The 72,089-nt window shown below is 39.5% G+C and overlaps 1 protein-coding gene across 1 annotated transcript; it reads left to right on the top strand.

Annotated features, from left to right (window-relative positions):
* Nucleotides 1-25,029: 25,029 nt before the first annotated feature.
* ATP1B3 (ATPase Na+/K+ transporting subunit beta 3) lies at nucleotides 25,030-56,035 on the top strand. The gene is made up of 7 exons (XM_051983353.1): nucleotides 25,030-25,532; nucleotides 46,086-46,214; nucleotides 47,631-47,738; nucleotides 50,619-50,806; nucleotides 52,015-52,065; nucleotides 54,503-54,589; nucleotides 55,328-56,035. Exons 1-7 carry the CDS (start codon nucleotides 25,424-25,426, stop codon nucleotides 55,490-55,492), a joined length of 837 nt encoding a protein of 278 aa, XP_051839313.1. The 5' UTR covers nucleotides 25,030-25,423; the 3' UTR covers nucleotides 55,493-56,035.
* The last annotated feature ends 16,054 nt before the right edge of the window (nucleotides 56,036-72,089 follow it).

The following is a 72,089-nucleotide window of genomic DNA, read 5'->3' as shown; positions in this document are numbered from 1 at the left end:
CCCATAACATATCCATCAGAGGACAGAAAGTACACTTCAAATATAGGACACATACGTCCTTTGGTTCTTGTCCGTGATCCAAGGAGTCTTCTGGAGACTAGGGATGTGATTACCAAACATGGAAACTGAAATAGGAGATTCCTTCTCTGGTATTGGACTCTAAGAGAAAACCCTTCCGACCTTCTGACTGTTGCAGCTGTTGCAGACATGCCTCCTGAAATATGCCCTGAAATGTCCAAATAGGACACAAAACTTGACTGGATTCCCTTCATATCAAAGGACATTTCACTTAAAAATGAGAGATCCTATTTCAATAGTGCACCATATTGCCAGATTTTATTCAGCTCTCCCTTAGCTCTAGTCTGTATTCTGATCACCTCAAAGCTAAATGGGCCAGAATTCCTAATTTGTGGTGTTTTATTTAAATGAAGACTATAATTTTCTTTAACTTTTGCATAGAATCCTGAAAAATTGTGCCCTGGTGGCATTCATTCACTCAATTTGTTCAATCAATATTTATTAGGATATATTACAAACTACAAACAGGAATTACAAAGGGAAAAAATAGGATTTCTATTTTTGTAGTACTTATACTCTAAGTGAAAATGATATTTCTCCTCATTTTCATTTAACATTCATTCATCCAATAAAAACTTATATTTATGCCTTTCTTTGTAATTTCTTTTCATACCCATTGATTTTATATCTTTCATTTCTAAAAATATCCTTCTCCTCTAACTCCCCTTCTCTCCTCCTACCTAGTGAACTATCCCTTATAACAAAGAAAAAAGAAGCAGTTTAGAAAAAATAGCCCAAATATAAATCAAGTATGACAGTTGATAATGTTCTGCACCAGTGGCCACCCATTTCTGCAAAGAAAGGAAGGAGATGAGTTTTATCACCTTTTTTCCCCAGGCTTGTCAACAAATCATTATTAAACCTTTTACCAACTTGACTCCCTTCTTGATTTCTCTCTACCTAAAAGGATTGTTGTGAGGAAAATATCTTACAAATCTTAAATTACTGCAGAAATATGAATTATTATTAATAAAAAATAAGGATCATTATTTTTTCTGACTCCACTCTCCATCCTTCCTTTAGTTGTACTTACAGTGAGAAATCATTAATGATGCCCCAAGTTAATACTTCAAGAAGAAATTAGAGCATCCTGAACTGTAAATTAGCTGAATTTCAAAGTATTTCTTTCTCCCTAGTAAAGGGGAAACATGTGGGATGAAAGCCCAAGGATTTATTAAACTAAATAATTAATGTTTGTTTTTAATATCAGGCCAAGTCTTATCATGAAGGCCATTCCATTCAGAATATGGCAATACTCGGCAACTTCAATCGAGCCTCTTAGGTTGCATTGTAAACAATGCTATCACACACAAAATGTGGCCAAAAGCATCTGGGTATTTCTTTACCTCAGTCAGGACACATTCCTTCCAATGAAGCAGTCTCAGAATTCTGGGCTGAGACCTTGATGATTTCTCTTACTATTTGTTATTCAGTCCATGGAAACATCAGACCCGTGAGCCAACTTCTCTCCCCAAGACCTAGACCTGCCCATTGCCTGCTATATATTTCCATTAGGGTGTCCTCCCAGTACCCCCAAATCCACATGTCCAAAACAGGATTATCCCTCTTCTGCTCCCAGATGCCTCTCCCGTTCTGTTGTTGGGGCTACTTCTCTCCCTCTCCAAGGCCAGACTTTGAATCCTGCCTTGGCCCCTAGCTATATGATTATGGGGTTCACTTCTCTGAGATTCAATTTCTTTGTTGCCAAATGGAGACAATCATACTATAGTAAGTACTACAGTACTTACTTCCTTCTTGATTTCTCTCTACCTAATACCCATTGATTTTATATATTTCATTTCTAAAAATATCCTTCTCCTCTAACTCTCTACCTAATAGGGTTGTTGTGGGGGTCAAATAGGATAAGGTCTTTGAAGTGTTTCTTAATCCTCAGAGAACTATTTAAACACAAGCTATTTTGATTAGACTACAAACAGACTAAAGACCTCAGAATCCACTTTCACACCTTCCTTTTCTTCATCCACCATGTCCAATCATTTGCTGAGTTCTGTAGTTTCTACCTTCATAACAGTTGTAGTATCTGTCCCTTCCTCTCCACTATTACTCAGACCATCCCCATGTTTGGTCTCCATAGTTTCTCACTTTGGTTATGGTAATAGATTTTTAACTCATTTTCCTTCTGCTGGTTTTTCACCAATCCATCCTTCTTACTACTGAGCCATCTTCCTTGAGCACTGTTCTTGGACATTGATCTTATTACTTCTTCCATTGAAACAATCCTGAGTGACTTCCCATTGTCTATTGACTGTTTAAAGATCTTGTCATTCGAGGCCCTTCCCTCCTAATTACCTCTCCTTTGTTTCATAGTGCTCTTCTCCATTATTAGTAAATGATCTGGGCAAATTAACTCATTTCCTGCCCTTGGTTCTTGTGCTGTCATTTCTTATTTCCAAGACTTTGTTCAGGCCATCATGTCTAAAATACACTCGACAGATACCCAATCTCTTATTTCTTCACTGAGCTAACTCAGGCGCCATCATTTTCCCATCAAGATTTTCTTGACTGACAAGATAAAAATCTTCGAATTGCTCAGTCCATATCATAGTTATTTGTGTTCTTTACCTTTCTATTAAAGAGTAATAATAATAACAATGATAAAACTAACAATATGCACTTATATAGTGCTTTAAGGTTTACAAAGTGCTTTAGAAATATTGTCTCCATTTTATAGGGGAGGTAACTGAGGCTGAGCACGAGGTTAAATGACTTGACCAATAAGTATTGAGACAGGATTTGAATTCAGGTGGTCATGTGGCAGAATGAGTAGAGCACTTAACACAGACTCAGTGTTTAATAAATGCTTTTTGACTTGACTTGACTCCAAGTACATCCTGATTCTTTCATTGTTTTTAAACCAAAAGTGCTTCAAAAGAAAGTTTGTCTCCAGGAAGTTGCAAACATAATAATAGAATATAATAGAAATGATATAATAGAAAATAGTAGAATTTTGTGGGCAGGGAAATTGAAAGTTATTTAATCCAACTCCAGTTTACAGATGAAGAAAATGAGAAGAGAAGTAATCTGATTAGAGTAATAGAATCTAGCTAGTGACAGGATCAGGGGCTAGCCACCTCTGACAAAGACCATATGACACCATCATTATCTCTATGCCCAAGACCTCAGAAAGCTCAACAAATAATCCAATATATGACTCCCTTAGGAGAACATACAAAACAGATGAACACTGAATTACCCAGGTCAAATTGCCCAAGAATAGGATTCCCAAAGGCAACTGGCTCCTGCAAGAAATGTCTTCCCTTGGCCAATGTCTCTACTTTTACCAGAGGAAATAGTTCTGCAATATCAAAAAAAGGACCAGTCTAATACACATCATTCCAGAGAGTCACTTCTCCCCATTTTTTAGCTCTAGAGCAAGAGAGAAATAGTAAATAGCTGCTGCTTTATTCTCACCACATCTTCCTTAATGTGTTAACACAGAGATAGACCAAGCTACATTTTCTCAACTTAGACTATCTGACAATTTAAACATCAATCAAAATTTATAATTTTGACAGTGTTAGTATTTCCTCCATTAATGAAGATGACAACTTTTCTATAATTTAGTAAATGACCTTCATCAAGTTGCTATGATTGTATAATGCAAAGACTGACTGGTAGGGGTCTCGTTCTTAAAGCATGTTCTGATTCACTCTTCCTGATGGGTTCTAAAGAATATTTACAAATATTTTCTGCCTTCTTCCAATCTAACACAAAGAACTCGGTATGATAGCCAAGGTGGTATTATATGTCGGTGAAGGAACATTGGTTCCAATGGCATAGGAGATATTGAACTAGAACTGAGTTCACATACCAATGGAATGATTCAGAAGGGCAACTTCATGAGCATTCTAAAAATGGAGGGGAAAAACCCCAGGACCAGGAGTCTTGAGATGCCATGAAATCCCCTTATATTCTCTACAAAGTGCCAGCCTAAATTTGTACTTTAAATCTGAATTTACTGTCCCTGGGGAACCTAAGTGTTCAAGAAAAAAGTCTATCTAAGTTTAGGAAGATTGTTTTATATTAACTTATAGAATTCAAATGGTTCTCATTCATCATGGGAAGCATATTGTTGGGATTCAAGAGCCAACAGTGTTAGAAGTTGCAACTCCTTATGGTTTTCCTGTACTACCCTGAGATAAACAATAATTCTTCATTCTCTAGGGATCCAACTAGTCAATATGAGTGGGAGCTAGAAAAATATATGAGTGAACATGTCAAGGCTTAAAAAATCTCATATTCACTGGAAATTGAGTGAATGCCCATCAGCTGGGAAATAGCTAAATAAGTTATGGTATATGAATGCAATGGAATATTATTGTTCTATAAGAAATGATGAACAGGCTGATTTCAGAAAAGTCTGGAATAAGTTACATGAACTGATGCTGAGTGAAGTGAGCAGAACAAATTATTCTACTCTGTGTACTGTACACTGTAACAAGATTATGTAGATGATCAATTGTGATGGACTTAGCTCTTTTCAACAATGAGGTACTTCAAGCAATTGAAGTAGATTTGGGTTGAAAATTCTATCTACATACCTATATGTATGAGAGAGAAACCTAGAGAGATTGAATGTGGATCAAAGCATAGTATTTTCACCTTTTGTTATGGTTATTGTTTCTTTAATTTTTTTTTCTCTTCTCATGTTTTTTTTTTTCCTTTTGATCTGATTTTTCTTGTACACTATGATAAATATGGAAAAATATTTAAAAGAATTGCACATATTTGACTTACATCAAATTACTTGCTTGTGGGGAAGAGAGAAGTAAGGGAGGGAGGGGAAAATTTTGGAATATAAAGTTTTATAAAAATGAATGTTGAAAACATGTATTTGGAAAAATAAAATACTATTTTAAAAATATCTCATCTTCTTATAGCCAATCTGTAATGAACTTGTCAAAACTTTCTTTTAAAAATAACAATACATCTTGGTGTTTATTCAAATTACACACTTATATACAATCTTAGTTGCTTAAGTGTTGACAGAAGATTCTAGAACTAGATCCGGTTGGCTTAAATACACACATTTACTCTTATTTGGTAAATAAATCTTTTGAAAACTAAATTATTATTTTTAAAACTTTTACATCTTTTAAAACCTTTAAAAGCTAAATTATTGGTTTTTTAATAATATAATATAATAATAATTGGTTTTTAAAAATTCATTGATTGAGGTAATTCAGACCAGTTCCAATTGTCTTATGATGAAGAAAGCCATCTGCACCCAGAGAGAAGACAGTGAGAACTGAATGTGGATTACAATATAGCATTTTCACTCTTTTTGTTGTTTGCTTGCATTTTGGCTTTTTTCTCATTTTTTTCCTTTTGAATCTGATTTTTCTTGTGCAATATATTTGTGGAAATATGTGTAGAAGAATTGTACATGTTTAATATATATTGGATCACTTGACAACTTGGGGGGAAGGGAGGGAAAATTAGAAAACAGGGCTTTGCAGAGATGAATGTTGAAAATTATCCATATATTTTGAAAAAAAAAAAGCTACAATTAAAAAAATAAAAAAAAGAAATGTATATAGTAGAAAAAAATTAAAATGTATTGTTTTTGTGGGTAGCAGGAAGAAGGGGAAAGGGTGTTTCTTTTTTCCATTATTAAAAAAACAAAAACAAAACCTGAAGGATTCAAGGAATGGTTCACTAAAAATTTTGAAATCTCTAAAGAGATTCAATATTCCAACACTTTCTGTCATCTGCTCTCCAACTAGAACAGGGCTTCCTAAATTCTCAATAAAGTTATCCTAAACTTCTGTTCTTAATCTCCATTGCCTTGAATTTTTCTGTAAAATTCTTCTTTTTTAATATCTAATTATCCCATTTTCTTCTCTGACTTCACTTTCAATCAATTAGTATTTATTAAGGGCACACTATTGTGTGGGTACCAGGGTTAAAAAGAAAAATCTGTGAGCACTCCATATACCCTACTATGTTACTATCTTCTGATACAAAATAGGTCACACCTTTAGGGGAAAGTAAGGGAGACAGCAGAAATGTAACAAGAGGAAACTCTATGTTTCTTTTGGGATTTGTTCCAGTATCTTCCATAAGCCAGTTGTCTCCTGAAGAGAATGCTAGCCTTAGGCGAGTTTTATTTATTTACTTTTCAGTTAACATGAATCTGTCTTCTTTCCACTCTCCCTCCATAAAAAAAGAAAAGAAAAAGAAAATTCTTACAACAAATATAGCTAGTCAAGGAAAACAAATTCCCACATTGGCAAATATCCCAAAATGCATTCACCGCTCTATCACAAGATGGGGGTAGCCTAATTTATCATCAAACCTCTGAAATTTTGATTTGTCATTGCACTGATCATAGTTATTAAACTTTGCAAAGTAGTTTATCTTTAAAATATCATATTATACTATAAATTATTGTCCTGGTTCTTCTCACTTCACTTTTCAACGTTTTTTTAAACGGTTTTCCCAGGATCTCTCTAAAACCGTTTCTGTAATTATTTCTTATGCCATTATTACATTGATATATTGTGTGTATAGCCACTCGCCAAATGATGGATACCCTCTTAATTCCCAGTTCCCACAACCAAAAGAATTAATATAAATATTTTTGTATATGAAGGTCCTTTTCCTAAGGCAATCTCTTAAGTCAAAAAAATAAAACATCCTTTCTCTCCTTACTTCTCTCAACTAGCTCTCCTTCCCCTCCTTTCCTTTTCCCCTAATTCTTGAGCCTTCCAGAGGCACCCAAGAGCTTTCAACTCTAGACAAATCAATGAATTTTTCAGCACAATGTGTAAGGGTCAGTCTAGACACCAGATATACAAACCCCCAAAATAAACATTTCCCTGCCCACCAGCAGCTTATATTGTACATTATTTCTTAGCCCTCTTGCAGATGCAGCAGGTTAAAAAAAGTGATTCACCCCCAGCAGGCTCATCAACTGGGAAATGATTCAACTTGAAGCTCTTTCCCCTATGGCTCTGAAACAAGTTTGCCAGGCCATTCTTCAATGGCTTGTTCCAGCTGTATCATTGTTAGGTGAAGATGGCTTTGCTAGTGTTGACAGATTTCCAGTGACTGATTGCAGGAAGAAATATTGATGCTTTCCTGCTTTGTTTTGTTTCTTCATACATCAACTTGACTTTATTTTTCCAATCTCTTGCTGCCCTGTTGTTTCTCTTCTAAAAATGTATTTGGGAATAGAAAGGAGGGGCATGAGCGAGCAATAGTTGTTTTTCTCCATTTTCATAGAGCAAGGGCTTTTTAAAGGCTTACCAGCCATTCACAGATTTCTCTGGGCATGGACCCGACCGAGCCAGCAACTGAGTTCATTTATTGAGCACATCCCAAAGGTATGACCTTGCTGTACTCCATGTGGGGGGATACAAAGAGCTGTTAGAAACCCCCACTCTCTGGAAGCTTACATTTTGGAGATAAGCTATCTACACAAATAACTACAATCTTTTGCTTTATGTGAGACAAATGTCATAAGAAAAAGACCAATATCTTAAGGAGGTTCAAAGCAAATAGAAATGCCATTTGACTGGTGGGGCCAAGCAAAGAAACCCTCAAGAAGGAGGGGATGTTAGATCCTGAAGGATGTGTCAGGAATTGGGCAGTGATACAATGACAAAAAAGGAAATATTGTTTACCTTCAAGTAAGTGGGGAGGGAAAGGAGAGGCAAAATCTACATACAAAGGTGGGGACAAAATACATAGATACAAAGTGAGATACAAAGATAAAACATGATTTGGGTAGCAAGAGAGGAGCAGAAAAGGCAGAATGTAAAATGTAGCATGGGAGCTGAGTTTATTTATTTTCCTTTTTATTTGCTTTCTTTTTTTTTCTGATTATACATATACATTACATTTCTTTAATAGATATTTCTTTATGAGTCATGTTGGAAGAGAAAATCAGAACAAAAGGGAAAAATCACGAGAGAGAAAAAAAAACATATGGGGGGGGGGGTTGGGGTGCGAGGAGTGAGCATAGTATGTGTTGATTTACATTCAGTCTCCAGGGAGTTGAATTTAGAAAGAAATGGGGGGAGACATTACAAGCATAAGGAACAATGCACTGAGTGTTGGAAACCCAGTGAATGTGCAGGTGCTGGGAATGGTATAAATAAAAGTGCAGTCAGGTAAGAGCAAGGCATGTTTCATAAACTCAAAGAATGTCAGATCCCTGAAAAGACTCTGCCATTTACAGATAATGAAACTGAGATCCCAAGAGAAAATGTGCTTGTGCAAGGTCATAGAACTATGTGGGAAACTACAGTGAAAAGAGTGCTGGATTGGGAAAGAAATGAATTCAAATTCTGGCTTTTTCACTTTACTGCCTGTGAGCAAGAAGCATGTTATTTAATTTCCCTGAGGCAGTTTCACTCCTAAAAAAGAAAAATACCTTAGAAGTCATCTAGTTGAATCACTTCATTTTACAAATCGGGAAACTGAGGCACTGAGATGAACTGACTTGTCCAAAGACATATGGGTAAGATCCTTTGACTACAAAATCCAGCATTCTTTCCATGTTGCCACCCTTTCTAATCGTTGTGAAGTCCTGTAGATTTAAAGTCTATCACGTCTCTCTCACATGTCCCCTTCTCCCCTCTGATATATCATCATGGCTAGGCTATTGCCCTCTTGTCCCTACTCTACTCAGTTGTCAAAGTCAGCTTCCTAAAGCATAGACCTGAACGATCTCTTCTCTCCTCAGTAAATTCCACTGGCTCCCCATTAGCTTCAAGATCAAATAGTAAATCCTATTTGACATTCACCTGGCCCCCCACTTACCAGGGTTCTCATACCTTATTTCTGCTGTTCCTACTCTGACAATCTTCACTGTCTATAAGTATGGTAATACATACTTATAATTCTCCCCTTTTTCATTCTCTGTCCTGGCTTCCCTGGTCTTCTTAAATTCACTAATATCCCCTGTTCTCCAAAAAGCCTTTCTCATCTACCTAATTTTAGTGCCTTCCCTTTGCTACTTATTTCCCATTTATCCCATAGATAGTTTGCATATAGTTGTTCACCTCTTTTCTCCCTCATTCAATTGTAAGCTTCTTAAGGGCAGGGGTTGTCGTTTGTTTTTCTTTTAATTCCAGTTCTTAAAGCAATGTGTGGCAGGTAGTATTTTTAATTGTTTATGGATTGATTAAGGTTCTCTTCCATCTCTAAATCAAATGTCTCCAATCTAATGTCCTACTATACTATGTAGATAATTCAGAAATAGTAGTTGTTCATTTACTCATTCATTCATTCAATAATGCAAAGTTAGTGATGTAGGTAAAATAGGAGAAGATAAGAAAGGACAAGTACCTCATACTTAGAATGCAAAGGTCCTTGAATTAAGGTATGAAGGACAACTAAGGTCTGGACAGGGGTTTCTTGTTTTGAAGAAAAAGTTGTTGAATTTGGTTTTGGAAGAGGAAAGTAAAGGAAAAATAACCATGTAAAAGTATCTACTATGTACTAGGCTCTGAGCTAAGCATTTTTATCAATTTGATCATCATGACAATTCTACAAGGTAGGTACTAACATTATTCCCAAAAAGAAACTGAAACAAACAGAAGTTGAGTGACTCATCCACAGCTAATAAATGTCTGAGACCAGATTTGAACTTCCTGACTTCAGGCATAATATCTCCAAGAACAGCTGCTAAATTCAGGGTGCCATCAGGATACCTGTGCTCAGGAAGATGGCTAGATTTAATCTTAGTATGTGCAAGTGCATGTGCAGACATGTATGTATACATGTGTATGAAACGAGTATACATGTGTGTGCTGGCCACTGGAGCAGATGCCATCACTATCAAAGAAAATATATTAAAAAAAAAAAAAGGAAAAGGATAAACTGTAGAACCATTGCAATATTTATATTTAAAGCAAAAGAGGAGGAAGAAGAAAGATTAAAATAGAAAGAGAAGAAATCAGAGAAGTAAATAAGAAAGTCAGAAATAAGAGTGGCCAATCTTGTTAATTCTCCTTCTCTGGCATCTATTACATTCTCTCTTCTCCCAAAGCCACTTTCTTAATTCAATTTCCTAATTCCCAATTTCCTTCATGTCAGATATTAAACTCCCAATTGGTCTCTCTCTGGTTCAAATATCTCCCAGTTCTCTTTCATCCTCCATGGAGCTGTCAGAATTGGTCTGATCATATCTCTCCCTTGCTCAAAAAGTTCCAGTGTGTTTCCCATTGTCTTTAGTAAAATACAAACTCACTTGTTTGACATTTGAAGCTTTTCAGTCTGGATTCAATCTACTTCACCATGCTTGCTACAGATCTTTCTTCTCCATGCTCTCTTTCACTGTATCTCTCTGTGTCTCTCATCTCTTGTCTCTCTGTCTATCTCTCTCCATACATCATCTCTATGTATGTATGTGTGTGTAGATAGATAGACAGGACCACAGGAGGACTATATCTGTTGTCAGACACAACTGAAAAATGACTCATTAGTCAACGAATATTCAGCCATTTTTCAGTTAAATCCAACTCTTTGTGACTCCTTTTGGAGTTTTCTTGATAAAGGTATTAGAATAGTTTGCCATTTCTTTTTTCAACTCATTTTACTATGAGGAACAGATGAAGCAAAAAGAGTTAAGTGACTTTCCTGGTATCAAACAGCTAACAAGTGTCTAAGGCTAGATTTGAACTGAGGAAGATGAGCCTTCCTGACTTCAAGCCCAGTACTCTATCCACCATACCACTTAGCTACCCATATAGCATTTAATTTCTCTTAACAATAATGAATAATAATAGCTAGCATTTATGTAGTACCTTAAGATTTACAAAATACTTTGCAAGTATTATGTTATTTAATCTCCATAACAACTCTATAAGATAGGTGCTACTATCATCTCTATGTTATTAATGAGGAAACTGAGGCAGGCAGAAATTAAATGACTTGCTCAGGGCTACACATGTAGTAAGTGTCTGAGGCAAGATCTTAACTCAAGTCTTCCTGGTCTAAAACCAGTACTCTATAGATTGTGCCATCTTATTGTCCCTCAATTTGCCTCAGTTTTCTTATCTATAACATAGGGATGATAATAGCACTTACTTCCCAGGGTTGCTGTGAAGATGAATATTATAATATATATAGAATATTTCACAAATCTTGAAGTGCTATATAAATGCCTGGTATCATTTTATTTGGCTTGATTATGTGGAAAATCTGTATATGGTAAACATGCTTTAGGTGTAAAGTTCTCATTCTTTTAAATAACTAAACTAAGATATATGATAGTGCCTTTAAAAAAAAAGTGTTTAATATCACCTAGGGTCTGAGAAATACTTTGACAAATTTGGTTATAAAGTAAGGGTTTTTTTTTTTTTTGTCTTTCTGCTCTCTCTCATTCTCTTTCTCTCTGTCTCTCCCCCCACCTTTTCTCACCTCCCCAAGGTCATCAACATCTTTCTTCCCCTCCTTTTTTAAATTAAGAAGTATGCATTTTATTTTTAAAATATATTTATTTTAAACATTTTTTTAATTGAGTTCAAAATTCCCTCCTTCTCTCCCAATCCTCCATCACCCATTAAGAAGGCTTGAGAGTAGATATTTTTTAAATGCTAAATCCAATAGCCTTTCCCTGGATCTCACTCTACTTCACCTTTCCAGCTGGGAGATAAATTTCTCCTCCCTAAGCTATTCTGACACTTCTTTGCCTTGCTTCTCCTATTCATCTTGTTAATCATTCTCAAACTCTTTTTCTGGATGTCATCCATATCCTGCCTATAAATTATGGATGTCTCTTGGGTCTCTCTTTTCTTCTCTCACTATACTCTCTTAATTGAATATCATCACCTCCCATGGGTTGAACTATCATTTCTATGCAGATGATATCCAAATCTATTTATCCCAGACCTATTCTTTATTGTGAAAGTCCAGCATCAGCTCTCAAACTCAAGGTGTTCAAAATAGAACTCATTAAAATTTCTCCCAAATCCACCATTATTCCCAACTTCCCTGTTTCTATTGAAGGATCCCAGGTTTGAAACGTTGGAGTTATTTTTCACTTTGTTTCTCCTTCCACAATACCACTTGCACTTGTCCTTCTCTCTCTAACTAGTTTCCTAGTTCAAGAACTCAATCCCTCTCCTCTAAACTACCAGGATAGTCCTAATAGATCTCTTTACTGCTGATCTCTTCCCTCTCCAATCCATTCTCCACTCAATTTCCAAATGAAGCTCTGACCACATCACTTTCCTACTCAAAAATTTTGCCTGTAGGATAAAATACAAGCTCTCCACAATCTGGCTCCAAATTGCCCTTCCAGGCTTATTTCACACTACTACTTTCCCACATTCAACTTTCTAGCCAAATTGGCCTGTCAGCTAGAGCTTTTCATTTCAACTTGCCATTTCCCATATCTGCACAAAGTTTTGCTGAGATTGTGCTTCATGCCTGGAATCCATACCCATTACACCTCTGCCTATTAGAATCTCCAGATGAGCTCAAAGGTCATTTCCTACGGAAGTTTTCCCAAATGATCCCAGTTGTCAAAGTTCTTTTCTTCCCCAAAGAATTCTGTATTGACTTATCTTGTATCCCTATTGTGTATATCTCCCCAAGGTTAAGTTCATTGAGTGTAGAGAAATTTCAAGTTTTCTTTGCACATAGGAGAACGTTTTAATTTTAGCTAAATCTAATCCAATGTTTCTTAATAAATATTATTAGTTCTGTCTTGCAGATGGAAACATTATTTTTAGAATTAACTATTTTCCAAAGCATAGGAAGAAAAATTCTGGAAAAACCATTAATTCTCAAACTACACTTGATCATATTTGTTCCTATTCAACCTAATTCAGCAAATGCTTATTAAATATCTACTTTAAACAACATACCATGTGAGACTTGTAAAGATTGATTTGATCTGCTCTAAACTTGTAAGTCTGCAAGAGATGTAAAAATTCAGTAAAAACAGTTTATACACTCAAGGAAGAGAGATTTAATGTGTATAAAATCATTTTAATACAAATTAAAACATAAATTCATAGGAATCATCCAGACAAAGTGCTTATGTACAAAGTGTTCATAGAACACAGTACATGGTATTTTACAGCTAGGGAAAATGAGGCCAGAATTGCCTAGGAGCAGAAGCAGCAGAAGAATTAGAGTTTAGGGATATGAATATAAGACACCACACCTCTGGACATGTTTTCCTTTCTCTTAGGAAACCATGCTGCTCTATTGCTCAGTGTGACATTTAAGCTGCTCTTACTCATTCTGCAGATAGCTTTACAGTTCCTGACAGAAGGGAAGCCATGATGTCACTTTGACATTTATTTCCCCTCCACCAAATAAAACTAAAGCTTGAAAAGAAAAAAGTAGGGAGGAAACTTTAGTTGGGTCGAGGTTTCCACTCAAATTTCAGCCCAGCTTGAGCCAATAGTTCTAAGAGAATTGTCTTGGAAATTAGACCAAAGGCCCAAGTCCCATTTCATCCATCAAAATGAAGCAGTTCCTAGCTGCAAATTTGTCAGATCCTTCAGATCCAGATCTAGCTTGCATCCAGCCTCAGAATCTGCGAGCTAGGAGGCATAATTCTTTTAGCAATAATCATTAACTTTGAGCAACAGTATATTTTTTAAATTTCCAAAATCTACCCTTCTCTCAGATAGTCCCTGGGGAGAACTATTGTAATCCTATGTTTTCTAGCATTAACTACTGATACTTTTGACAGTGGGTAGTTTGAATGAAGTGCTCTTCTCTCTCTCTCTATGTATGTATGTATATATATATATATATATATATATATATATATATATATATATGTACATGTATATGTGTATGCATGTATGTATATGTGTATGCATGAATACATGTGTATCTCCAATCCTGCCATTCCAAAATACAGATACTGGGAACTATTAAGCCTTCATGATGTGTATTCTCAGCCAGGAAGTGTCAGACTGTTGACAGAATACTTCACTCCACTGAAATAACTGGATCTGAGAACCAAACTCCAAGTTTGGCAAGGACTTTTGAGGTTTATCATGAGAGTGACTCTCTAGTCCAAAGAACTTTTGAATCCTGCTGGTAGAATGATATAACAGGAGACACCATCTTTTTATTATTTTTTTGATGAACTTGATTCTCCTTCAGTTAGGACCCTATATTCTTATTGCTGAAGGAAAATCTAAGAATCTAGGAAGATCAGAGCAACTATTTGGTTTTTACAAACTTTCCATGTCACACTATTGTAGTATTGAGTTGGAGGCAAATTAACTAGTTACTTTTTAACTTATCATTCTAGAGCAAACAAGGTAACATTGAAAATTAGCATAGGCCAATGGGGGCCTAGATAAATTTATACAATTGAAGTGAGATACTTTTGTATTTTCTATGTTCACTTTACATTCAAGATTAATTTTGATAAAAGATTGGGTGACTTATTTTTAAGGGTTTAGTTTTGGGCATTCATATTTCTGGAGAATTTAGATGAAAAACTAATAGCTTCGCAAAATATTTCTCTTTAAGAAAGTCCACTTTAAGAAGTCCAAAATTAAGAAGCCTTTTAATTTCATTTGCAGTTTTTCTGTGTCAACCCTTTCGTAGGTGAGATATACCATCTATAGTTACTTTAAATCTGTGTTTTTATCTAAATTGATACCAAGGTATTTAAATCTTTAGGAAGAGAAAAAAAGTATTTACAGACTGGAGGGATTAGGCTCAGAGGTAATATCTGATTCTTCAATAACTAGAACTAGCAAGAGCCAGTTAAAATAGATTTGTACTTTCCCAACTATGTTGTTTTTTAGTAATTTGGATTTTTGTGGGCCTTTTTATAATTCTCTTCAAATTAGTCAAATATCATCTTAGATCTTGTCATCATTTTTCTCAGCAATCTAAATAGACCCAGATTCTAAAACTTTAAACTTAGCATCAGATAGAACTGGAAGGGACTTTGAAAGCCATCTACTCCAAGTGCCCCATTTTACAAATGTGTTAAATGGCTTGCCCATGGTTACATAGCTAGAAATATATATATTAGGCATGATGAGAATCTTGATTTTCAGAATTAAATCCAGTCCTTTTACCATCGACACTAAGCTGACTTTTAGTAAAAGAAGACAGAGATATTGGGACTCATGCCCTGGGTTACATACATGCAAAGCCATGATGCTTTACTCTAGTTTTTCATGATTGTACATATCTAACCTATATCAAATTGTTTATTTAAGGAAGGGAAAGGGGAGAAGGATAAAGGAGAAAATTTAGAACTCAAGACATTTTTAAATGATATTAAAAATTGCCTTTATATGTAATTGGCAAAACCAAAACACTTTTGAAAAATGCTTTTTTTCTACCAACCTTTGACAAACTCCTTTAGTGGGAACTCTTTCCATAGATATAAATCAACTACCACTTTGTAAGTTATAGTTAAATAGCTTTTCAGAATCCTGACAGACTGTGATTTGCCTATAGTCAGGTGGTTAAGGAAGAAATCAAGTTCAGTTCTTCCTGACTCCAAAAATGGAACCTGCTACATACTTTATTACCTTTGAAAATTCTAAACTTAAGTGGTTATTTGTCCAAATTGAACATCTTAGTTTTTAAGGCCATGAGTTTTATGACTAGCTTCTTTTTTGGATTTTCTCTTCTGCAATTCAATCACTAAACATTTCTTATGCACCTACTATGTGCCAGGCATATAGTGCTGGGGATATATATATATGTATATATATGTTTTATTAAAATATGAAACAATTCTATTACTTTCCAAGTGTCTCAATTCCTGTTCCTCCTACATTTTGGCTACTTCCTTGATAGATAGACAGTTTTCTCCTTCCCCTTTTTAGTTTAAAATAAAATTTATAAGACACTAGGTAAGCATATTCTTACCAACCAACATTTGTACATTGCATTCTCAATTGAGAACTTGGGATTCCTATATTTTATGCTATGGTCTAGAAATCTACATCTAATTCTCAGACACAACCTCCATAGACAGAGGTTCAAACAATCAACAGAGTTTTATTAAGCACCTACTGTTTGGTTGATATTATCCTTGGTGCTTGAGATACAACCTCAGAAGTTGGTATCCCATCTTCATGGACTTTACATTGTAAAAAAATGAAAAACAACATGCACACATATTGCTATATACAAACCACAAGGAAAACAGAAACTAGGGAATTTAGTAGGTTATGGGAGGCACTAGCTTCATTCAGAAAGTGGAATTAGAGTTGACCAAGAAAACCAGGAATTCTGAGAGGCAACGGTGAAGACAAGAGTATATTCCAGTCATAGGAGTTACATCAGGGGATAGAAGTGGGGTGAAGAGAAATACACAACACAAAGACATTGTTGGCTAATCCATAGAGTGTGTGGGGAGAAGCAAAGGATTAAAAAGCATTGAAAGAGACCAGCCCCTGAACAACAGCATTTATATTTGATTATAGAGGTAAAAGGAAGTCATTAGAGTCTATTGATTAGGGATGTGACATGGTCAGATCAGAGCTTTAGGGAAGTCAATTTGACAAAGGTGGAGAGGAGGGATTGCCGTAGGGAAAGGTGGGCTAAATTAAGAAGCTATTACTTTAGTTCAAGAGATGATGAACCCTGAACTGGGCTAGTGTCTGTGTCACTAGAAAATAGGAGATAAATGCAGGAGTGTAGAGGTAGAAAAAGCAGGCTTTGGCAACTTAATGAATAAATAAGAGTAGGGATTCTAGGATGACTCTGTGATTATGATGTTGAGTGATTCGAATGAAGTCAGGTAGCCTCTACAAATACAGGAAAGTTTATAAAGAGAAGAAAATTTGGGATAAAATGTAATAAATTCTGTTTTGGAACCTGAGGTATGACCAGGACATCTAGTTTGACATGTCCAATAGACAATCGGTAATTAAAGGACTGAAACTCAGGAAAGGGAATGGAGAAGGAAATCTTTATCTGTAGGTCATCTCCATAGACACGATGGGAGCTGATGAGGTCACAGAGAGTGGAGAGAGAGAAGAGGATCCTGGACAGAGGCTTTAGGTATACCCACAATTATGGGGTTGATAATAAACCAGCAAAGGAGACCAAAAAAGAATGGTCTGACTGGTAGAATGATAGCCAAGGCAAGGAGCATCAGAGGCAATAAGCATTTATTAAGTGCTTAATAATTGCCAGGCACTCTGCTAAACACTGGGGATACAAATACAAGCAAAATGAAAGTTGATTTCTGCTCTCAAGGAGCTTTAGTCAAGCCAAGATTTAGCTGAATGTTGGAGAGTGGGGGAAAGTTCCCTTCATGGCACAGAGTTGGGGGTTTTCTAAGGTCCAGAATTCAGAAAGTCAGAAGGAGAGCTGGAAGGGAAATAAAAGTGGAACAACCTCAGACCCCACCCCACAAATGGAGACCCCATGAGGAACTTAATGATGGGAGAAGGGCGATGATGGCACAGTGGAGGGATATTTCAGGATCTATATTATTTACATATATCTACAATTCTACAGATTTATGTCTGTAGGAGTAAATGAGTGGAAAAAAAAAACAGAAGGGAAAGAGTGTCAAGGAAACTAAATGATTCATAGAGGTCAAGAAGGATGAGGATTGAAAAAAATGAGGCATTTAGGAAATTCATTTAAACCTTTGAACACACCAGTTTTGGTTGAATAATGAGGTTAGAAACCAGATTACTGATAGTTGAGAATAAAATAAGAGGATAAGAAATAGAGATTAGCTTTTAAATTTTAGTTTTACTTAGAAAGGGAATAGATATGCAAAGAGAATAGAAATAGGGTGATAATCTATGAAGATTAGCATGCACTAAGGACTTTTTTTTTCCCAGAATGGTTATGGATATGTTTGTAGATAACAGGGAAGGATCCAGCAGAAAGCAAGGGTGTGAAGATTAGAGGAAGTGTTTCTCTTCTGTATCCCTTGCCTTTAAATGATTAAAAACATCCCTTATGCCCCTGTGATCTTCAATTTCTTGCCTGAGACTTCATAATCTTCACTAATCCTCAGTAGGTTCCTTTTGGCCATTTCAATTGTGCCAATAGAAATCACCAGAAGTGGAGAATAACCATCAATTTTGATAAAAGGTCCTCTGATATGTCTTGGATTCCTCCCCCTGAGAAACATCACAGAGCTAATAGTTTTTTCAGTTCCCCTGGGTAGGAAGTTACCAACCATCTCTACCCATCTCACACTTCACATTATTTGTGAATTTCTCATGCTTTGTGAGACAAACAGCTAGTTCTTTATCAGAACATTCAGCTCCCTGCTCTTCAGGAAGAGTCCCAAATTTGTATTTTTGCTTTGTGTTTGTTTTTACTTTTTAAGGAAAACTTCAGTATCCTTCATACCCTTCACATTCCTTTTTAGGAGGGAGACTTAGCCTGGACTGATAGAAGTCCTTTGACTGTGGCAGAAATATAAACATTGCAGACTCAATGGAAGTCACTTTAAAATTCCCTGTGAAATCAATTTGACAATTTTATTCAACCAAAACTTCTTAAATGCCTTTTTCAGCCTAGAAACTGTGTTAGGTGTTGGGAATACAAAGAAAAACACTGAAACTCTCCTTGGCCTGGAAAAACTTACCGTTGATCCTGGGGAACAAGTACACAAATAAGTAAATGCAAAGTAATTTCAGGAGAAGGAAGGAACTAGTTGTTTGTTAGTGGGATCAGGTAAGACCAGAGATTGTGCCAAACTTAAAGGAAGCTAAAGCAGCTAAGAGGAGTAGTAAGGTATGGAGGATAACCTATTCAAAGGCATGGAAAGAACTGATAAAATGTGTATGAAGAACAGCAAATATATCTGTCTTGCTAAAATGGAGAGTATATAAAGAGAGGTATTGCACAATATGCTTGGAAAGGTAAACTGCAGTCACATCATGAAGAGCTTTAAAGGAAAAGTCAAGGTTGTTTTTAAAAATTGTTCTAGAGGCAATAGTGATATATGGCTGGTGTGGATATCAGTTGATGGTAGGCAGGTACCAAATGGTAGGGTCCCGTCATGTGAAGAAATGACAATGGGCCATCCTCTTTGCCAAAAGGCAGACTTACTTAGGGAAAAGGTTATAGATGAAATGAAGGGATACAATAGACACAAGGCATAGTAAATATGAAATAGAGTGGGAGAGCATACGAAAGACAAGTTCCTTAGTGGAACTCCTGAACATTCCACAGCTTCTTGGAAAGGGAAGAAGCCTAGGATAGAAATAGTGTCTAAAAATCAAGTTTGAACTCAGGTCCTCCTGATTCCAAGGCCGGTACTTTATACACTGAGCCATCGGATCCTTCATTTTCAAAGAGGACCAATGATATCACAGATGTCTTGATGTCTTGACTCACGCAGGAATTGGATTTAAGTGAGGCAGATTTGTGCAAAGCCATCAACATCACTCTCTCTTCCAGAGCCACTGAAGTGCAGCAGCAGGACAAAAATCAAGATAACCTGTGGCAGCCCAGAAAACAGTGCATGACTGGCATCTTTGATGTTTGAGTGAGCTCTAAGTACTCCACAGAGCTTGAAATAAGTTCTTCTCAATCATTCATTCTGCCAGGGAAGTCTTAGGGGCTTGGGGTCGACATCCCCCGCCAAACTCTCCCAGCCTGTGGGTTACCCTCAATCTGGTTTCCTTTTCCCAGATGATCTGACCAGGATGTGACTACTGAGCATTCTACAGCTTCTTGGAAAAGGTAGAAGCCGGGATATAAACAGGAAGTAAGGAAGAATAACAACAGTAATTTAAATTTCTATAGTCTTTAAGGTATGCAAAGGCTACACATACATAAATAATTGTGTGGATTTGTACTTCAGATCTGCTTTGACTTTCACACAGTTTTTAAGTGCCTTTTTATCATTTTCTTTACCATTTTATATACCTTTAGAATCATTTATAGATTTACACAATTTTGATCACCTCTAAATTTGACAGTCATATACAGCTTCCTTTCTTTTTCTTTAACCCCTTCTTTAATGTAACCAATTTGTTTTATTTATCTTACCCAACTTGTGTAACACACTTAACAAGTGATCACTCTAGCTTTACTTCTCTGATGACAAGAAATTAAGCATCTCCAGTGTCGGAGAATTCCACCAGTTTTTGGATTCTAAATCAGACCTGTTCTCCCAAATGGAGCTAGGTGAAAAGCAATAGTCACAAGATTTCCAAGGAGGGGGTCTTATAACTCATTTTTTCCCCTGGCTAACTGTTTGTTCCTTTCTCAAATGATCACCTTATGTCAGCATATAAAGTCTTCCTTTTCATCTGTAGCCTGCAGGTTGTATTCCTGAATCATGTTTAACATCTCATCCAACTAGCCCTGTTGGACCATTTTTCCATTTATCTTGTAGTGCCATTTCTCCTGACCTGTGATAGTCTGTTGATAAACATTAATAAAGCACCTATGTGTTCAACACTGTTCTAAGTGCTATAAAAAAGGCAAAAAACAATCCCTGCTCTGAAGGAGCTGACAGTCTGGAATATAACAGCACATTTATAGAGAACTTTAGATGTAAGCACTTAGAAATATTATCACAAAAATCCTCTAAGTGCTATGATTATTCCCATTTTAGAGATGAGTAATTGAGAGGAACTAAAATTAAGTGACTTGCACAGTATCACATAGCAAAAAACTGAGGCCAGATCTGAAATCAGATTTTCCTGATTCCAGATTCAGTGCTCTCTATTCACTGCACTGACTTTTTACACTGGACAACATCCTACAGACCAAAAACTATGCCCCCAGTGCAAGAGGGGAAGAACAAGTTTAGTGAAATGAAACAGGGAAGCTTCTGGCTTCTCATCCTCTCCCATACTCCTTAATGTATGTGTTTCTAAAACCTATTTTTACCTTACTTCCTGAATTAAAATGTAAACTCCAAGAGGGCAGATGTTATGTCTCACAAATCGTTGTATCTTCCCCAATATCAGGAACTGTATTCTCCATATGTTAGGTTTATAAATAAAGATTATGTCTCCCTAACAGAATAATGTTCTTATGGGGAGAGAATGTCCAGCACCACAATAATGCTTGGTACATAGTACCGACTTACTGTGTGTTGAGCTGCTTTGAAACTAAGAAATGCTGAGCTATTGACTATGCTTCTTGATAATTAATGATACTTGGAAAGAAAATAAGCTGTACTTTCATATGGCGGTAATGGCATTATATTCTTACTATCCACATCCTTAGATACTATCAAATCCCCACCCAATTGCAGGTGATGTTTTTAGCTATGTTGTTAATGTTCAAAGGCTATTTCTGAAGAAATGCAAGTAATAGAAAGCAGGACTCTGATCTAGCCAAGAGCTACCATGCTTGGAATATTCAAAGTTTAAAATTACTGGACATGTATGGTGTTATAATATGTATAAAACTACTCCTTCCATTTTTGAAAATCCAAACAATTTTGCTTTGTATAAATGATTCCAAAAGAAATATATAAAAAAAAAATAAAGCTAGTAAAGCTCAAACTACATTAGGCTTATATATACTTTGAGGGCAGGGATCATATTTATTATCAGACTATTAAAGAATGGATGGTGTTTACATTTCTTTTTTCTTTTTCATTCGGTTTTGTCAGACTAACTCAGAACACTATTGTCTTTCTGGAAGATACTTTGGCATGTCTCATTCAGGTGGCTAAGTAGCCTGTTTTCTGAAGGGAGTTTTGAATACTGTAATGAGCCATTAGGGAGCAACAGCTTTGATTAAATATAATTTTATTATCTTATTAGACTTAATGTCCCCAAAGACATTGTATATATATACTTTCTCCTGTAGTCAAAGCTGGATATTAAGGGTCGCCTATTATCTGAAAAATGCGTTCATGAATACCAGGCTATAAAGCTATATAACATATAGTATGCTAGGGTACAGGTTTTAGAAACTATGGGTTTTTAAATTGATTTTTACTTTAAATTAAGTTATTTGGATAGCACCAAAGCACATGTCTGAAAGTCATATGAAAAGATTAGGTTTCTTGTTTCAGTCTTTCGTTTTCATCAATTGCTGAGGTAATTTAACATAGTCAAATGGGTCTGGTTTATGGTATTTTCTCATCTTTCTGGGGTATTTGGTATTTGTCAAGTGGAGCAAAAAATTAATCAATCTCATGTGCCAGGCGTTGGAGATATAAAGAAAGCCAAAAATTTTTCTTGTCTTCAAGTAACTTAAGATTCTAAAGGAGGAGCTAGCCTGTATATGACTAGATCCATAGGTATATTAGACTATGAAATCCTTAGAGCCAAGGACTGGGGTCTCATTTTCCTTTGTTTATTCCTTAATACCTAACATAGCATATTACACCTTGAACATGTATAGTAGTAGTAGTAATAGTCATAATAATAACTAGCATTTCTAACTTTAAATATATATTTATATATGTCACCTACTATGTGCCAGGTACTGTCCTAAGTGCTTCACAAATATTATCTTATTAGAATCTCACAACCTTGGGAAGTGGGTGCTGTTATTATCACTATTTTGTAGTTGAGAAAGGGTGACTTGCCAAATTCACACAAGTTGAGTTCATATTTGAACTCAGATCTTCTTGAGTGAGCCTTGTACCACCCAGCTGTCTGTTTCTAGAATGGGTAACAGCAAGCTGCTTGATTTCTGTCTCCCCTTTTTCAACTCAGCTCTTTAGCTATTTTCCCCATGAGCAATTAGATTTTTTTAAAAATAAAATCACGATGATAAACTCTTTGGTCTGTGACCATCTTCTTCAATAGTGTTTTGCTTTTATTTAAACTCTAATAACACTGTTTTGTAAGCATTGCTAATAAGACTGCATCAGAGTTTGTGTTTGCCCAGGGCTAAGTTATGTCTAATCCTGACTGCAAGCCAAGTTTTACAAAATGTTTTTGCAAATCTCTCAGTGTTCTGGCTGTGTTGGTTTTATGACACTGCAAACTGGCACCAAAAATCCCTCCCAAACCCCAAACCCAAACTCATGAGAAAATCGGTTATACTAATCACCATCAACAACTATTTAATTACTCCCTTTCTTGTATGCAAAAATTTCATTTAATCATTTGCTCATCTTTCCCTAGTTCAAATTCAAGAAAATTAATATGAAATTTCTTTACTTTTGTTGTTAAGCTTAATTCAGGAAAGGTGATGTGAAATTTCTTTGCTATGTTGTTAAGTTTAGGGCAAAGTGAAAAAACTGGTCTCATTCCAAAGTATCCCTTTCCATTCATTTTGCTCCAGCAATTACAGGTTAACGTCTTAACTTTTCAAGTTGGATTGTAATTTAATAGTTGACGCACAAAAGCAATTTTCCAGTGCTCAATAATTTCAAATACTCCAGGGTTCTGGAATGTTAACTCATGTTAACTCACAAAGTATGCATGTGTGTGAACTTTACTGAAAATTGTACTTTTTTTTTTTTACATGACAACGTTATACAGCTAGTTCTCCATTTTTTCCCCAAATTCATAACTCAACAGGCTTCTGGCTATGAAGACATTCCTATTCTCCAGCCCCACCTTGCGGTAGGAAGACAATCTTACGCAGTCCAATCACCTGCACCCCCCCCTTTTTTTGAGCCCAGGAAGCATAAGAAATGTTTTATGAAACTGAAGATTTTGTGGCACTATTTAAGCAATAACTTAATGTCATTAATTAATATTATTAATAACTTAAATTAATAAGCAATAACATTTTATCTGGAGGGTTTGTTTTCTGTCAGATGAACTTGAGGGTCTGAGAAACAAGTTAGAATGTTTTAGCTGGTTGGAAGTAGATGATAACAATATCACATGAAGTTTATTTTATTGAAAATAAATTCAACCTGTTTCACTCTGGGCCTTTTCTCATTAACTTTAAAACAATCATTTTACAGAGTGAATAGTGTTGGAGCATCTTTTCGAGTCCTAACCCTCACTGCGTTTGAAATAAATTCTATCACAGCCATGAGAATGAAAGCAGCCCCGATTTGCCCCCTGGAGCAAATCCCTCAGTTTGCACTTGAGGAACCTGAAGCCCAAACACACACAAAAGGATCAATGGAGTCACAGATGGAGACCTAGAGTGTCCACGGAAGCAGCTGGTTTTAACTCCGTTTTACAGATGGGGAAGTTGGGGCCCGAAAGGGGAGAAGTGATTTGCCCAACACAAACAGGTGGATAGCGTCTCGCATCGGGCAGCGTGTGTCTAACCCTTGCCTGGTGGGTTAGACTGGCAACAGCCCCCAAAGGAACTTTTATTGAGAGAAGCTTGGAGAGTTTGCAGAGCTTGGAAGTAATCAAGTTAAAGGCAGAGGGGACGGCACCTTCTCTTTCCTTCTCCATCTGAAGCGGTCAGGGTAGACTGGGAGTCAATTTCCTTGGAATCACCGGAATCGATTTCTTTGGCATCTTACGTTCTTTGGAGTCACTTTCTTTGACATCTGTGAGACTCGATTTCCTCGGCTTCCAAAGGAGTCGGTTTCCTTGACATCCCGGCACTCGGAGGACGGGCATGAGCTGCAAGGTACGTCTGCCACGAGGGGGGTTTCCAGGGAGGAAGACTCGGTTCCTCCCGTGATGAAGCGCCCCCACCCTCATCGGATCGAAGCCGCATCCTTTGGTCTCACTGCACTGAGAAACCCCTAGATGTATGCTTGCAAACAGTCCCCGGGGAGACGACACCGACCTCTAGTTTATGATTAAAAACCTTTGCAAGACTAGCATTTTCAGAAGCTTCTTCTACGACGGGTTAGAACGGTTCCCCTATCCCGGACGGTTTATCGGGGTTCCCCGGGGCTGCCGGCAGACATCGCGACGCAGGATGGGGGGCTAGCTCAGCCGGGAGGGGCGGGAGGAGGGGGTTGTCCTGGGCGTGCGCGCGAGAGGAGGCGCCCCAGCCCCCGTAGTCGGGGCGAGCGCCAGCCCGCCTCCGGCAACGATGCGTCTCGAGGGCGGTAGGCGGCGGCGGCGGCAGTGGCGGCGCTCGCGCCCCAGCCTCCGCCTGGGATTGGCTGGCGCGGGTGCTGACGTCAGAGCCCGGCTGGCCGAGCGGTGGCCCTAGCTCAGGCTCAGGCTCAGTCGGCTCGAGTGCGCGGTGCAGCGAGGAAGTGCCGCCGCCTCGGTCCTCCCTCCCTCCCTCCCTCTCACTTTCTCCGGGTGTGTGAGCGTGTGAGTTTCCTCCCGCTCCCTCCCTCCCTCTCTCCCTCGCGGGCTCCCGCTGCGCAGACCGCTGCCGGACGCTCCTCGCTCCCCCTCGCCGGCTCCCCCATCACTCCCTCCTCCTCCTCCTCTCCTCCTCCTTCTCTTCCTCCTCCTTCTTCTGCCCCCCCCCCCCGCCCCTTCCCTCGCTCCCCCGCAACCACCCTCCCACGCACTCACAACCACTCGCACTCACATTCACGCTCTGACACGGACCTCTCCCCTCCCCACGCGCGCCCATCATGACCAAGGACGAGAAGAAACCTTTAGAGCAGACTCTGGGCGAGTGGAAGCGCTTCATCTATAACCCGGGAAGCGGCGAGATCTTGGGACGGACGGCGGAGAGTTGGGGTAAGTGAGGGGCCGGGGGGCGGCGGTTGGGGCGGGGGGCCGTGGCCGAGCCGGGCGGGCGTGCGCCCGGCGCTGGTCCTCGTCCCTCCCTCCCTCCCTTCCTTCCTTTCTTCCTCCCGCCCCACTGGACCCCGCGCCCGGCAGCCCCGGACCCGCTGCATTCCCCGCTAAAAATAGCGGCTGACAGCGGGGAGGGCGCGGGAGGAGGGGCCGGCCGAGCCGCGGCGCCCATTCATTTGGTCGGGTCGGCGTGGAGGGGGGCGCCGCGTGGGCCCGGCCGGGGCGGAGGGCCCATGTGCCGCTGTCTGTCTGCTGGGACAAGCCCCGGCTTCCTAGGCCCCGCCAAGCGTCCCCGTCGGGCTCTGCTGCCGTTAGTCTGGGCACGGCGCCCTTCCCTCCGTGGAAGGGGCCACACGTGCCCTCGGCGCCGAGCCGGGGCCGCGGGGTGTGGAGACTTACCCCCTTCCCGTACCCGGGAGGGCAGGGGCGCCTTTTGTGCCCGCGGCGCCAGGATGGGGAAGCGGGACTCTTCCCCCCCCCCCCCCCGAGGGAGGGGGGAGAGGAAATTTCCACTGTCGTCCGCGTCTCGTGACTTCTTCCTGGGCACCCCGGCCCGGGAGAAGTGTGTGTGTTTTAAGTGCGTGGGTAGAATGAATGCCGGGGTGAAGTCCTCACAGAAGCGCATTGTATCCCGGACCGGGCCGGGGCTGGACACTTAAGGCACACTTCGGAAAGGTCCTCCCCGCGGTGACAGACAACTTTCCTTTAAGGGAAACTCCCGGGCCCCCGGCCCGGAGACGTCTGCCCTGCACCTAGACTTGGGTAAAAAGTACCTTTTCCACGTCTAATTAGGTAAATTATCTGTTGAAACAAGGTTTTTCCCCACTCTATTGAGTATTGAGGAGTAACTGTTTGAAGCATTAAGCAGTCTTTGTAGATGCAAGTTTTTATAGCCGAGTAAGAGGGCAACAAATTTTTTCTTTGAGTGTTACAAGTGGAAAGGGCGATGGATGAGGAGCCCACACCTAAATAAGAATCTTTTCCATTCAAGGCCATTCTTATGAGAAATCTCCTTTTAAGATGTCAGAGAATGAATGTCAGTTTCCCACTTCCCTAACGGTGGGAAAAGGGACCTTAAAAATCTTGTAATCCTGCCCACTCTTAAGGAAAAAAACTGAGGTTAGATGGCCCAGCCAGTTGTAGTCAGTCTGGGCTTTGCCCAGATCTTCTTCATTCAAAGACAGAGCTTTATGGATTTATTCCATTTTGTATTTTGTACGTGCAAAGTTGATTTCTGAGAGGGTAGAACATTTGCATCAAGTTTAAGAAATGTTTGAACATAGTAAATTAGTGTTAATTGAGTCAGAAAGACCAATTTCAAGTCTTACCTTAAAGGCTGTCTCTGCTAACACTCCCACCCCCACCAGCATTCGGCCTTGTACACAGTAGATCTTTAAAGAGACACAGTGTATGTAGTGGAAAGAACTTGAGATTTGTAGTCAAAAGACCTAGGTTCAAAGTCCTAGTTTCACTTATTAGCCACGCGGTTATGGGCAAATCAATAAGTCTCTGAGCCTCAGTTTCTTTACCTAAAAATGACATAGTGATATTTGTACTGCATGACTTTGGGGGCGGGGGGAGGGATGAAGAAGAAAGCAGGTTTTAAATCTCAACTTATATAAATATGAGCTGCTGTTAGAGCATAACCATTTGTGCCTGCCTTGAAACAAGCCTTTCTGAAAATAAAAGACTGGCTTATATTTAAACTAGAAAAAGAACATTCGGCAACCTTTCCATAGGCTCATTTATTAGGACAAGTAATCCCAGAGAGGTTTCGGCTTCTTAAAGCCAACTAGCCACTGGAGCACAGTCCCCTGACCTTTCTTAGCTACTACTGTCGACAATACCCTTTATGTATATAGAGTGTCAGTTCTTCATTACTCATTTTTGTTTTGACATTTCCAGTATTGGGGTCTTGGCAGAGGAAACAGAAGCACAGGACAGGATTGAACGTTTCTACTGTCCTGTCAGGATGATAACTGACAGGATAGTAGAAATATTCAATCACTCCCAGCAGTAACCCTAATTCTCGGATCCTGTTATTTTCCCTCAATATAGCTTTTTTTTTTTTTAAGCCATCTTTGTTACTTATTGCTCTTTAGCTTTTCTAATCTCCTTTTTCATTTGAGTTCTCCAGGTGATATTCTTACAGCGACATGCTTTTGTATTCATCTTCCTTTGCCTATTCCATTGTCTGTACATTTTTTTTTAACAATTAAAATGTGCTAATGAGTCCAATGTATGTCAGTGTTGTGCTCTTCACATGGTGGCTCCCCACTTTTCTTTTCAAAAATTGCTTACCTTTACATTCAGAATTTCATTCATGAGTGTTTGTGATCCCTTCCAGACTGACTGTACTTGTAGAATTAAAATTCCCTTTCAGGGGATTTATGGGATCCTTCCTATCCTTCTTTCTGACTCATCCAGAGGATTTTGCTCTTCTCCAAGTCTAGAGTTCATGTTGGTCTTCCCAACTTTGGTCTTTTCAAGGTTTTCATCATTTCTATCTCAGTAACCCGTTCCCATTTGTGAGAATCAGAGCTAGAGTAGAATTTCCCTTTGCTGGTTCTTCCACTTCTTGAAGGATGTAATTGTTAAAACAAGTTAAGAAGTTAATAGCTTTTTTTTTTTTTTTTTTTTTTTTTTTTTGCTTTTGGCAGAGAAGGAGGGCTCACTACTCTAATCATGCTTCCCTGCCGGGCTAGTGATGTTTCACAGATGTTTTGTCTATTTTCTCTTTCTGGCCAAGTGATCTGTGGTAGATAAGTCAATTAGAGATTAATTCTCCATTAGACTCCAAGCTTCTTGAGGATAGATACTATTTTTGCTAGTGTTTTAGCACAGTGCCTGGTACTTACTATGTACCTTTGTTTCCTTCCCTTATACATTCAGCCAAGTGCTCCTCACTCCTCCTAGCAGGAGAAAGCCCAGTTTCTGGATTTCTTCACATATGAACACTTACAAAGCTACGCAATCACTGCTACATTTTTTTAACCAGAAAATACCTGAATTTTTTTTCTGAAAGGCTTTTTCATCTACACAGTATTCCATTTGGTGGAGCCTACTAACATCCATAAGATCTTTTTCTCATCTGTAGAAACTGAGGCATGACTGCACAAACAGGGCTGTGTGATCTAGTGGGAAGAGCCTGTCTTTCAGAAGTCCTGGTTTCTTAGTAGGGCATTGCCACTGATTAGCACATGTTGGGGACCAGTCTTAGACTCATTATGGATTCTCTTACATTGAATAAGAAGGTTAAACCAGGAGATCTCCCAAGATCTCTTTCATTTTTCAGCTGTCCATGTCCAAGGGGATAGAGAACTGACCCACATTGGAAACATGAAAACAGATATCTTGGGGAGCCCCTATCCAGTTTTGTGGGAAAAATGAGCTATAGTGGATATAGAATTTGGATCCTGGTTATTATAGCCATTTGTTCCTTTTCCCCCATCTTGTTGTGTTTCTTTTGTCTCAGGTCTATTTATCCAGAGTCATATTCCAGTTGTGGTTCTCTTTCCATCAGTTCTCATTAATATGTATTTATGAAGTCAAGTTTGCCTCTTTGCACTTGGACCTCTGGTTATTGACTCAGTCATATGGTCATGAGGCCATGAGTTTTCCTACTGGATCCTTTCTGGGGTTTCTGTCTCCTCTGAACTTCAGATTGCCTGTCCTACATTATAGCTGCTCCGGCTGTGGGAACTAGTTTGAGAGAAAAAAAAAGATATGAGTGTAGTTGCAGTCTTCTCCCACTCTCCCCTTTTCATTTTAAAGCCCCTTTGATTAGATTTTCAATAGTCCTATTCTCCAATTGTATTTCAGAAGTCCAAATCTCATTCTCAGATAGTTTCTTTAACCAGATAGTCATGTCCCCAATAAGAATTTCTCTTTGTCCCTTTCCTCCAGTAAGCAGCAGTGAGGAAAGCACCATGTAGGCCCTAGTGAAGGACTTCAATATGTTGCCTCAGACTTTATAATCTTTCCCAGTCTCTTCTAGGTTCCAGTGGTATCATTTGTATATATAAGAATCACCAAAACCAGTCTTAGAGCAACAAGTTGATAAGCATTTAATAAGTGTATGCTCTGTGCTGGTGATACAGAAAATGGCAAAAACAAAGGGAAAACAGCCTTTCCTTTCTTTCGAGGCACTCACAATCTGATGAGGGAGACAACTTGCAAACTACTATGTGTAAGCAGGATATGTACGGGGCAAATTAGAGATAATCACGGAGAGAAGGAACTACAGGCTTCTTTTGGGGTAGGAAGTAGGATTTTAGCTGGAACTTGGAAGAAGCCAGCAGACAGAGAGAAGGGAGAGAATTTTAGGCGTGGGGGTCAAGCCCATGAGGTGGGAGGCAGGTTATAAAGAGTTTTGAAGGGCCAGATAGAATTTTTTCTTTGATCCTGGAGGTGATAGGGAACTACTGGATTTTATTGAATGGAAAGATGCCATGGTATAGTGAGCAATTTGACAGCTGAGTGTAGGATGGAAGGTAAGAGGAAAGACGTGAGACAACCCAACAAGCATGCTACTGTGCTAGTCCAGACCTGATGGGAGAATAGCCTTCATCAAAGTCGGGGGCTCTGAAGGGAATGTGTATATTGCATGGGGGGGCCTCCAGGTCTTGACAGCCGATTGGCTGAGGCAGGGAAGGAAGAGTAGGGATTTGAGGGTGGCAGCTAAGTGGTGATCCGGAATGATTGAGTGGAAGAAGGATGGAGCTCAAAGGGGAAAGAGTAACTAGTTTCATTTGGACACATTGAGTTTAAGCTGTTTGGAGGATAGCAGATGTTCCAGAGACAATCGGAGATGGAGACTGGAGGTTAGCAGTGAATAAGCAGATTTAAGAATCGTCGGCATTGAGATAATCACTGAACCCAAAGTTGTTGATGAACTTCCTGAGGGAAATAGTGTAGAGGGGGAAGAGAAAGGGCCCCAGAGTCGGTGTGGGGAATGACCTGCCTGAAGGTGTGTTGCAGAGGAGCCTGAGAAGGATCTGTCAGGAAGGAGAACCAGGAGAGAGTCTCAGTTTGAGAAGTGAGAAAAGGCCATTAGATTTGGCACTTAAAAGATGGTCGAAACTCCTTGTTTAGTTGAATGATGAAGCCAGACTGCAATGAGTTAAGAGAGTGAAGATTCTGATGGACTCCTTTCTCAAGGAGATCAGCCAGGAAAAGGGGGAAAGATTCTCAGACGATGACTGGCATGGGAGCAGTCCTTGGCGGAAGGGGGCTTTGGATTAAAGGAGACATAGTTTGATTCATGAGCACTCAGAAAGTAGCCAACATTATGTGAGAGGCACTGTGCTGTGGGGGTGCAAAGACAGCTCTCCAGGAGTTTAGGACAGTCCCAGGGCGAGAGTCTCCTTTTTGACAAGCTTTAGGAGCTTCTCTGCTCTCTGTGCCTGCCCTGGGAAGATTACAGCCCTGCCTCTGTAGCCTGAGCAGAGTCACTGAGCACCTCTGAAATGAGGAACTTCCTGTGATGGGGATTTCACCTTTGGAGGACAAGCCATAGCTGCACCTTAATGTTCCAGGGAATTGTATTTTATATTCTCCCCCACCTCCAGTCTTCAGGAAGAACCTCTAATTTTTCTTTTGAGTCTCTGGTGTATCATCTCCCTACCATGGATCCCATTCTCAAACTTGCCCTAAGAAGTCCCTTCTCCCTTCTCTTACTTTAGAGATTTTCATATTTTCTTTCCTGACACTGATGTATTTTTAGGGACATAAAGTTGTTCCTGATCATCTGTACAGTTGGTAGAAATGAACTTTGAGCACGACAGTCACTTGGTTGTATTGACCATGGCAGATGTCAAACCCAAAGAGGATGTTCTCCTGCTCTCTGAAATCTCAGCCTTTTCCCTGGGATCCCAGATCACCTCCTACTTGACAGCCACACCCAGCTTCCTTTCACTGATCTCAGCTGAAGCTTGAGGTTCCACCCAGCTCCTCTTCTGTTCTCTCACCAACCTCTTACTTCTTTTTTTTATCACTTATCTCAGTTTGCCCTCCAGCTTTCTACAGACCATCCTTTCTATTCAGTCCTTTCCCCTTCCAGATTGATCTCTTGGTCCTTTAGTTTGAGTGGCTTTTCTTTAACTCTCCCTTAAATTCTCCCAAATTCAGCCTCTGGCTTTCTTTGAAAATCCCAAACTCTCCAAATCACTTTCACAGTTTCTTTTTTTCACTTTGCTGCACTCAGGTCTTTCTTGCATTAAAAGAAGAAGCCAAATATCTTTGTGCTTGTGGTTATTCATTTTTTCCTGCCTAAGACTTTGGGATGTGGGCCTTCATCTTTTTCAAAACAGTCCTGATCTTCACTTTAATTCAAAGTGCTAATCATCTTCTCCAATTTGTCCCCTGAGGACCTATTATATGCAAGACATTTAGTTAGGTCTCCTAAATGGCATCTGAGGAGTTTGAAAGGCTAGAGGAACCCTATGAAGTTTTGAAGTAGGATGATATGCCCAGAATTGAGCAATAAGAAGATTAATCTGACAGCAGAATTCAGGGCGGATGAGAGGCTCTATGAGTAGAATTGGTTATCTATTAAAACAGTCCAGGACAGAGTCTGAATTTGGGGGAGGATACAAGAGTAATAATGATGATGAGAGCGGTCAAAAAGATATTGCAGAGATAAAATTGACTATTATCAGTATTCAGAACTGGAAGAAACATGGTGGTCATGAATTTGGTTTTAAATATGTTAAAAGTTTGAATTCTTCATTCTTAGCAAAATTAAGCTTGCAGTTTGAAATTGCATGGGATTGGAATGGAAAGAAGCAGAGAGGGAGACTGGTTTGCAGACATTTTGCTTGAAATAGAATTGTGAAACATTTTAGAATCAATTGGATTTTATGTCTGAAAAATTAATCGATAAGAAGTCAAAATTAAAGTGTTTATTTAGCCTTTAGAGGCATAGAGTTGGTGTGAGAACACTAGACGTGGAGTCTTTCTGACTGAATTCAGATGTAACCTCAGGCTCTCAGAAGCTGTGAGAGCCTGGGTGAGCCATTTAACTCTGCCTCAATTCCCTCATATTTAAAATGGGGATGATAATTGTACCTGCCTCCCAGGGTGGTGGTGAGGATAAAATAAGGGTTAAAACGTTTTGTAAATGCCAAAGAAAGCACTATATAAATGCTAGCTCTTAATTGGACCATCTCCCGTCATCTTAGTGTACATGTTGGCCACTGGATCCCACTGGCTACCCAGGAGAAAGCCGGGCAGGTGACCTTGCCCAGCCTCCCTCACTTTAGTCCCTTTTCCCTTAGATGATGTCATGGTCTTTATCGTCATCATCCTTGTTGTTGATTAGAATCATTGGGGTACTCTTCATAGAAGTAAGGAAGCTTGTAGGAGAAAAGGGTTTGGGGAGAAAGAAAACGTGTTTGTTTTTGGACTTGATGAGCTTGAGGCGCCCACGGGACAATCGAGGTGATGTCCAGCAGCCAGTTGGGAGGTAGTGAGGGGATGGGCGTTCAGGCCTGGAGCTCTCTGTGTAGAAGCAGTCGTTCAAGCCGTGGAAAGTGGGGAGAGAGCAGTGTGGGCGAAGAGGAACCAGGTAGGAAGGCATTGCCCTGTCTGGAAACCAGGACATTATCAAGAAGACTGCAGGAGATAGTCAGTAGGGTCATGGACAGAAATCAAGGGACGGGGCCAAAAACAAACATACTGGATTTGGCCATTGGGAGACTGGCTTTGGTGAGGAATTTCTGTCGGGCCAGAGGGAGTCGAATCGATGATTGGCCCTCACCAAGGCCAGAACTTAGACATGTGCCTCTGACCCCATCCTCTCCTGTTGGCCCCCGTTTTTATTCCCTCTTCCCTCAATCATCGTTTTTCCCATGTTTACTAGTTCACTGCTATGGTCCACATCTCTCCAGCCCTTGGCTCTCCCCCTGCCCCAGTCCCCTCCCTCCATGCTGGCTGTTATCCTAGACTTCTTCCATTTTTTAAGCCTCAGAATCTTGAAAAGCCGCCCCTACTTCTTCTCCCTCTTAGCTGGCTCCTCCTGGTTGTTTCTCCCCGCTGACCTCCCAGGTTTCTCCTCTCCTGCGTGTTTGCCGCCCGGCCGCCTCCCTGCATTTCACCGCTCGGTCTCTCTCAGTAATTTGTCACCTGTGAGGTTCCCGTCCCTCTCCCGGCCTGCCTTCATCTTTCCCTCTGACGTCCCCGTGTGTCCCTCGTCGGCCCCCTCGAGTCCCGTGACCCGTCCTGATGGTTTCTGACATATCACAAGCTGCCAGCCCCTCACTAGGGAGTGCCTCGAGCACTTCTTGGATGGGGTGTCCCACTGCACCCTGGTTTGACATACCCCAAAACTAGAGCTCGTTACTTCCCTAGATCCAGGTCCCCGTCCTCCAAACATTCTGCCAGGCTGGCAGTCTCGAAGCCATCCTAGCACCTTTCCTCCCCTGGTGCAGCGGCCGAGTCTCCCGACTCACCTGCCCGGGTGAACCCTCCTCGCCCTCTCCCTCAGCCTCAGCCCCCATTTGTTTCCTGTCCCTGCAGCTCTCCCCTCACTCCTTAGGGTCCAGTGGCTCATGACTCGTGGTTGGCATTTGTTGCCTCCCCAGCCCGCCCCTCCCCGGGCTGTGTGCCAGTGCCCCCCGGACAGGAAGCCCTCCGAGGGCAGGGGCTGGTGCCCTTTTGTCTTTGTACCAAAGGGCTCAGTGGCATTCAGATGGTAGGTACTTGTTTGATGACCGAAGAAGAAATAGAGATACTGAGTTCCAGAAATTAATGCTTCCTTGGGCTGTTAGGTGGCACAGTGGACAAAGTGCTGGGTTTGGAGCCAGAAGACCTGAGTTCAAATATGACTTCAAACACGAGCTGTATGAGCCTGTGTACCTCAGTTTCCTGATCTGTAAAATGGAATTAATAATAGTACTTACCTGTTGTGAGGATAAAATGAGATAATTATAAAGCACAGTGCCTGGCACATAGTAAGTGCTAAATGAATGCCTGTGTCTCCCCACTCAGACTAAGGAGGCTACTTTTTGAATTTCCCATTTAAAAAAATCAGTAGGAAGTGTTCTTGTGAAAAGGGGATAGGTATAAAATGTTGCCTGTCACACCTGATTAGAACACTTCTCAAAACATTGAACAACTAGTTGTGTGTATCTTGCCAATAACGAAGCCCTCGTTTTTATGGAGGCCTTTTGAATCCCTTTTCAGCATCTCAACTTTTGAGGTGTGTTTTACAATAGTATGTCAGACTCAAAATGGGACCATTACAAACACATGTTTAAATTGAGTGATTTTAATAGTAAGATTATTAGAACCATTCAATATTTTCTATTATTAAAACAAAATATGTTTATAAGTAAACATATGCTTCCTTGCAGGCTGCATATGGATTTAGTTTTGGAGTTAATGCTATCTGTGTTTTATTGCATTTTTATCTAGGTTTAAAATTCTTTCTAATTACATTTTAATCTGGTTTGGGCTGCACTTGAGACTGTTGGGAGCCATGTGTGACACTCTGTTTTACAGTATATTCATAATGATAATTGAGTCATAATATTAGATAAGATGTTTTGTTTCTCTCTAGCAGTCAGGTTCTCAAGCAATTCCAACATGCAAAGAGAAGTCCAAACTCCTATTCTGAGGACAGCTCCAAAAGCTGCCTGCTCAGTCTGTGGCTAAAAGTGCGCTTCTCCCCTCATTCCATTCTCTTTTGGGTAAAAGTGATGAAGTCATGAGGGAGGAGCGAGCCTTCCTTCCCAGGAACACCCAGGGGCTGCCAGGCGGGTCTCACCAATACCACCTGATGTGTTAGCCTTCCTTGGGCCGTCCCCTTCCTGCTCAGCAGCATCCCCACTGCTTGTCCAGGGGACCCATCCCAGTTTGGAAAGCAGAACTCACTACAACTGCATGCTAAAAAAAACCCCAAAACAATCTGCTTCTAAACTGTGTTTGGTGACAAGTAGCATTTATTGGGCCATGTCGAATGACATGGAATCACAGGATGTAGTCCGGCTTTGTTTTAGAGATGAAAGCCCGGGTTCAGAGAGATTAATGAATCCGGGTTTAAATGTAGATTCCCTAACTGTTGATTGCTGTTTTCAGTATTCCATTCCGGGCTCTGAAGACAATGGATTCCAATCCCAACTGCCACACTTTCTGATTCTTACGGTCTTGCTTCTCCCCACAAGAGGGGTGCCTGGGGCCTGGCTGGGATTGTGTCCCTTGATCTCCTAGGGCCTGTGTTCTTTTGGCCCCCACAGTTGGCTGCAGTCATCTGGGTCACCTCAGAAGCACCTTTTCTTTCAGGACCAGTCCATTGGGGCCTTTATCTCTGAATCATGGGCTCTCATTCGGTGAGGGACCGGTCAGGTCTTACCGGGCGCCCACGCCACCCGTCCTGGGCTCCAGGGCTCCGTTTCCCACTGCCCGCACTCGGGCCAAGGCTTTCTTGGTGCACTCTGTCTCGTCCTGGGATACGTCCTGGCCTTGCCCCCCATGCAGGCCAGTAAGGGAAGGTCGGGGGGTGGGGCTGCTCGAAGGGCACCTGGAGCTCTCCCTGCCCTCCATGGACCAGCAGTGCCCTGGACGGAAAGGCCAAGGTGAAGGTGCCCGTTGTCTCTGGTGCATCACCCCGGAGCTGCTCTTCCCAAGGGACAAACTGGAGTCTTTCATTCCCTTCAGTCTTTGAACAATCCTGTGGTCACTTCCCTCTGTCTGGGAGTTCTCCCCTGGGGTCTAGAGGTGACCCTTAGGTTACATGGCCCGTGCAGCCAACAGGAGGAAAGCTGTGAATGTGGAACCAGACACTGCAGGTGGAGCTTGGGGAGAGGCTGAGGGTCACGGCAGTGGCCGGAGCCTGGGCAAAGGGGACTTTCTGGGACCAGCATCCAAGCCAACACAGCCAGACTCTGGAAGTTTGTGGGGTTCTGCAGAGAATTCCAAAACCAAATAGACCCATAATGAGCACAGCCATCATTCTTTGTAAGGTACTGGGCGTGAGCCCCTTGTTACCCGCAAGGACCCATTACTTGTTAGAGAACAGTTCACGTGTTGTTTGAAGTTGGCAGCGTTGCTGGAGCCAGCTTATGTTTTGGAATGACCGTTTTTATGGAATTGTCAGGCTGACAGGGGTCTTTGGGATCCTCTCCTCAGACCTCCCAATGGGCAGATAGAGTCAAGAGGAGGGAGCACTGGCTCTGCTGGTTTATGTCCTTCATGCTTGCTCACAGCCTTGTGACAAAAAAGTGCCTTGTGATGATAAAACAAGCATGAAACGAGTGTAATGGCCAGGAAGCACACTCCTTAGTGCTATCTGAAAAGACAGTCTTTTCCACTTTGTAGATAAAGACCTGGCACATTGCAGAGTTGATTCTCAGCTAATTTCTCTCCTAAATTTTAAATGTCTTCTCTTTGTAGTTATTTTAAGCTTATTTGCTTTCTAATTTTCTTAAACATATTTAGTTCATTAATCTACTCTTTCTGTTAAGGTATATTTGTAGGAGTGATTTTTCAGAATGCTTTAGCTACATCCCAGAATAGTGTCTTGATATTTTGTTCTTTATTCATTATCCAGAATTTCCCTTGTTAAGTGTCTCTGTAGTTTGTATCTTTTCTTTCTGATCCCTGAACTGGTCATTTCTTTTATTGCATTATATTTATTTGTCTGCTTTTAGCTTTATTTTTTTGACAATCAATCTCTATGCCCTGATACATAGCCAGTTTTTGTAAATGTCCTATTGTTGCTGAGAAGCATATATATTCTTTAGTAATCCTGTCTTAAAAACACTATTTTAGCTTCTCCTGGAATATACTTGCTTTCCTTCTCTATCTTTCCATTGGCCTTGTTTAAAACTTGGGAAGATATTTGATTCAGGGGCAAGAAAACAATCCCAAGAGCACCATTTTCAAAGTGATCAGTTGTTTAAAGTTATTTTAAAAACCAGAGACCTGATGAAGAAACTATTCAAGGTGTGAGGGGAAAAGAGTGGTCAGTGGAATATTGGATGTGCTGTCAAACATGGTGAATGTTGTGGTTTTGTTTCGTTGTTTTTGCTTAACTGTTTCATGAACTTTATGAAGAAGTTTAAAGTAGCAATAAAGCATCAAAATAAGAAATGTTTATCTCACAGAATTATTATTAGATACCTAGTAGGAGCATATTATGATATTTAGAAAGGAAATAGATTATAAATTAACTTTTCTCTTCATCCTATGACTTTCCATGTTAGCTTGTTATGGTATAGGATACTTGTGTGAATTTTTACAGAACCTTGTTCTGAGAGTAAAATAAGTAAATAAGTAGAAAGTCTTTTCCACTCAGACTACAGTTCCACTTCCCACTTCTTCCTCCTCCCCAAATCCCTTAAGTCTTTTAAAAAAGTAGTGGAGGTCTCCTCTACCTGATAGTGATGTGGAGTTTGATAGGGCTGTAGGAGAACCTGAGGCTCACCATAAGGGGATCCATCTCTGAAGAAATCTTTTGGCCCCTTTGCTGACTTTGCCATTGTTTTTGTTTATTGATAATCAATATATGGTTTACAGGGAAAGGGAAGAAATTTGGTGGAGGGAAAACCCTGCTATATTTGAGATTCAAGATCTCAGTTTTGAGTCCTACATCTGAGAGTTGTTAGTTTTGATCTCATGGCAAGTTACTTGATTTGTTATTCCCTCATCTAGAAGGGATTGATAGCACCTGTCTTATAAAGTTGTTGTAAGATTGGAATGGGATTGTGTTTGTGTGTGTTTGACATGCATATATGTATGCACACAGTCTACTTTAAAACCTTACATAAATATTAGATAATAAGACAATTTAAGTGAGATAATGGAAGGCCATCCCAGCAAGAGAACAGGAAAGTCCATATTCCCAACCCAACTTCGCATCAGTCCGAAATGTAGAATTCGCCTGTTCACCCGAGGCTTGCTCTGGGTGGAGAATGATGGCTCTGGAAGGAAGATCAGACAGCCCCTTAGCCAGGTAGGAAAAGACATTCAGAAGCTGAAATCCTGGTTCTTCTGTAGACATCACTTTGGGGCCTAATTTGCCTCCCCTGTAAAATAAGACTGTTGGACTGAGCTCATGCTCTTGCAGATGTAGCTATTTGATCCTAAATTAGTTTGATTTGATTGTATTTGAATTTTAAATTTCAGAGTTTGGGGCTTATAAATATTAAATGTTAATTTTAAATGTAAGTATTAAAATGAATTCCAAAACCTAATACGGTAGCCTTGAAGTAATGGATTGATATATCATGCATGCTCTTCACTCTTGGGGTGGGGGGACAACTCACAATGTCAGATTTCCAACATCCTATGAGTAACTTAAGATTATTAATAAAGTATTTTTCAGGTGTCATTTGTTACTTAGCTAGCTTGGCAACCATAACCAAACTTATCTACAGTTATCCCTTCCACATATCGGGGGTTGGAGTGCTATGTCTCTTTGATCTGGAAAAACTCTATACATTTTTTGTCCCTCTCTTTGTACCAGAGAAGAATGGTGAACTATTATGGTATTAGAGATAAAATAAGTTGATATTACACAATGCTATACATGTATTTTATGCATTTCTGAGTTTCAAAAATTTTTTTCTGTATTGTCTGAGGCTTCCATAAAACTCCCCCAAAGTCCTGTTTTATTTCTGATGTTTGTTGATCCTTAGTGGGAAAATTGGAGATGTGGAAGGGATAACTGAAGTCTCCTCTGATGATTAACAGCCACCTTCCCATTTGTGACTTGCAGTTAATGCTTCACAACTTACTGAGCCTAGATCTGACCCTTTCATTAAATGTCCATTAGCCCATCTGTTGTCCTAAAAAAGTCAACTGAAATAGCCTTCTGGGCCTGTTATCTTAAAGCCCTTCAAAACCTGACTCCCCTTAACCTTTCCAGGTGTTACCCTCACTCTGGCTTATGCTATCGACTGTTAGCACATCATTCAGCTGAGCCCTGAGAGAAATCTTATCTTGTGCTTTCTTGATCTGTTTGGGGTTTTGTCCCCATTTACACAACACTCCCCTCCCTGTCCCTCTTTCCCCCTCTCCCCCACCCCCTCCCGGCAGGCATAGATTTGGGTTTCAGTTTTGTATCTGAGTTTTGGTAATTTTAATAAATGGTTAAATTTTGGGGGGAGAATTTTGAATCACTTCCCTGCCTTAGGAAGGATATGAAAGAAGGTAGCTTAGTCTGCTACTGAGAGATAGTTGATAGAAATGATAATTTTCAGCATAAAGTCTGGTTAAGTAAGTTTTCCAGCTTTTCAATTGTGGCTTTCTTATTGTGTTTTGAGTTGCACTTAAAATACACATATTACAAAGGGAAAAATAACAATTTTTATTTTGGACATGGAACTCGTCAAGAGTTGACCGATTTTCCTATAACAATTATCTCTGCTACCATTTTGCTGCATTTGGTGTGATTTAGTGCCCTTTTAGGGGAAAGTTAGAGGTAAGGTGCCACCGGCAGGAGAAGGGTTCTAGAAAGTCTGGTGAGAGGAATTTAAGAATTTTAAGAGGTGGAAGGGAAGAGGAAATGTCTTCCAGGGGATAGTAGAGGTGTGTAGACATGGCAAAGAGCATTTATCAAGCACCTACTTATATCAGGCACTGTGATAAGCCCCGGGGGTCACAAAAAAAGGCAAAAACCTCGGCCCCTGCCCTTAAGAGTCCTAATAGGGGAGAGACAAACATGCAAAGAACTAGGTGCAAACAAGGTATTTGCAGGTTAACTTGGTGATATCAGAGACCTTAGAATTAATGAGGACTAGAAATCTTGCAGCTGAGATTTTAGCTGAGACTTGAAGAAAGCCAGGAGGTGAAGAGGAAGGTAGCTGGGTGGGGGAACAGTGAGAGAAAGAGAAGATGGACTGGGGCAGACCTTCAGAGCAGAGGCTGGGAACGTGGAGGGAATGTGTCAGGAAAGGAGTAAGAAGTGGATGAAGTGGGAAGGGCTTTAAAAGCCAGTCATAGTTTTACATTGAATCCTGGAAGTGATGGATAGTCCCTGGAATTGCTTGAGTGGTGGGGGGAGAGTGACATGATCCAGACTTTCACTTAAGGAAGGACTATCACTATGACAGTCCAAGAGAGAATAGACTAGAGTGGGAAGAGACAACAAGATAGGATGGAGCCTTGGAAAAATGCAAGATGACCTATCTGGCTGCAGGACAGAGAGTAAGAGAAAGAACTCTGCCACCGAAGCACCAGAAGGGAAAGTAAAGTTGTTTTGTGAAGGAAATTTGATGGAGGTGATGGGAAACCATTGGATGTTCTTTTTTTAATATAATTATTTTCCTCAGTTATATGTAAAAAAAATTTTTGATCATACATGTATATTCATTTTTTAAGCATATTTCTTCATGAATCATGTTAGGAGAGAAAAATCAGAACAAAAGAAAAAATCATGAGAGAAAAAGAAACAAAGGAAAAAAAGAAAAATAAGTGAACATAGTATGTGTTGATTTATATTCAGTCTTAGTTCTTTTTCTGGATGCAGATGGCATTTTCTGCCCAAGTCTATTGGAACTGCTTTGGATCACTGAAATACTAAGAACTAAGTCTTTTATAATTGTTCATCGCACATTCTTGCTTGTTATTGTGTACATTGTATTCCTAGTTCTGCTTGTTTCATTCAGCACCAGTTCATGTAAATCTTTCCAAACTTCTAAAATCAGCTTTTTTTATAAAACAGTAATATTCCATTATTTTCATATACCACAGCTTATTCAGCCGTTCCCCAATTGATGAGTATCTACTCATTTTTCAGTTCCTTGCCACCACAAACATTTGTGCACATGTGGGTCCTTTTTCCTCCATAATTATCTTGGGATACAGATTCAGAAATGGCACTGATGGATCAACACAGTATGCACAGTGTGATAGCCTTTGGGGCATAGTTGCAAATTGCTCTTCAGAGTGGTTGGATCAGTTCACAACTCCACCAACAATGTATTGGAGTTCCAGTTTTCCTGTAACTCCTCCAACATTTCATTATCTTTTCCTGTCATTTTAGCTAATCTGAAAGGTGTGAGATGGTATCTCATAGTTGTTTTAAATTTGTATTTCTCTGATTAATAGTGGTAGATGGCTTTAATTCTTTGTGTGTGTGTGTGTGTGTGTGTGTGTGTGTGTATGTAAGGCCTTTATCAGAAATTGTAGCTATAACACCCCCCAAACCCCACCCCCGTGCTAATTTTGTCTGCATTGGTTTTGTTTGTGCAGAAACTCTTTTAATATAATCAAAGTTGTCCATTTTGCATTTAATAATGTTCTCTAGTTCTCTTTGGCCAAAAATTGCTCCCTTCTCCAAAGATCTGATAAATAAAATTATTCCTTGCTCTCCTTCTTTGCTTCCCATTGGATGTTTTTGAACCTAGGCGAGAGATGTCTGCTAAGACTTGGGCGTGTTTCATGGTGGCTGGTCTGGTGGGGAGGATATGAACAAGCATTGTGCCCCTGTGATGAAAGGCCAAGGCTGTTGTGAAAATAGAATCAGCCAAACTTGGTGAATAGTTGGATGTGTGGGATGAAGAAGAGCAAGGACTTCTGAAAGACTCCGAGGCTTCAGTGGTGGTCCCTTGGTAGAAATAGGGAAAGTTTGGGAAGAAAACAGGGTCTGATTTGGAATTCTCAAAACTGCTAAAATTTGGTACCAAAGAAATAATAGAAGCATTTCTGGAAATAAAGTCATTGTACACAGAGATAGAGATCTCGTAGATAATAAATTTGCTTTGTAACTATGTCCTGATTGTTTCATTTTGGCCTGTTTTCTGTTCTCTGCTGTTACAAAAATGTTTCATTGGGGGGGGGGGGGAGATGCCAGGTGAATAACCTAATCCTCCAATTAAAAAAGAAAAAATCCTAGTATAAGCTCTGTCTGATCAAGTAGTCACTTCCAGCCTTGGCAGTAGCAACAAATGGGATTGGTGAGGCTCAGGTCCTCGCCTCCTTACCCTGAGTTGTGATTAGTCCTTGCCCTGATCTCCCTGGGGGGGGGGGGGATTTGGGGGAGAGTGCGGGCAGTGGCGTTAAATGACTTGCACCTGGGGCTTGACGTGGAAGGAAGGAGAGGGGGACCTCACTTGGCGGGAATGTGGCGGGGAAAGGGAAGAGAGGGGCCGGTGGAATGATGGGAAAGTTGGGTTGTTTGCAAGGATGAGCAGGACCTGGGGGTGGAAATGATATTAATGGGGTAAAGGGGCAAGCCTGTATAAAGGACCCTGCCCTACGCGCTTTACAAAGAGAGGGTCATTTGGTCCTCACCAGAGACTGACCTCCTCCCATTTTCCAGTTGAAGGAATTTAGGCAAATAGAGGTTGAGTGGCCCGGAGGAGGCTGGAACTGAGTGCGCCGGTGCCGGGCCTTCCCCCCCACCCCCCCAGGTGGTAATTAGGCTGATGGGAGAGAATAGAGTTAGAAAAACGAGTCAAGATGAGAAGGGTCGAGTTGTCATTTGGGACTGAAGGGTCTAGGAGATTGTGAGATCTACAGGAGGAAAGAAAAGGGGGCTCCCGGAGCCTCCATGCTGAGCGAGAGACGCGAAGACTTCAGCTGTTGGGGGAGGGAAGCTGAGCATTGAGTAATTGGGGAGGAGTAAAGCGGTCGGCAGGTGATGGAAGACCCCCGTTCCACACACACACACACACACACACACACACACACACACACACACACACACACACACACACACACAGGTGTTGAAGCTTGAGCGGTGATGGAACCTGGAGGTTCCTGGGCTCAGGAGCCCGCCCAGTGGGCCCGGAGGGGGAGGGCCGGGAGCAGTCCGGGAGCAGAAAGGGCACCAGGAGCGGCCCGAGTTCCTGGGCATCTCTCCCTCCGTCTGACTTGAGTAGACGTTCAGGTGTTTTCAAAGTGGGGCTATTAGAACAGCCATGAGCTCCATCTCGTGGCTTTCCGCCCCTCCCTGAGCTCTCGCCTGCCTTCCTTGTGTCGCTGTCCTCACCCCGCCCTCTCGGCCTCGCCCTCCCCCGGCCTGATCGCCTAATGGCCTGTCCCTCGCCATCGCTTCTGTCCGCCACATACACAAATGGTATTGACCTTTCTACGAAGAGATTTGTTCACCCGAATGTGAGCTCGGGTGTCCTCATCTGTACTCCCAGAGCCTGCGCCTGATAGGTAGCCGGCATTTAGTAAATGCTCACTGAATACCTGGCGGGCTCTAAGATTTCATCCAAACACTGGTTAGCTAGTAGTTTATTTACCTTCTCAAAAAATTTCCTGAAGGACTGAGACTTTTTGAGTATTGTACACTGATAATGATCTGCGTTTGTAGTCTTCAGACCCGCTGAGTTATCTGTGTTCCTTACTTTCCAAAATACATACTTTAAAGACACACTGAGTTAGGTGCTGAGTACGGAGTGGACTGGGACATACCTCTGAAGAGCTCTCTTCCCTAACTTAGATCCACCTCATTCTTAAACCTCTAAATTGCCTCAGTGCAATTATGTGAACATTACCCGTTAGTAGAAGTAGTAATTACAGTTTAATTGCTAGCTGTATTTGTTAATTTTTAAGCCAATATTAAGGAATTTACTGCTATAGGGGATGGATGAGTAGTTTGTTTTGTTTTGTTTTTTTTTAGTAGTGGAAAATATAGAGATATCCTTTGATCTGGTTGCTTTTTTTAAAATAATTTTTCATGTTTGGTGAGGAATAAAAATGATTTGATTGTATTTTTTGTCTTGTCAAGTCCATTCTATGATAAGGAAGCAGAAATTCAGTTTGTGTGGAGGACATTCATATTTGAAGCAAGATCAACTGATATATTTTATATGTGTGTTGTAAAAACACATTGGATTGTCCATTAATATTATTTTAAAACATTTCAAATCAATGTGGATATTTTTTACTGTTTACCTTTTCTTTTCCCCAAGTTTGATCTGAAACAAATTAAAAAAATTTTTTTCAATGAAGAAACACTCCTTTCTTCCTTTCCCCTGTTGGAAAAAGAAGAAACACAAACAAGCAAATATGCGAAACAAATATACACAGGGGCCATATTCACCAATGTATGTCACAGATTTCATTTGAAGTCCATTACCTTTCTGCAGGAGTAGTAGCTTGCTTCATCATCAGTCCTCTGGAATTGTGGTTAGTTATTGCGTTGGCCCGAGTTCCTGAGTCTTTCACAGTTGTTTGTCTGTTGTTATTGTACTTAGTGTGCTCCTTTTGTTCTGCATCAGTTCATACAAGTCTTTCTAGGTTTGTCAGACATCGTTCCTTTCGTACTTATGCCACATGAGTGTTCTGCAGTATCTTTACCTGAACAAATGTAAAAGCTTGCGCTCTCGCTCTCACTCTCTCATATATATATGTAAAATGCATGTGGATAATTTTCTGATCTCTTTGGTATAAAGATTTGGTAGTGGTACTGCTGGTTTGAAGGATTTATGCACAGTTAATCTACTTTGGGGCCATAGCTCTATGTTGCTTTCCACAAGAGCTCTACCAATAGATTAATAATTGATGTGCCCAAAAAACAGGGAAAATGCCTGTGAAAGGTGGGGGTAAGAAGATAGATTTTTGTGGTAAGCACGCTTTAGTATTTCTACCAGAAGTTTATGTCAATCCCTAGGAAATGGTGTGGTAAGACTTTACATCCAAACCAGGTGAGTTTCCCTAATTGTCCATCAGTGTGCGTTTTGCACAGATTTGTAGGCTTCTGAGTGCCAATTTTGCTGTCTTGATGTCATGAACCGTGAGCTCTCTGTCTCTTTCCCTCAGTCGTGACGACGATGCCATCTTTGAGTTTGCTCTTCCTTTTTGTTTTTTCTGAAACAGGGTCCTGGTATGTGTAGGGAAGTGATGCTGCCTGAAGGTGATTCTGCTGCCTTTCTTCTGTGCTATCCTCTCCCTCTCTTTTGATCTTCTGGTAAAAACTTGACTCTGAATCAAGAAGACATTGCTTTCCATCCTTTCTTGAAACAGAGTGCCTCAGGCATGCAAATAAAAATGAAGCCCAGCTTCAGCCCTTCCACTAGAAGGAACTGTGACTGTGTCTATACTGGGGGCAAGGCAAAAAAGTTAATTCAAGTAATTTGGAATGTTATTTAAATAAAACACCAACCTGATGGCATATACTGATAACTCAGTATATGCAGGCATGACCATTTTTGCCTTTAAAGCGTTGATTCTGTACTTACTTGATCCAAATTGCTTCAGGGACCAAAAATGAATTATTGACCCAGTCTAGACCCACTCATGTGTTAGAAGAGAAAGGCAGTCCCCGGTGGGGAAAGCTGCCATCCATGTATGGAAGGTCTCGGTCTTGCCTGCTCCTGGCGAGTCCCTCCCTGATCACATGCACACTCCCCCCCAGACTGGCTGTCCCAAAAAACAGAGGAGCCTTGGAGAGGTCTCAGGAGCTCCCGAAGCTCGGCAGGGATCCCCCGGCTGGGAGGGCGGCTGGCTGGTTCGCATGGCTGAGCTTGAATCCATGGCCTGGTCTGTCACCTACAGGGGGCTGTGGCGGGGGGGCTCACGCCTCTTGTGTCCTTGCAGGTTTGATCTTGCTCTTCTACTTGGCCTTCTATGGCTTCCTCGCTGCGCTCTTCACATTTACCATGTGGGTTATGCTGCAGACCCTGAGTGATGAAACTCCAAAATACCGGGACCAGATTTCCAGCCCAGGTAAGTGTGGTGACACCGTGGGGGTCCCTCTCCAGCTTTTCGCTCCAAATTGGCCGTGGAAGCTTTAGATGGTTTCCACGAGAACGTAATTTGACAGTAGAAATCCTCAGTACCAAGTATCTAATATCTGGGAACTCTGAGATGTTTGTTTTGTCTGGATATCATTCGGTTGGTTTTTGGGGGAAGGGGACTGGCTGTCTGTGGCTGGAGTGTGGTAGGGTCTCGGGAAGGCCAGGCTCCAGATTTGGGAGCTGAGTGGCCTCCACAAGTCTGTTTCCTTTCCTCAATTGTCAAGCAGAGATAATAGCATCTAACTCCCAGAGTTGTGAGGATGGAAAAGGAGGTAACATTTAGAAGCTTTTGGTACAGTGCCTGGCCCATAAGAAGCTCTTAATAAAACTTGTTTCTTTGCAGGTACTTCAAAGAAACTAATATGGCTTGATCTTACTTCTAATTATTGGTGCTGATTTCCAGGATTTCATGACCCCCCCCCCCAACAAATCCTGCTCCTTTTACAAAATCAATTAGAAACTCATATTGACAGATATAATTAAGCTAAAATGAAAGTGGTTGGGAGGGGAGGGGAAGAAAACATCTTTTTTACAAATTGGAACTTTTTGGTCTGATCCTCCCAGCTCCCCCAACTGTAAGTCAGTTAGTGATTAATTCTTTTGTAATTGATATAGCCTGCACATGGTGTCCAAGACAGGCCCACCCAACTCCTCCTTTTGGCCTGGCTACTTCCTAGATTGAGCCAGGAGGCGGAGAAATTAACTCTGTAGTTACAGTCATCTGAAAATTATCGGAGTGGGATTCTTCCAGTCAGAAGCCAAACTGCTGTAAACACCAGTAAACTGGACAGACATATGCTGTTGAAAAAGCTGTGCCCCGGCTGGGCTTTCAGAGAGAGACTGATCATGAATTTGATGATCAGGCCTTATGTCCAGATTCAGTTTATTGGAAATTATTTTATTCAAGTTACTTTTGATGACAACTTTAAAATGACCAATTTATTTGCGATTTAAAAGTTGTTTAACCTGTTTAAACCTTTCTGTGTGTTACCCTAAAACTGTAGTTTCATTGATATTAATGTTCTGGCCTCCTACCATATGTTAATGAGGAATTTATGATATACTAGTAGAGAACCAGTTGGTAAGAATTTCAACATGAAGGGTACAGTATAAACATACAATATAATATATAGTATAAACATACAATGCTAATAATTATATCAAGAGTCTCAAATACTCTTTTACATGAAGAGTCCAAGGAATTCTAGTTAGTGGTAATTTAGTGAGCATGATGGAGTCTTTTGAGGGGGGAGGTGGCCTTTATATGAGGCCTTTGGGTTTTTCCCAATTGCTAATTAAAATTACAAGGTAAAAATTGATTTTTTTTAATCTTTTGACTTTGCAGGGCTTACAATTGTCCCCAAACCACCTGGTGCATTAGAGTTTTCTCTCAATATCTCTAAACCAACATCCTATGAACAATATATTGATGCCATTAAAGAATTTTTACGAGGTGAGATTGTTTTCTTTTAAATATTTTTTTAAAAAGTGATTCATTCAAATTCAATTTCTAACAGAGGAAAAGGTCTGTTCTGTATTCCTATTTCACTTTAAATAAAAAGAACAACTAATAATAAAATGGTGATCTGCTACTTATTCTGACTCACCAGTATACTTTTAAGCAAGTTACAAAACATATAAAGAGACATAATTTTCATGGACCGTTTATTGAATCTGTCTTTTAGAGTAAATTTATTTTTTATTTTTTATTTTTAAATAACTTTTTATTGACAGAACGCATGCCAAGGTAATTTTTTACATTATCCCTTGCATTCACTTCTGTTCCGATTTTTCCCCTCTCTCCCTCCACTCCCTCCCCCAGATAGTAAGCAGTCCTATACATGTTGAATAGGTTACAGTATATCCTAGATACAATATATGTGTGCAGAACCGAACAGTTCTCTTGTTGCACAGGGAGAGTTGGATTCAGAAGGTATAAATAACCCGGGGAAGAAAAACAAAAATGCAAGCAGTTTATATTCATTTCCCAGTGTTCTTTCTTTGGGTGTAGCTGCATCTGTCCATAATTGATCAATTGAAACTGAATTAGATCTCTTTATCAAAGAGATCCACTTCCATCAGAATACATCTAGAGTAAATTTTATTGGTTGTTCTTGAAAGTTCTGTACAGAAGAACATAGATGCACTGGTCAATATCATGAACCTATATTAATTAAAAAATAGGGATTCTGATTATTTAAGAGCTCTATAGAGGAGCAAATAAAATGTATCTGGCTGGCTATTTTCAAAAAGAGAAGAATATGATGCAAGAATTTTCTTTTAATCTGTGGGACTGTTTCTTGAAATTAAATAAGTCTTTTTGCTATTAAGACCACTGTAGAAATATTTTTTAGTGCTTTCATCATCAATTCTAATCAGTATGTATGCATTATCTTTCTAGATCAACTAATATTGTTTGCTCACTGATAATTCTTTGCTTTTTATCCTATCCTTGGATAAAAGATGGGTGGGAGGGATGTACTCTAACAAAGCATTTTCATTTGTCCTTCATTGCCACTTGTAAAGAATGCTGTGACAGCATTCAGAGCTGATGGAATTAGCCAGCCAGTCAGTGTGCATTTATTAAACACCATCTGTATACTAGGGACAGTACAAGGTGTTGGAGCTAAGAGCAAAATGAAGCAATCCATGTTCTCAAGGGAGTGTATATTCTGAAGAGTTAGACAAAAATGTGTGTGTATATGCACATACATATAAGTACGTAGAAAAAATACAAAGTAGTTAAAAGGGAATTTGGGAGGGGGATGATATAAGAAATTATTGGATGAGGAAAAAATTCACGTATGGGGTTCTTAATATAGAATTATAATAAGGATAATTTGATGTTTAATGTCAGGAATATTTTTTTAGATCAGGGGTACTTAAACTGAAGTGCCTGGAAAACTCACATGGTCTTGGTGAATTTCAGGGGGTCCTTGAAATTGTATTGGGGGGGGAATATTACATCTTTATTTCAATAAATGGCTTTATATAGAATCCTCTATTTCATTTTATGCATTTAAAAACATTCTAAGAAGGGGTGTCTCTGCATCAGTAGACTACCAAAAGGAGGGTGAGATACAAAAAACCCCAAACCCCCACCAAATAAAAACAAGATTTAAGAAGCCTGTTTTTAGATAGATGGAATAACTAAAGATTAGACTATCTTCTTTTCTTTAAAAACAGTGACTTATAAAAATGACTTAATTTTCACTATTTAGTTAAATATTTTATTTATTTTACTCTAATGTGAGAATAGCTTTTCCTCACATTTGTCTTCTTAAATATTTGTCTTCTTGATTTTACTCATTTTATTTCAATCAACCTATTTTAAAAATTGCAGATAGACTTTATGGTGGATTGGGACTGAAAAAAAGTCATGTCCATGTTATTCATATACCCACACAGAATAAATGTTGTCCATAACATAGACCTTGGGTAAAATATTATTTTATTTGCGTGTCAAATAAAGCTTTAACATCTCCTTTGGAATCTGACAAAACTCTATTCAGAAAGTTTTGTGGATGAAGCTTCCTTGAAGTTGTGTTCACGGAAGTCAGACCTGAAATCATTCGGTGCTTCTAGTGAAACACCAGACAATGAGGTCTCTTTGGTATTCCAGTCTTTGTTCACTGAAACCTAAATTTTTGGAGTCAGCACTTGTAGGAAAAATCCGGACTTCTCAAATGTTTCTGTGCAAGAGGTATACTAAGTATCAGGTTCTATGGAAGATACAAAGATATGTAGCCTGATGTGTTGGTTTTCTCTCTGAATTTATTAGACTGGTAAAGTCTTGGCGTGTTTGTTGTGCTGGCCATTATGAACTTAACAAATTTTTTGCCATTCCTTCTTTTACCCAAGAGAGGCCACTGGTAACAGTTTTGTGAGGAGCAGTCTAGAAAGGGAAAAATTAAGAAATGGCTTTCTGAATTAATGAAATGCTAACTTGGAGATTACCAAGAATAAAGTAAATCTGTGTGTAAATATACAAATTATATAGTTGATTGACATGGACCTCATTTTTGGTATAACAATTTATGTGGCCAGAGTGACAAACCTACAATTGGTCTCAGTGCTATCATTGATAATAAAATCAATTAACATGTCATGTTGGACATCAGTTTTAAAATGACTACTTATCTGATCCCTAGAAGGAACAGTTTAAAAAAAGGTTGACATTATAGCACTTGCATGATAGAATAATGAATTAGTGTGGAGTTATTTGATTTTGAAATCTTTTCACTAAAACAATACATAGAAAATATGTTTATCTTTGGTCAGTTCAAGATTGATGTAGCAATAATAAATGGTTATTTCTTTTTATCCCATTAAGAATACGAAGGCAAGAAACAAGAACATCTTTTACAGTGTCGTAATGGAACGTTTTTTGAACAGGATAACATCTTTCCTAAAAAGACTTGTAAATTTTCTCTTGAAACCCTCGGTCCCTGCTCTGGATTGGATGATGTCAGCTTTGGCTATCCTGATGGAAATCCTTGTATTTTTGTGAAAATGAATAGAGTAAGTCCTTGTTGGGGGGCCGGGAGCTTGGGGCCTCAGTAATGAATAGGATTCTTTCCAAAATGGAATGAAATACTGTTTTGTCAGTTGATATAGGGGGGGAATGGGTGATGTTTAACTAGTGTTTTAACAAAAAAAAAATGAAATGATATATGGATATAGGAAAATGGCTATTTTGTAAATTTAGTAACATGGGCCTCTTATTTTTTTTATTTATAATTACTAGGTTACTTTGCTTAAGATATGTAAACTAAACTAATACGTTACATTAATGCTTTCATGGATTTTATTTTATACAAGTCAAATTAATGTCAAATGATAAATTCTTTGTTTAAATGACAGTGTGACCATATTGTTTTTTCTGTACTATTTAATAATTAAGTCCATGTATGATTGTGAGGCAGCATCTCATTCTGTCACTTGGAGAATCAGGGTTAGCATAAAGACATTAGCTGCTGGGGCTGCAGCAGGGGCATGTGGTATTTATTAGTGTTCCATACAGTGACACTACAATGTTTGTTTTTATTGCTGATATAACCCCCAAAAGGAGAAGCACTAAAATATCTTAGTTCAATATTCTCCTCTTTAAATGTCACTGGAAATAATTTAATGTAAATCTTTTTCAAAATGTTCAGTTAGTGATTTGAGGAATACGTTATTTGGGAAATGGAGTAGCACTCTACTCTTTGATAATTGCTTATCAGGATTCCCTTGGCAGCGGAGTTCTTTATTTCTTGTGACTGATGCAAACTAGGTGTGCAGCACAGATAGCACTGGTGTCAAATTCAAGTAGACACTTCCTTGCCACTTAATTAAAATGATCTGTGTTTATTGTATTTTTATTTATTTTGTTAAACATTTTCCATTTGCATTTTAATATGGTTCAAGCTACACTCAGCAGTATTGGGGTCCCACAGGACCATAAGGCATTAAATACATTCCTGAGTTACCTGAAACAAATGTACCTAATTGGCAGATATTTAAGGTTTTCTAGGGGGTATGAAAACAGCAAGCACGAATAATGAAAGAAGCCTAGACAAAAATAAAAATGTCAAAATCTGCTATGTTAGATTCTCCTCTTAACATATCTTAATGTCAGCTTGTACCCCAGCACCAGAAAATAAAAGGGTTCTATTGGATGGGGGGAAACAAGATAAATCTTATTTTTATGTGAGATATGAAAAATAATCATGTTTTCTTAACTTTAGATAATTGGATTAAGGCCTCAAGGAGAACCCAGGATAGTGTGTGCAGTTAAGGTTAGTATCATATTGAAAACAAATGTTTTAACTTTTCACAGAAATAGGTCTCAAATCTGAAAAAAATGTCTTTTTCTTTTGATGTTTAGAGAATAGTGTGCCGCTGAATTAGTCCCTTAATGCTAAGAAAGGCCCAGGGGCTTAGTAGCAAGAGTTTAGAATATGGAACCCAGATTATTGGCCCAGACACAAGCTCAGCTCATGTCCTTAGTGGACCCCAGAGCAACTTCTTCTCTAAGTTCAATGCAGACACTCCCTTTAGTTGATATGTATGCATTAATACTGCCTTATGTGATTGATTTCCTTCCATTAGACTGTTAGTTTTAGTAAAATTTATCATATAATTTTAATATTGTAACCTGTTTTGTTTTTTTTTCTTCATGCTGCAAGTCCAATTTAGACAAATAGAAATAATGGGTAAGAGTTTCTTAGAGAAACTGTTTAGTTGTAAAACAACTAATCTACACACATTAGCATGAGAAGTGTGAGGTGTCGATTGATCTCTTAGTTTAATATATTTATATTGCTTGTGAACTTGCTTCCAGAAGGGTTTTCCCTTGTAATCCATACAGTGTTTAAGGTGAAAGACTTAAAACAAAAAAAGCCAATTCCTGGTTTCTGAGTTGAACTCTCTTACATATCTGAACAGTGAGCCATTACATTTCCTCCCTGTGCCTGTCAGTTCAGCAGAAAACTTAAATAAAAAAGGACTTCCCTGAAAATCAAATCTATCTGATATGAAGGTTTTATTGATGACTAAATTTTTCTGAACTCAGCACATATTGGGGCTACATTATTGTCACTTGATAGTATGTGTAGATTGTCTGGGTTTCTCCCTCAAAATATTTCTTTCTTTTGAAAAATTCCATAGAAAATAATGGAACTGTTATTTGTCAAATTAATTTTGTTTTTACTAGGATTAATTGTGTAAAGGAAGAATCAAATGTAATCTAGAAGACCGATTGTCTGGCCCTTTTACTTTCCAAACATACATAATTTTTGATGATAGTTACTATTTTCTACTCAGTTTGAAAAGATTTTCACTTTAGACCTTATATTTAGCTAAACAATTTCAGTTGTGGCTTGTGTGTTCTTTAGCTGATATTTTCTCGTTTGTTTTTATTATAAGGATTTTTGCAAAGACATGAACTTGCAGGATCTAAATGAATTTCATTTCAGAAAGTCAGTGTTCAGTTTTAGTCCTTAAGTCCCTAACTGGCAGACGGGGATGACCGAGGCTGAGAGAGACCGGTTCCGGGTGCCCCCTGCCCTCCTTTGCAGAGGGTCTGAGAAGGGAGCGGCGCGGGCCGGGCCTGACACGGGGGCATCACACGCGCTTGTCCTCCCTCAGTTTTAAGGTCATCCCCGTCTGTTAGTTTTGCTCACGACTTGGACAAATCTCACACATCCACCCAAAATAAAGGGTGCTTCTGGTGAATGGCAGCAGCAGTGTTTGGGGAAAACGGACGTGATGCAAAGGGGCTCCGATGGAGCTTTGTGTGCCTCAGCAAGTGGTAGGGGCAGGCGCGAGCCCCAGGCCGCTGCGGGCTCCGGGAGGCTTTGGTCAGAGCAGAGGCCGGGGCTCGGTCACGTGCGGCTCTCTGGCGGGTGTAGAGGCAGAGATGAAGGCCAAATGTCGCTTTCCCTCCATCACCGCATGTGTACTTCCTTGTGCAGCCGGCCAGCGCTTGGGATGCCGCTGGGTAAGGAGCTCTTTTTTTAAGCAAGTCCTTAAGTAGTGCTTTGTGGTGTGTGCGCTGTGGTTGGGGTGAGTGGCGTAGACCTGTGGCTGCTTATGAACCAGTCGTTGCATCCTAGATCCCGGCGGCTTAGAAAGTCAGGATCGGGCCAGTCTGGGGAGCACCTGGAGCACCTCCTGGCTCCTCCCCCCAATAGAACACATCCCTCTTAGGATCCGGCCACATGAGAGAGAACACGACAGAAATCGTCAGAGAAGACCGTGAGCTACAGGGAAAACCTGACTGTCTCAGATCTTGGATGTTCATCTAGTGCCGGAGCCCTGGCTGTGTGTGTTCCCATCCATATATGAGAGTATATAATAATAGGAAGCCTACCTACCACTCTGTCCCAAAGATAGAATGTTTAGCTTGGTTCAGACGTATTTTATAGATAACTCAGATTTTTGCTACTTGGAGTTGGATCTGTACATGGCAGCAATACCGAGTGGGGCCTTTGTGGCTCTTTGAGAGCACGGTTCTCATCAGAATTATCTATTCTGTAGTAGAAGAGTACATCAGTGGCCACACTTGTTGTGACTTGTATAGTTTCTGTTGTAAATCCTGACTTAATAGGACAAGTGACAAGTTTTCTTTCTCTTCATTATCACTTCTCCCCATATGCCATTAATAGTTGAAATTTCTTTCATATACTTATGATTTCATTCGTTGAAAGGATTTTTTTATGTTTTAAATTTCAGGAAGGAACAGATGTAAATCTAGCAACTTTCCCCAAAGATGGAAGGCTTGATTTAATGTATTTTCCATATTATGGGAAAAAGTTGCACGTAAGTATGCTTTGGTTTTTGGCTCTCTTGGCCTTTATGGCAAGTTGAATATAGCTTTTTCTCAAAATTCAATAAAGTGGATTTTTGTAGCGCAAGTTCTCTTCTGTCCTTTACTCTGTTTTAAAGCCCTAGCTATAAATAACCTCATCTTCTATGAGGAAAGGGATGATGTAGTAGTTAGGCTTGAGCACCAAGGGTAGATGCTTTCTAATTGGAAAACTATGGGACCATTTTTCAACTTTGGGAATCTCCTCTCTGTGGTTGCACCCTTTGGTAGAGCATCACCATTTCTTTTATCTTAGAATTCCCAATGTCTTAAATCTGGTTCTTTTCTCCAGGAATCTGCAACGACTATAAAAGAACCAGGTTAGAATGTCATGGTCATGGGTCTCGGTGGGCTCTGCACAAGTACAGATGATGTGGGGAGGAGGGAAGGATGTCCCTAGAATGAGGAAAGACATTGGTTTAAATCTTACCTCTTACCTCCGTGTCTGTCCTTAGTCAGGTCTCTTTGGGCCCTCAGGTCACTCCTGTCAAATGAGAGCATTGCCTAGATGGCCACTAAAGTGTCTTCCTGTTAACAAACGCTCATCAAGCTGGACGTGGCTTGTGTGTGTGTGTGGTGAACTTTGCCTGGTTCTCCATTAAGTCTTGACTCTGTTATTTGTTTCATTTGCTTTCCTATTCTCCTTTGCCCTTCTCCATGCCAATTATTACTCTGTTCTCTCTGTTTGCCAGGTGAACTATCGACAGCCAGTAGTTGCTCTCCAGGTCCTGTTTCAGAACTACAACCAAGAAGTGTCAATAGAATGTAAGATTGAAGGGTCACCCAATCTAAGAAACCAGGATGAGCGTGACAAGTTCTTGGGACGAGTTGCCTTCAAAATCTCACTGACTCAATAGTATGAGTAGAACATCTCCACAAAATAAACGTGTTGTCTATCTTCATGTTGTATCAGCTGGACCTGCCATTCTAGAATTGGAAGCCACCTTGGAGAAATTTTAAGGTGGTACATGATGTTTGGGGTAGCATAATAATAATGTGCTTCCAGATCATAATGTGTAATGTCCTCAAAGTAACTGCCTTTTGCCTTTGCCTGCCCCATTGGACCAGTGTGCAGACATAGACATGTCATATTAGGGACCTGTAAATAGCTGATTCAAAACGTGTAATAATGGTGGTCTTGTCCTGTTCTCATGGGTTTTATCTCCAAGTGTCTATAAAGCTTAATGTGCTGTGCTATGTAAATATTTTATTGATTTAACACTGGTTTAACTGTCATTATCTCAATGCCAACACCTTTAGGGATCAAATGATTAAAAAAAAAAAGGTACCTGACCAACCTAAAAGTGATTTATAACTCTGCAAGAATTGTGGTGTGTGGAGACACCTTAAATTTTGTGTGTGAGGAGGAAGATAAATAAAAGTGGATTTTAAAAGTGTCAGCATGGAGTTTTTGAAATTATTTTAAAAGGTTGAATTGGTTTGGATCTTGAGTACAAAAAAAAAGGTTTTTGAATTTTAAAAATGTCAGTTGATGGTATCATGTGGCCCCCTTCAAATCAACTTGCCTTAAGTGAGTTAGGCAAACATATCAGCATACAAAGATATGAAATAGAAAATCTTAATATTTAATAAGTAAATCAGCCAGTAATCATTTATTAAGGGCTTGTGATGATAGTGCTAGGTTTCTTGCCTTAGCACAGTCTAATGAGGAAGTTCTGCCACCTTTGGTTTCATTAATAAGGTGTTTGTTTTCTTTTTATTGGATCTCCTAATGAACTCACCAAATGTCATTTCCTAATAACAAAAGGATGTAGGATAAAAGGTAAGGAGGCTCTCTCTTCCCAGGGTTCTCTTTAAACTATAGTTTCCTAAATGAAAATTGGGGCATAAAAGATGGCCTCTTGTCTGGAATCCACCTGCCCCCAATGAGTCACTTATTCTTGGAAATAAAGTTTGGATTTCTTTTCTGCTCCTCCTTGGCCCCAAAGACATTTTTAATGGCTTCCATCCTTTCACTAGGATTGCAAAGGCGTAGATCAACAAGGAGGTTATTGATAGTGCTTTTCCTGAAAAGGCACCCAACTCCATAGCATCAACAATAAAGAGAAGCCCCAACCCAGCAGCCCTTCAGCATACACACTGTTCTCCTAATATTAATTAGGAGGAAATTGGGGAATAAAAGTGGAAATACTTTTTCCCAGATTAAAGTGCACACAGAACTAAATTATTCTCTACTGCCTTTGGAGCTGTAATGGCTCACCAGGGCAGCAGTTAATGATTCTTTGTTTATGCTTATGTTAATTTGGAATTGGATGGGCAGTGAGGTTTAAAGATTTTTTCAGGTCTGCTTTAATCACTAAAACTTCCTGTTAAGTAGAAAAAAAAAAAAAATGAGCAGGAAGGACGTTCTAGGTTTTGATGCTCTTCTGAATGTTGGAGACTATGCTAGATAATCTGAATTACAATGTAAAAATGAACCAAGTTTAACATAGGTAGGTGTTGTACAAAGTAATTCACTTTTCATTGAGTCCACTTGGGTCCTAACAGGGTGAAGGAGAAAAGGATTGTTGTATAATAATTAGTATACCATCACAGTCATATATTGCAACTTGTTCAATCATTCCCATTCTTTACTTTCTTCAAGATAGAGACTTGCTAGTAATTTTTTGAATCAAGAGTATGTACCATTTCACAGCCTTTTGAGCAAATTGCGTTACAGAGTGATTGAGCCAATTCACAAGTCCACAACATGGCATTCGTATCCCTGTTTTCCCCTATCTTCAACATTAGCAGTTTTCCTTTTCTGTCATGTTACCTAATCCGACAGGCATGAGGTGCTACTCCAGATGTTTTTTTTTTTTTAATTTGCATCTGTTAATGACTTAGAAGATTTTTATATATGACTATTAATAGCTTTGATTCTTCTGAAAACTGACCATATTTTTGATGTTTACCAATTAGGGAATACCAGCCAGACTTTCATAAAGCATTCCATAGTAGACTATGTCTTTGCCATCATACAAACTCCCACTGGATTTATACTTATCATCATACAATTCACTGTAAAATACAGAGAACACACAATCCCACTGGATTTACACTTGCCGTCATACAATTCACTATAAAATACAGAGAACACAAAATCCCTCTGGATTTATACCTGCCATCATACAATTCACTGTAAGATACAGAGAACACAATCTCATTGAATTTATACTTGCCATCATACAATTCACTATAAAATACAAAGAACACAAAATCCCACTGGATTTACACTTGCCATCATACAATTCACTGTACAATACAGAGAACACAAAATCCCTCTGGATTTATACCTGCCATCATACAATTCACTGTAAGATACAGAGAACACACAATCCCACTGGATTTATACTTGCCATCATACAATTCACTGTAAAATACCAAGAACACAAAAATCCCACTGGATTTACAGTTGCCATCATACAAGTCACTGTAAAATATAGAGAACACAAACTTTCACTGGATTTATACTTGCAGTCATACAATTCACTGTAAGATACAGAGAACACAAAATCCCTCTGGATTTATACTTGCCGTCATACAATTCACTGTTAGATACAGAGAACACAAAATCCCACTGGATTTATACTTGCCATCATACAATTCACTGTAAAATATAGAGAACACAAACTTTCACTGGATTTATACTTGCAGTCATACAATTCACTGTAAGATACAGAGAACACAAAATCCCTCTGGATTTATACTTGCCGTCATACAATTCACTGTTAGATACAGAGAACAAAATCCCTCTGGATTTATACTTGCCGTCATACAATTCACTGTAAGATACAGAGAACACAAAATCCCACTGGATTTATACTTGCCATCATACAATTCACTGTAAGATACAGAGAGCACAAAATCCCTCTGGATTTATACTTGCTGTCATACAATTCACTGTAAGATACAGAGAATACAAAATCCCTCTGGATTTATACTTGCCGTCATACAATTCACTGTGAGATACAGAGAACATAATCTCACTGGATTTATACTTGCCGTCATACAATTCACTGTAAGATACAAAGAACAAAAAATCCCACTGGATTTACACTTGCTGTCATACAAGTCACTGTAAGATACAGAGAACACAAAATCCCACTGGATTTACACTTGCTGTCATACAAGTCACTGTAAGATACAGAGAACACAAAATCTCACTGGATTTACACTTGCCGTCATACAAGTCACTGTAAGATACAGAGGGCACAATCTCACTGGATTTATACTTGCTGTCATACAATTCACTGTAAGATACAGAGAACACAATCTCACTGGATTTATACTTGCCATCATACAATTCACTGTAAAATACAAAGAATACAAAATCCCACTGGATTTACACTTGCCGTCATTTCTGTAAGATATAGAGAACACAAAATCCCAATGGATTTACAGTTTGTTGACTTTACAAAAGCATTCAGGAAAGCAAAGACCCTTCAAAGTTCTCTTTCCCCAAGGTATTTCCCTTTGCACAACACAATTATAAAAGATTCCTTGAGAGAAATAGCAATTGAGAGAATCTTCCTTTGTAATCTTATGATCAATAGCAAGCAAGACAAAGCCGATGGGAAAAGGTGTATTCCTGACAAAGTGGGGAAGGTATTGTGACTCCCTGTGGATTGCGAGATCCTCCAGTCACTCCTTTTCAGGCCGTGCTAATTGAGTCACAAGATGTAATCTGTAATCACTCAAGTTAGGTCTGCCTCAGGTCCCTATGCATGCTGGTCCATCTGTAGAGCTCAGATACCTTGGACAAACTCTGCAAATGAAAAGATGAAGTGGACCACACGGAGCAGGCTGGATTGCTGTTGGGGTTGGCAAGCTCTTCTTCCCTGAGATGTCCTATCTCTACCTGCCAGTGACGGTGCATTGCTGCAACCTGGAGCTTTCCCTGCAGATGCTGAAGGAAGGAAGGATGAGTCATCCAGAGAGAGGTGCATGAGTTTTGGGGGTCATTGGTAATACATTATCAGCAAGGAATTAACATCACAGAAATAAAGTATAAAAGGAGATCAGCAAAAGTATGAGCAAAAAAGATGGGCTGGTAATGTCAAAATGAGGGAATGAGTGGAGGATGTGCCCCCTCAATCACTATCCTCCCGGTGTGGAGAAAAACAAGGTGTGTGAATCCCTGATGTTTGGCCCCTGAGCAAACATGGGAGGCTTGGATAAGGGGCCAGATCAGTTGACCTAGATGAGACAAAATTTCATCATATTTTTGTCTCTAAAGAGCTTGGGTCTTTGCTTTCTGATTTTTTTTTTAACTCTTTTTAAAGATTTTTAAAACTCTTAATATTTTATTATTTTCTCAATTACACATAAAAACAATTTTCTCTGATTGGGGTGCTGCTCCTCTGAGAGGAAGTAGAGGCAGAGCATAGCCATTTCTACTTGAATCAATTTTGGACCCTTTTGATACTTTCTATGCTTAAATAAACTTTTCTTTGTTAAATATTTGACATTCTTTTTAAAAAAAATTTTTGCATTCTAAATTCTCTCCCCCCTCCATAAGAAGACAAGCTATTCGACATAAGACGTGTCATGCAAGTCATTCTGTGAAAGAAAACAGACCAAAAACATCCAAGAGAAATAAAGATATCTTTGATCTGCATTTGGGCTCTAGCAGATCTTTCTCTAGAGATGGATAGCATCTTCTATCATAAGTCCTTCACAAGTTTTTTGGATCATTGTATTGCTAAAAATAACCATGGCATTCATAGCAGGTCATCATACAATATTGCTATTACTCCATACATTGTTCTCCTGGTCTCCTTAGGTGACTTTATATCAGTTCATGAACATCTTTTCAGGTTTTCTGAGAGCATCTTGCTCCTAATTTCTTAAAGCATGATAGTATTGCATCACAATCATATGCAACTTGTTCATTCTGAAGTCGATGGGCGTCCCCTTAATTTCCAATTCTTTGCTGCCACTGAAAGCTGTTATAAATATTTTTATACATATAAGTCTTTTTTTGCATTTTATCTCTTTGGGAGAATAAGGTTTATATGCTCCTCTCTCTGCTTCCCCCATTTCCCCCTCATTCTGCCTTTCCTTTCCCCCTTTTTCCAGTGCATTTTTCTTTTTCATCCTTTAATATTATTTTTTTGGATAATTATTCCATCGTATTCAACTCACATCTCTGTTTTCTGAGTATGAATACTTCTAACTGTGCTAATAATGAGAAAGTTTTTAGGATTATTTCCTATGTAAGAAATAAAGTTTAATCCTATTATTGAATCATTTATGATTTCTGTTTCCTGTTTACCTTTTTAATATTTCGTTTTCATCCTGTATTTGAAAATCTTATTTTCTATTTAGTCTTTTCATCCCTAATATTCTATTTCATTGAATATCCATTTTTCTCTCTGAAGGATCATCCTCAATTTTGCTGGAGGTGATTCTTTGTTGTAATATTACTTACAACTAGGAATATTATATTCCAAACTCTCCAATCCGTTAATGTAAAATCTGTTAAATCTTGTGTTTTCTTGACTGGTTCCACAATAGTTATAATAGTTTTTTTTGTTTCCTTGCTTGATTTTTTTTTTTTTTTGGTTGCTTGTAGTATTTTCTCCTTGATCTGGGAGGTCTGGAATTTGGCTACAATAATCCTGGGAATTTTCATTTTGGAATCTCTTTGGGGTGGTGATTGGTAGATTCTTTCAATTTCTATTTTACCCTCTGATTCCAGAATATCAGATCAGTTTTCCGTGATAATTTCTTTTTTTTTCTTTTTTTTAATTTAAAGCTTTTTATTTTCAAAACATATACATGGATAATTTTTCAACATTGACTCTTACAAAACCTTGTGTTCCAAATTTTCCCCTTTCTCCCCACCACCTCCTCTAGATAGTAAGTAATCCAATATATGTTAAACATGAGCCATTCTTCTATATATATTTCCACAATTATCATGCTACACAAGAAAAATCAGATCAAAAAGGAAAAAAGTTAGAAAGAAAAAAAAAAGCAAGCAAAAAACAACAGAAAAGTGAAAATGCTATGTTATGATCTACACTCATTCCCCACAATCCTCTCCCTAGGTGCAAATGACTCTCTCCATCACGAGTCTATTGGAACTGATTTGGTTCATCTCATTGTTGAAGATGGCCACGTCCATCAGAATTGATCATCATATAGTATTTTTTTTAATAATTTTTTATTGATAGAACGCATGCCAGGGTAATTTTTTACAGCATTATCCCTTGCATTCATTTCTGTTCCGATTTTTCCCCTCCCTCCCTCCACCCCTTCCCCCAGATGGCAAGAGTCCTTTACATGTTGAATGGGTTGCAGTATATCCTAGATACAATATATGTGTGCAGAACCAAACAGTTTTCTTGTTGCCCAGGGAGAATTGAATTCAGAAGGTATAAATAACCCAGGAGGAAAAACATAAATGCAAGCAGTTTATATTCATTTCCAATGTTCTTTCTCTGGGTGTAGCTGCTTCTGCCCATCTTTGATCAGTTAAGGCTCTCTTTATCAAAGAGATCCACTTCCATCAGAATACATCCTCAAACAGTATCATTGTTGAGGTATATAATGATCTCCTGGTTCTGCTCATTTCACTCAGCATCAGTTCATGTAAGTCTCACCAGTCCTCTCTGTATTCATCCTGCTGGTCGTTCCTTACAGAACAATAATATTCTATAACGTTCATATACCACAATTTACCTAACCATTCTCCAATTGATGGACATCCTTTCATTTTCCAGCTTCTAGCCACTACAAACAGGGCTGCCACAAACATTTTGGCACATACAGGTCCCTTTCCCTTTTTTAGTATCTCTTTGGGGTATAAGCCCAGTAGAAACACTGCTAGATCAAAGGGTATGCACAGCTTGATCATCATACAGTATTGTTGTTAAAGTATATAATGATCTCCTGGTCCTGCTCATTTCACTCAGCATCAGTTCCTGTAAGTCTCTCCAGGCCTTTCTGAAATCATCCTGTTGGTCATTTCTTACAGAACAATATTATTCCATAATATTCATACACCATAACTTATTCAGCCATTCTCCAATTGATGGGCATCCATTCAGTTTCCAGTTTCTGGCCACTACAAACAGGGCTGCCATAAACATCTTGGCACATACAGGTCCCTTTCCCTTCTTTAATATCTCTTTGGGGTATAAGCCCAGAAGTAGCACTGCTGGATCAAAGGGTATGCACAGTTTGATAACTTTTGGGGCATAGTTCCAAATTGCTCTCCAGAATGGCTGGATGTGTTCACAATTCCACCAACAATGTATCAGTGTCCCTGTTTTCCTACATCCCATCCAACATTTGACATCATCTTTTCCTTTCATCTTAGTCAATCTGACAGGTGTGTAGTGGTATCTCAGAGTTGTCTTAATTTGTATTTCTATATCAATAGTGATTTAGAGCATTTTTTCATATGATTATAGATGGCTTTAATTTCATCTGAAAATTAACTATTCATATCCTTTGATATTTATCACCAATTCTATTTTTTAAGTTCTTCTCTTCAGTGAATTTTTGTGCCTCTTTTTCCATTTGGACAATTCTACTTCACAAGGCATTATTCTTTTCTTCATTAGATTATTGTACCACTTTTACCATTTGACTTATTCTATTTTTTAAGATATTGATTTCTTCAGTATTTTTTGTGCTTATTTTACCAAGCTTTTGATTCTGTTTTTGTGATTTTCTTGAATTACTCTCATTTTTCTTCCCAATTTTTCCTATCTCTCTTACTTGATTTTTAAAAATCTTTTTTGAGCTCTTCCATGGCCTAAGACCAAATCATATTTTTTTTCTTAGAGGCTTTGGATGCAGGAATTTTGATTTTGTTATCTTCTAAGAGTATTTTGATCACCACAGTAGCTTTCTATAATCAGAATTTCTTCTATTGTTTGCTCATTTTTCTAATCTATTTCTTGACATTTAATTCTATTCTAAGAGTTCTGCTTCCAGAATAGAGAATTTCCCCAAACTTCAGGGTTTTTGTGCAGCTGTTTTCAGAAGTAATTCTGAGGACCTGGAAGTTTGGGGCTCTTGCAAGGTAGATTTTTTCTAGGGAGAAGCGTTTGCTCCTGTCCTGTGCACTGATTTGTGGGTGACCACAAGAACTCTTATCACCCCTGGAGCTGCTCCCCTGAGGCTACAAAGTCTACAGTGCTCCTGCTCATCCTCCCACTGGGACTAAGACCCAGGACTTTAATTCAGATCCAAGTATAGGCAATGCAACAGTGCTGCCCCCAGTGCCAGCAAAGGGATGCCCGGAGGCTCCTTCTGCTGCTCTCTGATCCCCTTGTCTCCTGAGAGCTCTAGAAACTGCCATGGCTGCCTCTGATTGTCATCCCAAACTCCTGTTTTGCTGGGGCCCGGTCTATACCGGCAAGGCCTGAGCTGGAAGCTGCCCTGCCCCTTTCTCACCTGATGCAGCAAATCCTTCTAAGTTGTCTTGGGCTGGAAAATGGTTTTACTCCTTTTTGTTGGTTCTGCTGCTTTTAAAATCATTGTTAAAAGGCATTTGGACAGGTTTGGGGGAGAAGTCAAGAGAATCCCTGTCATCTTTGCTCTCCCTCTATTCTTTTTTTTGGCTGAAGCAATTGGAGTTAAGTGACTTGCTCAGGGTCACACAGCTAGGAAATGTTAAGTGTCTGAGACCATATTTGAACTCAGATCCTCCTGACTTCAGGGCTCTCTATCTCACTGCACCACCTAGCTGCCTTTCTAATCTACTCTGTAGGCTTCTAAAAATAGAAATTTATCCCACATTAGAAAAGCAATCGGGGTCTCTCCATTTTCCCCACCTGTTTATTTTAGCCCTCTTTCCGTTGATTTCCATTATGCTCTGGGGTAAAGACCTGAAGAATATCTTTTAAAGAAAAATAAACAGGCATAAGTGTCTGAAACATAGTTGGAAGGGAGGGATGAAGTAAGGGTGTGGTTAGAAACCAAGTCATTGCCCCAGGTGAGCAATTAAATACAGTACAGTTGTGTTACAATATTCCTGCCTCATTTGACCTGTTCTCATAATATTACATTGTAAAAAATTTATGGATTAATTTAAGTGACAGGAAAGCTTAGATCTCTAAATAATTTCACTTGTGGTCATTACTTCAATTTATAGTGTCCTATAGTTTCCAGGAAGCTTCAGTTTATTTGTTGTTTTATTGCCGATTAAATTTATGGGGAGAAGACTCTCAGGTGACTGGTTTGTCCATGTGCTTGTGAAAAGGGGATCAGATTTCATCTGGGATCCCGCATCCAGTTTTCTCTTCTAAAATGAATTTAGAGTGCTTGAGTGAAGTTGGACCACACTTTACCCTCTTGCACCGATACTCAATCCCTTGTCTGTTTGGGGCAGAGGTAGCTTATCTTTTTCTGGTTTTTGCTCTGGGTAATATACTTGCTGTAATCAGCAACAAAACAAGACATTGTTGGGGAGAAGGGAGCAAGAAGAGAACAAATATGGTGGTTGAGGAGAGTCGAAATAGCTTATTGTCAATGCTCATGTCAATCATATTTTTTCTAGGATAATTATCCTAGATTTCGACCATTTATGAGCTTCTCCCCAGGATCCAGCCCACAGAAGCATCCTTTCTGGAGGATAGAAAATGGACAAGAATAGTGTTTGAATAGGAGAGGGAATGGGCATCCTACAGCCATTTAGATTCTCACTGCTCTTTCCCTTTTTCCCGATCCTGAGTAGACTTGAGGAATCAGAGGACGGACTGCATAGACTTAATAAGTCCAATTTTGTCATCCACTTCAGGAATGCCTGTTCTTCACAGAAGGTGAACTTTGTGAGTCTTACCTGCATAAGAAGGGGAGCGTGATCCATCTGAGTCCCTCTCATGGCATCCATCTCATTGGGATGTCATGTAAATGAGGCTGCCAGTCCCTAAATTTTCACACTCCTCGGAACCAAGCCTTCCTTGGGGCCAAAAGAAAATCTGTTTTACTCTACTATTGTATAAAGAACTGATTTATACCAACACAACTTCCCAAGTAACATTAGTTCCACCCAAACCAGCACACACCTACATGCCCTATTTTGGAATGAGATAATTATCTGGGTAGTTTTCCTTGCCTCTCTGGCCTACCAGTAACTGCCTGGTGGATGAAAGTTCTGGAACTCACATGTACTAGGGCCTGTTCACTCGAGTGTGAAGGAAACCTTAAGAGCTTTCTATCCTAACTAAAGGAGATTATTAAATGTATTTTTTAATATGTAAAAATGTAATTTTTTTTAGCTCTTACTTTGTTCATTAGAACCTTGAATTCATATTTTTGACCAGATATCGTTAAGGAAATCAGTGTGTTGGAACACATTGATCCTATTCTCAACTTAATAAACATGCAGGAGGAAATTATCCCTATCCTCAAGAAACTTGTATTCTCTTCCTCAGGGATGCAAAATATATTTTTTTAAACTTTTTATTGCCAGAACCCATGCCAGGGTAATTTTTTTTACAGCATTATCCCTTGCACTCACTTCTGTTCCGATTTTTCCCCTCCCTCCCTCCACCCCCTCCCCCAGATGGCAAGCAGTCCTTTACATGTTAAATAGGTTACAGTATATCCTAGATACAATATATGTGTGCAGAATAGAACAGTTCTCTCGTTGCACAGGGAGAATTGGATTCAGAAGGTAGAAATGACCCGGGAAGAAAAACAGAAATGCAAGCAAGGGATCCAAAATATTTAGAGATAAATATAAATTAGGAGAGAAAAGATCCATACACGAAAGGAGAGAGCACCAGCAATGAAGGAAGGTGAGGGAATCCTTCCACGGAAGGGATGGTGCCGAGTTTAGTTTTGAAGAGTGTGTTCTAGTTAAGGAATTATATATTCTAGTCCATCTGTTCAAAATTCATTCAGATGGAAGATGGAAGGTAAACTTGAAGAAACTAGCAATCCATTTTGTCTGGAACTTGGAGTGTGTGGAGACAGGGGTATTAAGAAAAAAGCTAGAAAGTAAAGGAAGATTGGAGTCATTTTGAAGAAGGTTTTTGCTACCCAGAAGGATTTGCATCATGTCCCATAGGCAGAGTGAGGGTCTTTGAACAGGAGGGTGACATCAGTTAGACCTTGTGAAGGGTGAATTGAGGCAGGGAAAGACTGGAGACAGGGAGATGAATTAGGACATTTATAATAGTCTCACTAAGAGTTGACTAGTGCTTCTGAATGGTTAAAATCAATAGAACTTAGTAACTAATTGGCTAAAGAGGATCCGAATTGTCAACTGGCAGATTATGAACTTGAGTGACTAGAAGGATGAAGTGTTCTCCCCACCCTCCCCCAAAAAAAAGTTTGGAGAAGGAGTGGATTCAGAGAAGCAGTCTTGTTTTAGATATATTGATGATGATCCAACAAAGGAGGCAAGATAATGCAGCTTTCCCCAGCTGAAACAGTCTTCAGAATTCCTGGGTTCATTTGCCACTGTCCAAGTCATGGGATGAGTTAGCTGGTCACCAAACCACAGTGAAGTTGCCTCGGTTTCCCCTGTCCCCAAGGGATGCTGGGAGGGCAGATGAGGCAATACTCAGGAAAGGATTTGGACCTTCTGGGCTGAAAGGGGCAACAGCTGAAGTAGCCTTGTTCTTCTATGGTCTCATTTTTGAACCACAACATTTAGGCTCCGAGACCCAGAAAACCTGCCCACGCTCCCCAGATCCTGAGCAAGTCTTCTCTTGTCAAGATGCTGCCCACATTCAAGCCCAGAAAATCCATTTGCTGCAAGTTGGAACTGGTGTGAGGGAGGGAGCTGAGTGACAGGAGGGTAATGGATTGGGAGAAGGTGGATCCAACATTGTTATTTAAAGTCAGAACTCCAGGGTCCATTTCCGGATACCCCAGGAGTTAACGCATGTAAAGGGCTTTGCAAAAGCTGGTTGTTCTTGAGAGGCGACCTGCCTGGAATCAGCTTTGAAGTCCAAAGGACCTGAGTTCAGATGCTGCCTCGGACAGGCACTGGCTGTGTGACCTTCAACTTCACTTTACCTCTCATTGTCCCAGGCAACTTTGCGACTGAAGATTTACATCAGAGGAGGGACTTTCCGCCCTGGGAATTCCTTGAAATCCCATGAAATCCCAGGGATTTCAAAAATGACCAGGCAGTTAGAGCACAGCAGCCTGCTTTTCATGGCTGATCTTTCCTTCGGGCCTGGGAGAACCTGGTCACTAATGAGAGGGGGCGATTCCCACGCCCTCCTGATAGACCCCCTGGAGTCCCTGACAGAGGAAGCTCCCCTCTGCTAGCTTAGTTGCAAGGGCAATGAGAAGCAAAGAGACTTGTACAGGCTCACACAGTCAGCTCTTCCTGGCTACCTCTCAAACTCAGCTACACCAATGCTGCCTCCACTTTTGGTGGGGGACAAGGGGAGGTGTAGGGTCTTACAGCCACTAGGAATTGATCAGAAAATTTGCAGCGATGGTTTTAAAACTGGGAAGGCTCTCAGAAGCTATAGGGGTCAACTCCCTCTTTGATTGTCAGGGGTTCAATGACTCGTCCAAGATCCCTCTGGTATAAAGTTTCAGGGGAAGGATTTGAACCCTGCTTTTTGATTCTAGAATCGCATCCTCTGACTTCCTCCATGAAGCTTTGTGTGTGTGGCTGTTGCAGATTCCCACAATCAGAATCACAAAGGGCTTTCTCCAGGCAATGGCCAGAGAGAAAAAGATCTGGCTGTGGGCTGTCTCCTGAGAGCTTCTCACTTGCTAGTTTAGTGTGGAAGGGATAGTTACTGTCCATCTGACAATTAAACGGCAGCTTCCAGGAAGGGCAGCCAACCTTCAGATTTCCTTTCTCTAGCTACTTCCATTGCCTTTTTCCCCCCTTAGGCAAGTAGGGTTAAGTGACTTGCCCAGGGTTACACAGCTAGGAAGTATTAAGTGTCTGAGGTTGAATTTGACGTCAGATCCTGATGATTTCAGGGCCAGTACTCTATCCACTGTGGCATTTAGTTGCCCCCCCCCCCTTTAAAGCTTTTTTTTATTTTCAAAACACATGCATGATTTTCAGCATTCAGCCTTGCAAAATCCTGCACTTCAAATTTTTCCTTCCCTTCCCCTACCTCCTCCCTAGATGGCAAGCAATCCAAGATATGTTAAACATGTGCAATTCCTCTCTCTCTATTTCCACAAATATCTTGCTGCACCAAAAAATCAAATCAAAAAGGAAAAAAAAGAGAAAAAAATCCAGGCCATCTGACTCCACATTTGGAGTTCTTTCTACTATAAAATATATGTTTAGGGAGGGACCCATCTGGGATTCATACCACAGCAAAAGCTTGCTCAACTGGATGATGTCCATGAATTATTAAAAAGAAAAAATCAGCAGATTGTGTTTCTATTGATATCTTTGTTCTCAACCTGATTTTTTTTAAACCAATGAGTATTTTCTCCAACAGCCTGAGTACAATCTTCAAATGATGTTTACACACATTATCTCAATGGAACCTCAGGAAGGCACTGGAGGTATAATTACTTTGATTTTACGGATAAGGAAACTGAGGCCCAGAGAGATCACACAGCTGATAAGTGTCTAGGGAAAGATTTTTAAAAGCCTCCTTAATCCAAGTTCAATGCTCTACCCACTGTATTATCTACCTCCTTTTAGTTGTTCAGATGTCTAATTTGTGTCTGATATTCCATGATCCCATTTGGGGTTTTCTTGGAAGATGCTGGTTTGCCATTTTCTTCTCCAGTTCATTTTACCGATGAGGAAATTGAGACAGTTAAGTGAGTGTCTGAGGCCAGATTTGAACTCAAGGAAGATGACTCCAGTCCGAGTAATCTATGATTATGGCACCACCTAGCTGCCCACATAGCTGTTTAGTAGCTAATAATCTTGATTTAACAAATTATTAATTCATATTCTTTTACATCTTTTATGTCAACTTTAACCACTGGTTCAAATCAAAAGCTTCTGCTTTCAGATGGAAATGGAGTTTACTTCTAGTCAGAAAATCTTTTTTTAAGGAACTCTATGTTGATTTTTAATATAGCAATTTGAGTTAAACAATTGAGAAAGAAATCATATTGCAAGACACTGAAGAGGCAGAATGATGAGGAACCAGAAGTATTTAGCATATACAGTTCCTTTAAGAAGTTTGGCAATGAGTGGAAAAATATATGTGGGCTGATAGCAGGATGGGTGTGAATTTGCATAATATAATAGAGGGTAGACTGGTTTTTTAAACACTAGGGAACTGGAGTACTTCACAGACAGCTGGCAACCTTTAAGGAGCTAGGATTGAGAATGACTGCTAATTCATGAGAAATAGGACTACCGTAATAAGGAATTAGATTGAGGGAGAGTGCTGGCAAAGGATCAAGGACACAGGGCGGGGACCATATCTATGTACACATATATCTCTGAGTTAATGAATTTAGAATGGGAAAGAATCTTTAATTGACAGATAAGAAACCCTTACCTAGTTTAGGATGCTTGAACTGAAACGAAGGAATTAGCTGCCAAGAAAGGTCTTTCTGTGTCAGAATTACTTCCAAAAAAAAAAAGGGGGGGGAGGAGGGGATATAGGATATGGAGGGAGGGTCTTTCTTTAAGTCTAGGAAATTCTGGGAATGTGGTGCCATGTCAGTAAAGAGGCAAAACAATAAGGAGAATCATTCACAGCTGGTAAAAATCATCAAAAGAAAAACTCCCGTGAAATTAGAGGAATTGCAAATATGAGGGAGTTTTCTGTCTAGAACCAGTTCTTTCCTTACAATGTAGAGTATCAGTTAGAAAGGATAGCCATTAATGTGATAATCATAGAGATACCGACAACATTCAAACCTAAAGAAATTTGGTAGAAGGTGTTTTAAAATAGTTTGTAAGTATATTGTGATATTAAATGCTTCAAATATAATTTAGATCTTATTTTAAATTGTGGAATATGAACGGGAGAAAAACTATATTAAAGATAATGAATATGAAAAGGTCTTTGTCCAGAAAATATACCTTCTTGAACATCAGAAAATTTATGTAGGGAAAAAAACCCATAAATGTAGTGGATGTGGGGAAGTCTTCCTCTAAAAGAGAAACCTTACTCAACATTGGACAATTTATACTGGAGAGAGATCCTTTGAATATAATGAATGTGGGCAGACTATCTGCCAGAAAACATAGCTTGTAAAATATCATTCATATTAAAGAGAAATCTTATAAATGTAATGAATGTAGCAAGATGTTCTGCCAGAAAACATACCTTGTTGAACATCAGAGAGTTCATATTGGGGAAAAAAAAATGTTATACATATAATGAGAATGTGGAAAGACTTAGCTGGAAGTTAAGACTTCTGAACAGCAGCAAATTTATTTAGAAGAGAAAGCTTAGGAATGTAATTAATATGAGGGGTTGTCAAGTAGAGCTCAACTCTTTTTATTATTAAAGCTTTTTACTTACAAAACATATGCATGGGTAATTTTTCAACATTGACCCTTGCAAAACCTTCTGTTTCAAATTTTCCCTTCCTTCCTCCCATCCCTGCCCCTAGATGGCAGGTAGTCCATACATGTTAAATATATTAAAATATATGTTAAATCCAACATATGTATACTTAGTTATACAGTATCTTGTAGAGAACTCAGCTCTTTCTCAAAATCAGGGAAGTTGTCGTGGAGAAAATCTTTTAAAAAGTAATAAATTGTATATCCTATATCAGATGGCTTGCCATCTTGGAAGGGGAAGGGAGGGAAGGAGAAAAATTTGGAACTCAAAATTTTTCCAAAAAAATTAATGTTGAAAATTTTCTTTACATGTAATTAGAAAAAAATAAAATAAGTAATGAATGTTAAAAGGCATGGAGCATAGGATTCAGCAAACATCAAAAATTCAATTTGGAATAAAGCCATATAAATATGGTAAATGTTGTCATGCCTTCCTCTAGAAAAGGAGAATCTCTTATAAAACACTGGATAATTCAAACTGGAGAAAAAAAATAATAAAAAAAACCTGATGGTAGGCTTTTGCTTTGCTTATTCAACATCAAGAAATTCTTACAGGAAATAACTATGAATGTAGTGAAATTATGAAGATCTTTTTTGAGAATATATATTATAGAATTCATTCTGGAGAATAGCTGTGGTAATGAATGTCTTACAAATTTATGGCTCATAGGATTTCAATCCAAGCACACACTTACTGAAAATTAATTTAATCATAAAGGAAGCCTATCTTTGTCTCATTTCTTATAGTGGCTAATTCAACTTTTATTTCTTTAATACCCCATCTACCTCCTGGAATTTCATTCTTACATTAGGCAATATGCTTTTTGCTGAAAAAATGATCGTAATGATGCTTTACTTGGTCTCTAAAACTCCAGAACTCTCCTTCAGCCAAGAGATTTCCCTTGCTCCAACTGGCATGGCAACTACAGCTCCTGATCCAGGCAGGTTGGATTCCTTGGTCCTGTAGCATCATGTCCCTGTCCAGCTCTTTCTGAGAAGGATGTGGGTAC

This window comes from Antechinus flavipes, chromosome 3, assembly GCF_016432865.1.
Source record: "Antechinus flavipes isolate AdamAnt ecotype Samford, QLD, Australia chromosome 3, AdamAnt_v2, whole genome shotgun sequence".
In the NCBI taxonomy this organism is placed as follows: domain Eukaryota; kingdom Metazoa; phylum Chordata; class Mammalia; order Dasyuromorphia; family Dasyuridae; genus Antechinus; species Antechinus flavipes.
This window is presented reverse-complemented; position numbering and strand designations above follow the sequence as displayed.

Excerpts from the sequence above, each read along its gene's own strand:
- ATP1B3 (XM_051983353.1), top strand. The coding sequence starts at position 25,424 with ATGACCAAGGACGAGAAGAAACCTTTAGAGCAGACTCTGGGCGAGTGG. Across the intron at positions 25,533-46,085 it reads ACGGACGGCGGAGAGTTGGG|GTTTGATCTTGCTCTTCTAC; the intron begins GTAAGTGAGGGG and ends GTGTCCTTGCAG. Across the intron at positions 50,807-52,014 it reads TTTTTGTGAAAATGAATAGA|ATAATTGGATTAAGGCCTCA; the intron begins GTAAGTCCTTGT and ends TCTTAACTTTAG.